We start from the raw sequence: 66,367 nt of genomic DNA on the forward strand, positions 1-66,367 counted from the left end.
CTCATATTAGTTTGCATACAATTGTTTATAAATATGTATAATGCTATATTAAAAATGTATAGGTTAAATATACAGATATTATACCAGAACCTATAGTTATGACATATATAGTGTATTTAATTGTCACTATGAGTATAGACTTAATACCATGCTTATAGAAACCAAGATTAATACCCAATCATATATACCTATTATTGAAATTAATCATTATAATAGTTAATTAACATACTATAATATGTAATAATTAGGATATAATTATTATATACATTTAGTAATATGTTCATATGATTAACCAAATTGTCTAATAACTGGAATAATACAGTTACAATACTATATATGGATTATGTACATTATTAACCAATTACTTAATATAATTACCAAATAAATTATATTACTAATTATTAGTAATTGAACACTTTTATCCGTACATACTATGTTCCCATTACAAGTGTATTAAGTATATATTATTGATTAACCCAATTTTACTATTACTAACTGAGTATTATATGGTATATACCTATCATAAGTAATTGACATATATTTGTTATACCAATAACCATATATTTTCAGTATATTAACTATAATTTGGATATAAATATGATTTCATATTATACATATTTGCGTATTATAGTATGTTAGTATATTAAATAATAGGTTATAATTTAGGTTATTTCATATAATAGTAAGCATAAAGATATATATTATAACCTATATCATGGTATAATAACTAATTATGTAATATCTAGATAATTATTTGGTATAAATTACTACCAAATAATACCAATATTTAATAGTGGTATGATATAAGTCAGTTAATGATTATAGCTCATTATAATTATTATAATATATTTTTAGTGGTCATATATTACAATAAATTATAATATATCTAATTTGCATACATAATTGATATAATATGAATCCCTATGATACACATCATTTACTTATCATGTATAGGTATGATTATTACATATACTAATACATAATAGGATAGTATAGATATACATTGTACTATTTATACCAACTTAATTACGTATATCATTAGTAACTAAACATATACGTTAATATCAGGTTTAAATAATATATTGTAATTGATTAAATATTAATCACTACCTGTTATATTACCCTAAGTATAAGTGTTAATATCATTATAGGTTTAATACATAAGATAATACCAATAATCATCTCTGTTATAAGTGATAAATATTAATCATGATATAGGTTATAATATATATCTTTATGCTTATAACCCATATATAATAAATTAATTGTTATCTATTAAATATGTTATAATATAGTAATGTATTGTGTATTAGTTTAATCTAGAATATATACACAATCTAATGTTAATTATATGTATAATAATCATACCAATATTTAATTATATGTATTGATTAGGTTATATAACTATAAGTACAATACTAATAGCCTTATCGTACATGGTATATTATGTGTCCAAGATTAAATAATATGCTATTATATGGTTAAGCACTAGTTATCATTAAGAGGATATTACCATATTACATACTCAATCACTTAAATGAGCTATAATCATATATCCTAATCATATTTAAACTATATAACCATATAGTAATTATTATATTATATTGTATATAGTATAATATAATATACTATATTATACTATATAGTATATTAATTAACTATTCATATATATAATTTATATATTTCTATATAAATTATAGGTATACAATACTAATTCCCTACGAGTGGAAGTTGTATTAATTATAAGTAAACTGAATGATATTAATATTGTCATATGATAACTATTAACCCCCAAGCAGATTATATAACATTATTACTTGAAATGATTGCTCGTCCTGAGATGATATCCCTACTTTATTTTGCATTCTCGTGATAGACTAATTCATGTGCTCTAGTTCCTGGTTATTATATTCCTTCCTGACTTGTCCCTATTACTATTATGGATAGTAATATGATTAATAGATACATTATGATATAATATTATGGTAATTATAATAGTTATAATAATAATATTAATATGTAATATATGTCATTTATATATATAATAGGTTATAATTCATATATGGGATAATGATTGTTTATGTAATATATTGAATAGGAAATAATAGTCATGTGTATACGTATAAGGATATACAATTACTAATTATATATAATTATTATATAATTATAGTAACATCTAGTAATTACCATTAACTGAATATAATCAGTTAATGGTATAGATTTATCAAATTGGGTTATTTTAAACTAAACAAATAACCAATAAGAATTAATATGTATAGGTTACAATTATGATTAAATCTATTAATAGTTAATCATAATGAATTATAAGCTAATATAATTCACAATTCATCATAATCTATATAATATTGATTAATCGGTAATTAACTCACACTCAACCACCCGACATAATATATAAGTTAGGTTCGAAAGTAATCATTGTAACTGGTATTAGATGAATTGATACTTATTTATGTTGTATCCTTAAGGTTCAATAAAATATTGCTAATTTAATATGTGAATCATATATATACACTAATATATGATTTAGTGGTCATAGATTATATCTATACTATTATATGGAATAAATATGATTAGTGTCACACCTCCTTTTTCCTGAAAGGATAGGGGAGTTTTTCCAATTAAAGTGACATTAATCGAAATGAAATTATTTATTTATCAGAGTCACCACTTGGAATAATTTATGGTGTCCCAAGTCACCGGTTTATTTTAAATCCCAAATCGAGGAAATTTGACTTGATTTATGGTCCGCGAACACAGAAGACCGGGTAAGGAATTCTGTTAACCCGGAAGAAGGTGTGAGGCACTCCCGAGTTCCGTGGTTTTAGCACGGTCGCTCAACTATTAATAATTGGCCTAATTATCTGATTTATTACATGTTTAAAACCTATTGTGCATTTTTAACCTTTTAAATCGCTTTTAATTATTTATGGAATCTGTTTGAACAAGTTGCGATGTCGCACACTCGTTGTTTTTGAACACATTGCGAATCGCGTCACATGAAATGCACCCGCGGTTTACAACATGTTTGTTTTTATTATTATTTGAAGTTATGGTCGGGTCACATGAAATGCACACCCGAATTGGAATTTACGTATCGTGACCTTGCAACGGGAACCGTACCCATAGTCACGATGATTTATTATTAATCGCGCCTAAAGCAACTAGCGATGGTTTATAAGTTGTTTAATTACCTAAGCTTGAGATTATTATGAGGTCATGAATTATGGATATGACATTGTTGGAAAAGTGTAATTTTAAATTAAACATACATTCTAACGACACAATTAGACAAAAAAAAACATAAGCAAAATAATAGGAAATGTTCTCAAGCCCAATTTCTTTTCTAACTTCAAATAAACTTCCTCGACCAAATCCCTTTTCTATTTTATCAACCTGAGCCTAACTCACTGTGTGCTTATAATTTCAGGCAAGATTGCCACAACAAACCATTTATATGTAAAACCAACTTAAACCCAAATTCTTTTCCTAATTAACCAACACAGTAGCTCAAGTTAAACAATAAAAAAAAATTAATCAAGCAAGCTCAAGATAATAGTGACTTAAGTACCAACTAGACATGAAGGCTAAACTAAAAACAATAGCATACTATATCCCTGCGGCGCACCAAATGCCTAAATCAATTTCAACTCAAGTCGTTTCCTTCGCCATTTTATTTACCGGATAAGTCACGAAAGTTTCAGTGATATAAGTCAAAGTTGCATTGAAATATCAATTCATCCTATTCACTGACACGAATTAAGACATTTAACCAAATAATGAAACTAAGACAGCAAATGCAAACAAACCAACATAACAGAATACCAAAATCAATCAAAATCCTTCACCAAACCAGAATAATAAGATGAAATAAGATGAAGGTTTGAAAAGTGCACCTTTACTGTTGCACACTCTTTGAAAGACTGTATTAATGAAAAAAATATCGAACAAATCCTTAAACGAGCAGATGAACCTGCGATCGGAGACCTCGATCGGCGACCTCGAAGCTCGCAATCCTTCAAAAATCAGACCACAGAAATAGAACCTCTGTTTCGTATGGAAAAGAAAAGAGAGATGACTTATTTCTTTTTGAACTAGAGCCTCATGGAGAAATTGGATTGAGAGGGGGAAAACGTGGTTAATGATTGGCGAGGATGAAAGGCTGCGGTTTGGATATGAATTTAGTTGCAAAATCAGAGAAAGGGATGGAAAGCTTGCTTCTGCTGCGCCGCTATCGATTTTCTCACGTCCCCTCCATTATTCTATCTGATCCTCTCCCAGACTTCTTTCGTTCCCTTTCTTTTGGTTTCTGCCTCCCCCATTTTCCCCCCTTTTTTTCCTATGGTTAGCTTTAGGTCTATATATATAATGTGTGTGGGCAAAGTCTTGGAGAGAAAGAAATTCAGATCATGAAAAGTGTATGAATGGATAAAAGATCCAAAATAAGGTGCAGGTGATTACTCCAGAATAATCACGTGAGGGGAGAGAATATGCCTTATGAGTTAGTTATTTTGGGATAGGGAGGAATCTTGACTAAAAGACAAAATCTCAACAAGATCAAAAGAGTTGGCACAATTTGATTGGTTCTTTATTCTTTCTTTTTTTGATTTTCTTGTAAAGGATAACAAACAAAAAAACAAACTTTTAAAATATTATTCCTACTAAATTGAAATAGCAAAATTAAATATTAACTAGCTACTTCCAGTCAAGGAACTATTAAAAAGAAATTCCAAAATTACTAACATACTAAAAATAAGAGGAAAACAAATTTTTGTGTGTTTTCTTTTCTTTTGCCAATTAGAATAAAATTGTATACTCTATCAATGTGAATTTTTTTTTTGTTGATTTTTAATTTATCTAAAATAAACCTATAAAAAGGTGAAATAAAACTACAATATTACGATTAAACTTAAAACTATTTAAATACTAAAAAGTGAGTTAAAAACTCAAATATAGTCAAAAATTAGGTGCTCACAGCTGCCCCTCTTTGCTTGGAAACATGAAGAGTTTTCAGGCAAAGACAAAGTGAGCCGTGTGACTAATTTTTGACCATAACATTATTCAAAAGAGGAAGAAAATAAAAGAAAAAGGTGCAACCAAGTCCTTGTTTTGGACAGCCTACATATCCCGGGTTATACGGGAATCAGGTCGCGTGTAGTTCAAGAGGTGAATGAAGTGATGGAGTGTGTGGAGAGGATGAGAGAGTCGAGTTAGGTATCGTTCCGTCGAGGTTCCGGTCCGCGGTCCTGTTATTACATCAAAATCAAAAAATGAAAAAAAGACTAACTAAGCCTGTCAGCTATGAGTTACAAGATTTCTATCTATAAGTCTTCTGAAGCTTGATCTTGAGGCTTGAATGGTTCTTCATGCAGACTTTTGATTTGAACCTTGCTGCTTGCTAATTGCAGGTGCCGATTCATTCTTCTACAGCTTCTTTGGATCAAGACCGGACATGCAGTGCTCGTGTATTCAGCCATGTCTTGAGCAGTTCATGTCTTTCATCGGCTTATGCATTTTGGATTCACTTCTCTTTTTTCTTTTTCTTTTTTCTTTTATTCTGGATTGAGACTTCTTCCTTTGGTCATCTCGGACTGTCAGCTCGCATTCTTGAGGCGAGCTTCTGCTACTTCTAACTTGAATTGAATTCTTAAATGACTTCCCTCATTCTCCAGGTGGGCACCTGATGACTTAAAACTCGAAATAAATTCCCTCATTCTCTAGGTGGGTGTCTGCTGACTTAAAAACTTGAAACAAATTCCCTCATTCTCCTGGTGGGCGCCTGTGATGACTTAAAACAGAAATGAATTCCCTCATTCTCCAGGTGGGCGCCTGATGTTGACTTAAAACTTGAAATGAATTCCCTCGTTTTCCAGGTGGGCACCTGTTGCTAACTTAAAACTTGAAATGAATTCCCTCGTTCTCCAGGTGGGCGCCTGATGCTAACTTAAAACTTGAAATAAATTCCCTCGTTCTCCAGGTGGGCGCCTGATAATAACTTGAAAATTAAAACAAATTCCCTCATTCTCCAGGTGGGTGCCTGATGACTTTAAAACTTGAAATTAATTCCCTCGTTCTCCAGGTGGGCGCCTGCAACTACAACAAAACGGAAACAACAAAAGAAACTTTTTCTGCCCCATTTTACACTAGGAAGAATTGTGAGTTATTAGCAGAACTATAAATTACCTATGCTATTGATGAAGGATGCAATGATGAGAGCAAAATTGAAGACTCGACTAGGATGTGTCTCCTAAAGAAATAAAAATCTGAAAAACCCAAACTAGAAAGTGCATCTCCTAAATTTGAGATTGAGCTTGCAGAAAACTATAAACTAAGCTTGACTAAACTAAAAACTGACCCTATTTTCCAGTCGGGACCCCTGATTTCAAGAAAACTAAAGATTGATAATTTAAGAAAACTAAAAATTGACCTTTGTTTTTTTTTTCAGACTTCCTTTTTTTAAAACTTATTATCCTAGGAGAAAATTTATCAGACTAGGTCTTTTTATTTTTGTATCTTAGGAGAAAGATTCATCAGACTAAGATTTTTATCCTAGGAGAAAGTTCATCAGACTAGGTTTTCTATCTTAGGAAAGAGATTCATCAGACTAAGACGTTTATCCTAGGAGAAAATTCATCAAACTAGGTTTTCTATCTTAGGAGAATGATTCATCAGACTAAGATTTCTATCCTAGGAGAAAGTTCATCAGACTAGGTTTTCTATCTTAGGAGAAAGATTCATCAGACTAAGACGTTTATCCTAGGAGAAAATTTATCAGACTAGGTTTTCTATCTTAGGAGAATAATTCATCAGACTAAGACGTTTATCCTAGGAGAAAATTCATCAGACTAGGTTTACTATCTTAGGAGAAAGATTCATCAGACTAAGATTTTGATCCTAGGAGAAAGTTCATCAGACTAGGTCCTTTTTTGTTATCTTAGGAGAAAGATTCATCAAACTAAGATTTCTATCCTAGGAGAAAGTTCATCAGACTAGGTCTTCAATCTTAGGAGAAAGATTCATCAGACTAAGATTTCTATCCTAGGAGAAAGTTCATCAGACTAGGTCTTCATTTTTAGGAGAAAGATTCATCAGACTAAGATTTCGGTCCTAGGAGAAAATTCATCAGACTAGGTCTCTTTTTTATTATCTTAGGAGAAAGATTCATCAGACTAAGACGTTTATCCTAGGAGAAAATTCACCAGACTAGGTTTTCTATCTTAGGAGAATGATTCATCAGACTAAGACTTCGATCCTAGGAGAAAGTTCATCAGACTAGGTCTTTTTTTGTTATCTTAGGAGAAAGATTCATCAGACTAAGATATTTTTATCCTAGGAGAAAATTCATCAGACTAGGTTTTCTTATCTTAGGAGAAAGATTCATCAGACTAAGATTTCGATTCTAGGAGGAAAAATGTGAAGAGCAATGGCAATATTTTATGCACACTAGCAAGACAAATAAAGGCAAAGATTTGAGAAACTTCCCTTTTGTCGGCTCTTCTCTTCTTTTTTTTCTTTTTCTTTCCTTTCTTCTTCTTCTTCTTTTTTTTTTTTTGGAAACCCAAATTCCTTGCACTGCTTTGTTCCTGTTTTAAACAAAGAAAATTTTGTCAGTTTTAAAAGTGGCGGTCGGTTTGCGGCCTTGAGTCTTGGGTGGCTTGACTTTGTGATCATCCACTTTTGGAAGACTGACTGCATTGGTAATTGGCCACACTGCTGGGAGACTCTGTTGTTCCTTACAAGGGACCTTTACTTTCTGTATCAAACCTGATTGTTTCGCTCCCAATGCCATTTGTGTTTTGTGGCTCAATCAGCCTTATCTCAAAAAAAGAGATTTCTTTTCTTGGATATCCTTTTCAGATATCTTGAATGGCTTTTGCTTTTGGAGCAATTTTGTCTCTCAGGGAGAATCACAACTAGTAAGTGTCTTTTGCACAATGTGCCACTTCATAGTCCTTGTTCGGTACTACAGGGAATCCCTGATTAACCTTGAGGTTATCTTTGCTTGCTTTAGCCAAATAGGCTGACAAGAGTCTTTTGGGGGAAACCTTCGTATTGCACGAATCCTCAAGACATGTTGGCTGTAACAACTGAGTGTGCTGGCCAAATTTACTTTGTGCAACTGAAAAGCTGGTAGCAGATTTTGAAATCTTTTCTTGCTTGTTTTGACAAGGACTGACTCAGAACGAATGAAACAATGATGCAAAGAAACAATATTAACAAGAAATATCCCTGTCGGGAAGGAAAGGAGGAAGATTTTTTTTTTGGTGGGGGGGGGGGGGGAGCTAGCCTTTATGATCATGACATGCATTTTGAACTTAGCGGCCTGATCTTTCAAACTGTTCAAATCTTTCCTTTTACCATTCCTATGACATTTGAAGTCGGGCTTGTTTGTGCCAATTCTTTGCATCAGCTTCATGACTCACTTTCGACTAGTGGTGCCCCGAGGGATTTTCACCAACAAGTCTCTCTCATTTATTCATCTCTGCTTACCGTCGTCTTACAGTGCCCGTGAGGGTTTTCACTAGTAAGACTCTCTCATTTTTTCTTCTTTTTTTTTCTTTGTGTGAGCAACTCGACAGTGTTCTATGTCGTGTGACAACTGCTGCTCTTTGCATGCGTTTCTCGGCATTCTTGAAGGCATATCGGGAGGTCTTTATTTGGAAGGTTTTTGAATAGGGTTGGAAAGATGGGTCGGCATGGAGGCTCTAAGTAGACTCAATATGATGGGTTGTACACTTTACAACTCTTGGAATCGACTCTTTCAAAAGTGAAATAAATTTTTTGCCCCAGTTTCTGATACTGGGGATTTTTTTTTTTTTGAATTCTTATTTGATTGGACCGAACCGTGTAAGGCTGCCTACGTATCCCTTTTTTAAAGGAATCAGGTCTAACGTAGTTCAAACATCTGACCTAATATTGTTTTTTTTCATCTTTCTTTCTTTTTCTTTGTCTTTCCTTTTTTTTCTTTTTTTTTTCTTCGTTCTTCTCTTTTTTTTTCTTTTTTTTTTTCAAAACAAGTTGCCCCAGTTTTTATTTTCTGGGGGCATGAACTTTGACTGTTGTTTTCTTATTCTTTTTTTCACTTGAACTTTCTAAGATTCTCCCCAGTTTGTACTCTTGGGACATGAACTTTTCTTTTCATTTTTTTTATTTTTTTAGACTTTTAACTCTAAACTTGATTCCAAAAGAGGGTGGTCGAAGAAAATAACACAGGCTCAAAAGGGGTAACAAAGGGTATGAAGTGTTTGGGTAGCAGAAAAAGGGCCTCCTAGCCTCTAGAGCGCCAATCATGGTTTTCTTTCGCGACATATCATTGATGAACATGTTTGTCCTCTTGGTGTGTCGTGGTCGGAAGACACTTTTCACCCATTAATGTCAAACTTTCCAATAAACTTCAATTGATTCTTCCTCAAACCCGACCTTCACAATGATTTGAAGGTAAAGATCATTAACCTCCACGGGTAATTTTATTCGAGCTTAATTCCAAAGTGTTTCAACTCTTTATTCATCCTCAAAAGTTCTTTTTTCTCATTTATCCAATTCAAGTTTAAGTTAGTTTTCTAAGATCTGGCCAAAAATTCCGCATGCATGTCATATCACTAAAACTAGCAGAAAAAGAACTAAGCATGGAATGACACAAAAGGACAAACTGTATTTCATTGAGTAAACAACAAGACAAACAACCTAAAATCCGAGTTACAACCCTAAAATAACCCGGCTAATGAAAATAGCAACAAAACAGACATACAAGACTCACACAAACAAAATAGAGGGATAGAAGAGTTTGACTCAATAAAACAAATAAAATCTGGATCACACCCAGGAATAACCCAGATAATAGAAAAAACGTCAAAACAAGCTACCAAGATTCCTTCCTTGTAAGGAGGGAATGACTTTTCAATTGCTAAGCTTGACATTTAGCTACAAATTTGCTCATCAGAATCACCATGGCCTTCTCCAATTTCAGTCGGCAAGTTCCCAAGAGAATTCTCATACTCCATGTCACCACACATCATCCCTACAAAGTGTGCATCATCATATGCATGTAAAGGATTCTGCGTGATATTCTGGGTGTCATTATCTTGGATCACAATCAGTTTTTCGTGGATCATCCTTTCTATTTCTCTTTTCAAATCCCGACAACTTTCAACATTGTGCCCCTGGGCATTGGAATGGTATTCACACCTTTTAGAATGGTCAAAGCTTCTTGCACGTGGGTCCACATGATTTGGAAGAATAGGTGCAATCATGTCATAATGCTTTAATTTCTCCAACACACTTGCATAGGACTCTCCTATTGGTGTAAAATTATCTTTCAACCTTTGTTCACCTCTATACCCCTGGCTTGATTGTGGGTTATAGGGCACTTGAAAATTTTGTGGAGGCTGGTGGAGAATTTGCGGTGCCGGTGCTCGCCTTCTGGGGTGTCTTGGTGGCTGGACAACATACTGAAATGGAGCAATAGAGTATTGTGGGTTCTGAGGTGGATAGTAGTGCTCAGGGGAATCATCAGAAACTTGATGAGGCTGCTCATACCTTCGAGATGTTCTCCTAGGACCTCTTCTTGACCTTATTGTCATTATGGTTTCTTCATCCTTCTCATTCGTGTCACTAAAATTATCAGATTCAATCTTTACAGCCTGAGTTGCAGCTTTGAGAACTGCTTGACTTATAATTTTGCCTGTCTTAAGGCCATTCTCAACCATTTCCCCAATTTTGATTGCTTCCGAGAAGGATTTGCCCACTACAGACATCATGTTTTGAAAATAATCTGGCTCTTGAGCCTGAAGGAAGACAGTGATTAGCTCGTGGTCATCCATGGGTGGCTTAACTCTAGCCGCTTGCTCCCTCCATTTAATGGCATATTCCCTAAAACTTTCAGTTGGTTTCTTCTTCGGGTTTGAAAGGGAATTGCGGTCTGGGGCGATATCGATGTTGTATTGGAACTGTTTGACAAAGGCCTGGGCCATGTCATCCCAGACATGCCAGTGAGAGGTTTCTTGATCCATAAACCATTCGGAGGCTACCCCTGTCAGGCTTTCCCCTAAATAAGCCATTGTTATTTCTTCTTTTCCCTCCACACCTCTTAGTTGATTACAATACCTTTTCAGGTGGGCTATGGGGTCTCCGTGTCCATCATACTTTTCAAATTTGGGAGTCTTGAAACCAAGTGGCAAACGAACACCGGGGAACATACATAGATCCTTGAAGGCAATACTCTTCTGACACGTCGACCCTTGCATATTTTTCAACTTTTGTTCTAAGCTTTTCACTCTTTGGGTCATTTCTTCTTGTGCCATGTTTCGGGTAGGCTTCTCAATCTTTGAAGGAAGATCAAATAGATACGAGTGGTACTCAGGAGAATGGTATTGTTCTTGATGGGTAGCAAATTGTGACTCATGACTTTTCTTTTGTACCACTGTTGGTTGTGGGATAGTGAAAACGGGCATAACAGCAGTGATTGTCTGATTGGTTGTCAATGGCACACTTTGGGAGCGCGCAACAGAAGTTCCAGCTGTAGTCGTACAGTTGGGATAAAGACTTAACCCAAATGGATAGGATCGATCAGACAATGAGAGAGGAGTGGTAGTAGTCGAGATGGGTGTGAATTTTGGGAAAACATAAGAAAAGGGTGGTCCTTGACCATTGGCCAATGCTTGACACATTTCAGTCATTTGCTGTTTCAGTATTCTATTTTCCTCAACCACAGTAGACTCTTGTTGAACCCTCTGACCCTGAGTCTCTTGACCACTTGTAACAGCTTCAATGTCAGTTGTCAATGACATTTTTCCTTTGGATCTTATATTGATAGCTTACCACAAACCGACCACTTCAAACTTTCTTCTATGATTCAAAACAAAAGGCATGTTAGAATGGACTCAGTCGGTCCTTATTATCAACATCATTTTTTTAACAATTTTTTTTATGGTCGATCGAACCTGATGTGGGTTGCCTACGTATCATATGGGAACATGAATCAGATCGTGCGTAGTTCGGGAAGATTAGAAATAAAGTAAATAAACTAATTCTTTTGGATTTTGATTTTTTTTTTTAATTTCCGAAAGAAAGACTTATAAATTGCAGAAAGAAAATATTTTTAGAATTTGATTTGTTTTTTTTTTCTAATTTTTCCGAAAGGACTTCTATATAAGAAAGAAAAATATTTTTTGGCTTTTCATTTTTTTTTTTTGTATTTTTGGGAGAAAGACTTTCTAAACAAAATGTAAAAATTTTTTTTTTTTAGATTTTGGTTTCATTTGTTTTCTTTTTCTAATAAAAGACTCCTACAAATAAAATATTTTTTTTTGGTTTAAAAATTTTCTTATTTTTTTATATTTTTTTGGGATTTTCTAAAAAAAGACTCCTAAAGAAGGAATTAAAGGAAAATATTTTTGGATTTTTTTTTCTTTTTTTTTTTAAAAAATGGGGGCCGAAACCGATTAGGTTTGCCTACGTATCTCACATCCGGTGAGAATCAGACCCGCGTAGTTCTGCCAGTTTTGACGGAACAGGGGAAACAATGACTTTTGAAAGTATTGGCTTATTTTCTCTCTTTTGTTTTTTAAAATTTCCGCAGAGTTTCGAAATGTTTCAAATACCTACCTCACTCTTGTTTTTTCTTGATTTTCTTTCCCTATTCTAGAAGCCGGTCAACATAAAGCCGAAGCAAATGAAAACACAAGTAGCACGTAAAATGCATCAGGATGGTCTTTTAATTTTTTGGGTACACCTGTCCTAGACGGACCCAACCCCTGTGTTGAGTCCCCTAAGTCAAATGCACGTGATGCAAGTAAACGTACCTAATAGGGATCCGGCATGAGGCTATGTTATTCTAAGTTTAAATCCTGGGTGTATTGTTCTAGACCTGGCTTACCCGAGCGGATAACTCGAGCCGGGGGGGGGGGGCAGCGTACCGGGAATACAGAAGCTTCACCGGCTTTGCAACTTGTCCGAACCTCGTTCTAAAATTAGGATATGACTCTAACAGAAAAGAAGCCGCGCGAAGCGCACGCTTCCTAGAAAATTTAGAAGACTCAGAGAGAAGAGAGATTTTCATAACAGTTTATATACAGCTCACAACAATATCAAAGCGGTAAAGAGAGGCAATTAGCACATTAGGCTCAAACAAGTAATATCAGACAATCATGAAAGCCAAGCATAACAGTTATTCTAAGCTCGAATTCTGAACCCTGAACCAGAGATTCTGGGTTCGATCCCCAGCAGAGTCGCCAGAGCTGTCACACCTCCTTTTTCCTGAAAGGATAGGGGAATTTTTCCAATTAAAGTGACATTAATCGAAATGAGATTATTTATTTATCAGAGTCACCACTTGGAATAATTTATGGTGTCCCAAGTCACCGATTTATTTTAAATCCCAAATCGAGGAAATTTGACTCGATTTATGGTCCGCGAACACAAAAGACTGGGTAAAGAATTCTGTTAATCCGGGAGAAGGTGTGAGGCACTCCCGAATTCCGTGGTTTTAGCACGGTCGCTCAACTATTAATAATTGGCCTAATTATCTGATTTATTACATGTTTAAAACCTATTGAGCATTTTTAATCTTTTAAATCGCTTTTAATTATTTATGGAATCTGTTTGAACAAGTTGCGATGTCGCACACTCGTTGTTTTTGAACACATTGCAAATCGCGTCACATGAAATACACCCGCAGTTTACAACATATTTGTTTTTATTATTATTTGAAGTTATGGTCGGGTCACATGAAATGCACACCCGAATTGGAATTTATGTATCGTGACTATGCCACGGGAACCGTACCCATAGTCACGATGATTTATTATTAATTGCACCTAAAGCAACTAGCGATAGTTTATAAGTTGTTTAATTACCTAAGCTTGAGATTATTGTGAGGTCATGAATTATGGATATGACATTGTTGGAAAAGTATAATTTTAAATTAAACATACATTCTAACGACACAATTAGACAAAAAAAAAAACATAAGCAAAATAATAGGAAATGTTCTCAAGCCCAATTTCTTTTCTAACTTCAAATAAACTTCCTCGACCAAATCCCTTTTCTATTTTATCAACCTGAGCCTAACTCACAGTGTGCTTATAATTTCAGGTAAGATTGCCACAACAAACCATTTATATTTAAAACCAACATAAACCCAAATTCTTTCCCTAATTAACCAACACAGTAGCTCAAGTTAAACAATAAAAAAAAATTAATCAAGCAAGTTCAAGATAATAGTGACTTAAGTACCAACTAGACATGAAGGCTAAACTAAAAACAATAGCATACTATATCCCTGCGGCGCACCAAATGCCTAAATCAATTTCAACTCAAGTCGTTTCCTTCGCCATTTTATTTACCGGATAAGTCACGAAACTTTCAGTGATATAAGTCAAAGTTGCATTGAAATATCAATTCATCCTATTCACTGACATGAATTAAGACATTTAACCAAATAATGAAACTAAGACAGCAAATGCAAACAAACCAACATAACAGAATACCAAAATCAATCAAAATCTTTCACCAAACCAGAATAATGAAATGAAATAAGATGAAGGTTTGAAAAGTGCACCTTTACTGTTGCACACTCTTTAAAAGACTGTATTAAAAATACCGAACAAATTCTTAAATGAGCAGATGAACCTGCGATCGGAGACCTCGATCGGCGACCTCGAAGCTTGCAATCCTTCGAAAATCAGACCACAGAAATAGAACCTCTGTTTCATATGGAAAAGAAAAGAGAGATGACTTATATCTTTTTGAACTAGAGCCTCATGGAGAAATTGGATTGAGAGGGGGAAAACGTGGTTAATGATTGGCGAGGATGAAAGGCTGCGGTTTGGATATGAATTTAGTTGCAAAATCAGAGAAGGGGATGGAAAGCTTGCTTCTGCTGCGCCGCTATCGATTTTCTCACGTCCCCTCTATTTTTCTATCTGATCCTCTCCCAGACTTCTTTCGTTCCCTTTCTTTTGGTTTCTACCTCCGCCGTTTTTTCCCCCTTTTTTTTCCTATGGTTAGCTTTAGGTCTATATATATAATGTGTGTGGGCAAAGTCTTGGAGAGAAAGAAATTCAGATCGTGAAAAGTGTGTGAATGGATAAAAGATCCAAAATAAGGTGCAGGTGATTACTCCAGAACAATCACGTGAGGGGAGAGAATATGCCTTATGAGTTAGTTATTTTGGGATAGGGAGGAATCTTGACTAAAAGACAAAATCTCAACAAGAACAAAAGAGTTGGCACAATTTGATTGGCTCTTTATTCTTTCTTTTTTTGATTTTCTTGTAAAGGATAACAAAAAAAAAAACTTTTAAAATATTATTCCTACTAAATTGAAATAGCAAAATTAAATATTAACTAGCTACTTCCAGTCAAGGAACTATTAAAAAGAAATTCCAAAATTACTAACATACTAAAAATAAGAGGAAAACAATTTTTTTGTGTGTTTTCTTTTCTTTTGCCAATTAGAATAAAATTGTATACTCTATCAATGTGAAATTTTTTTTTTGTTGTTGATTTTTAATTTATCTAAAATACACCTATAAAAAGGTGAAATAAAACTACAATATTACGATTAAACTTAAAACTATTTAAATACTAAAAAGTGAGTTAAAAACTCAAATATAGTAAAAAAAATTAGGTGCTCACAGTTGCCCCTCTTTGCTTGGAAATATGATAGATTATATCTATACTATTATATGGAATAAATATGATTAGTATTATAACTAATGTAACATATATATTATTATGATTGTATATCAACTAATTATCTATTAAATATAGTGTAGTGAGGTTATGATTGTTCGTGACCTATCAACTTCAGCTCATTTGGTATCATTAGTGTTAGTTAAGTAACTTACGATATATGAAATTGTTAGGTAGAATCATGTATTATATAACATACTTAGTCTTAAAAAAGTATTGTATTGAATCATATAATTACATTGAAAGATATTAATAGGTCACTAGGTAACTATAATATATCATTACAAATACATATAGTATATAGTAATTATATGCTTATGGCCATACCTTAAATAACCTAAACAATGTGTATATATTGGTTATAGCCTAATCATTAAACTTTCCCCCATATCTTATCATACTATTACACTTATGATTAGAGTACCTAATATAGTATATGCTATAATGATCGGATATAGTTAGATATAGCATCCGATCATATTTAGTATTTGATTTAGAAAGTTAGTAATTTGTTATATAACCACGTGCTATTTGAAAATTCATTATATGTATATCATATTGTTATGTATTACCCATTATAGTTATTATATAATATTATTTGGTACTATTATATAATAGGTTATAATAGTATAATAGACTATACCTCGTGTGGATACAATCTGATTTCTATATGGGCCAAGGTTTTTTGAGGTATGGGTTGGTATTTGGGTCCGAAAATTGGTTTAGGATAGGTCTATGAAATTAAATATATGAACAAGTGAATAATAGGTTATGTTGATAGGTTATAAATGACGAATAATTATATATAACTTATAAGTAATCATAGTAACCTATAGTGTTTACATAAGTATACCAACATTAAGATAAATTTGTTAAATTACTACGTAATTAAATGCCTATACAATATCATATATTACTATATGATATAAGTATATGTATAGATCAATAGTATTGTATAATAGATATATATAATTAGTATATTCTATTATACTAATTATAATATTTAATTCGAATTTAGTTAACTAATTTCAATAATATTGTGACCTAATGAAGGCAATATAATTGAGCAAATAGGCTTTTCTATGACCTCTTAACACACAAGTCATAAAAATACCTCAATTCTTTAGTACCATAGATTATATGAACTGACTAAGAGTACCATAAACTCGTGTGGTATCATAGGTACAATTATATTCACCTATTAGGTAACCTATGTTAGTATGTTACCTATATGCTGTACGTATATCATTCTCTTTATATAAGAATTGGTGATTGAACATTTAGTTATCAGTCATAGTCAGTTTAGTTCACTATAATCCATTATGCTCTAATTATCGTTAATACGATTTGGGTATAAAGAGAATATCCATATGTGGCATTTAGGTTAAGTGTATATATATTTCTTTGGATTTTCAAAGTTTGAAGAGTCTATATGAAGTATGCCTTCCAAGGTTTGTAGGTTGAATGACTATAGTATTATATAGATCCCGATGTAGAAAGAGAATTTGGATAAATTGCTCTCCAAATATGACTATTATGAAATCATATAATAGTTACATGCTCTTAATAATACTCCGGGGGGTGCTGTACGTATTCACTATACCACCATATGATCCGTACATTATAAGTCAATGGTGGCATTGAGGTAAATAAACGTTCGAACATAGGTTACATCCACGGGTTCACCTGCTTGGGGGTGATTGAATCATATAAAATAAATTTTCAAGCATAATACCAATGATTATATTTCAAATATTCTAATTTCATGTATATACTTGATACTTATGTTGATATAACCAAATATCTATTATAGTATAATTTTCTCAAATTTGTATTAACATAAGATGATAAATTTATACTATCGTATAAATGGATGTAGACCATAATTATTGTCATATATATAAACTGTACATAGGTTACTATTATTGATATACTAAATTCATAAATTATACAATTATACCCAATCATATTGTATAATTAATGCATAATAAAATTATATATTAAGTTAATATTAAGATAGTCTATATAGGTATCATACATATACTGGTCACATCATACATGCTCTTAACTATAGGTTTATGTGGAACCTATAGTTATCTTTCATATATTGACTTACATATATTAATCCAATATAGTATACATTATGTATACTATCTAGTAATAGATAGCATTAATTGGTATATACTATAATCGATAATAGTATTATTCCGAAATATATTACAATTATGTGTTATTATCATATATACATCTCAAGTATAAAAATATGTATGTGGTTATATGAGATATAGTGTTATCAAATTATATATTACCAATTATAGGTATTGTTATACAATTATTTAACCTAATTGTATTATACACGAATATAATACAACATTAATAATGTATATAGTTTACTAATTAATGTATTTATTGACTACATCTGGTTACTTATATTAATCGGTATATACAATAATTTGGTCATACAGATTATTCAATTATGCTATATGGTTAATACAATGCATAAGCCATATCAATTAGAGTGTATTAACCATACACTTGAGATGTATATATGATCAACATTTACCATAATAAATTACCTCCTGTATATAATTTAACCCATTTCATATCTCATATTGTAATTATGATTAATAGATTTAATCATAATATAAGAAGTACTATCTAATACTTATTTCTGATAATAGTTAAAATAATCATTATAAATCCAATTCTTAGTATATTCAGACTAATATACTAGTAGTATATTAATATTGTGAAAGTATAATAGTGATTAATCCGATTTATATTACTATACCTAATTACTAACTATCATATTCATATTAACCTTATAATTATATATAATAATTATTTGTTAACTATAATAAGTACCATAGAATATAATAAGTATATATACTATATAGTAACCAATTATACGATATAAATACTAATTGTGATGTACTAATTATAAACTTTAGTATTAATGTATCATCATATAGGTCAGGATTATCAATTTATATACTTATTGTTAATCAATACTAATATATAATATTATAATAGATAATATAGATATGTATATATGATTATGTAATATACCAACTACATTTAATGTAATCAACTCAGGTTAACCTATGATTGAAGGTTTACTCATACTACCAATAGAAATATATAAGCATAAAGATATACAATTGAATATCATATAGGTTAATCATACTATACCTATACTTGATGAGTCTAAATTATAATGGTTTCATTAATTATATATACTCGTTATCGTACATAAGTACCTATTAAATTGTAACCAAGATTAACGTTGGGTTGATATTATAGGTAATTATACCATAACTATTAAATCTAATAATATTACTATAACTTATAATATATCCATATATATTAATATCACTAAACTGTATAATTATTATCACGTATTAATATACCCAAATTAATGATATCATTATCTAAAGTATAGGGTTATATTATAAATTATTACATATTATATAATTGTACAGTTACCAATGATGGTTATATAATGAGGTTATAATATACCTACACTATTACATTTTAATACAATAATTACCTATATCTTTTAGGTTACAATCATATATATAGTATAGTATTTCACCTATTAATTATAATACTATTTTGATATTACGTACTATTGTAATAATACCATAAGTTATTCATTATATGTACTATATTTCATATAAGTATATTACAAGTGTATTAATTATAATGAAAACTCAATATAAATAGTTAATATTACTTAACCATATTTATATATGATAAAATATGCCATCAAATTAAGTAAATAGGTATGTGTATAACTTAATCTTAACTATTATCAATATGTAATAGTTATAATTATTTATCACTATATGTGGATATAGTATTATAATTAATTATCCATATTAACTAATGATATAATATACCTTATTACCATATCCTAGTAATACATTATATCATATATATCTAACATTTAATGTATATCATATTGTTAATGCTATATCTTGAATTACTATAATCATAATTAGGTAACATGGGTTATAGTACTAATTATATAAAATTGGGTTAATCACTATACTATATATAATTATAGTAATCATATTATGTAGTTATGATAAATGAGTATAATATAAGAATGTATGAATTAACTGGTGTATTATATCAATATGTATATTACAATAATATAGTAATTCATGATTATGAATATGTAGTTAACTATTTAATATATCAATTATATGATATACAATGATAACATATAATGATATAATAGGATATTACTGATATCCTATTATAATTACCATTAACCTATATTAATAATATTTACCTAATAGATAATACCTTAACATATAGTATAAAGGTTATATTTGTTACCATTAATATGTAACAAATATATTAGTATACTTTGATAGATCATAATTCTATTATATAATAATTACTATATAATGATTATATGATTGTATGGTATGTGATTACACTAAATTAGAGGTTAAAATTAATAATACATAATTGACATATCCAATTACGGTGTCACAATATCATTATATAACATATATGATCATAATATAATGTGACCTATTACTAATATTTCACATAACTTATCGTAGTGAAATCATATGATTATTATGATATAGTAACTATTATAAGTAATAATCATAGTATATAATACTCTATATAACCATATATAGAGTATATCATAAGTTATACTATGATATACCAATTTATATTATAATTGATAATTTATGATACCTATGTAAATATACCCTAATTAATCTAATATTATGGATATTGATTAATATGTTATGTATTTATTGATGAAATATATACATATGTACTTATAACCTTATCATATTCTATGATAGTTTATAACCTATAATTAGTTAAGTATTATAACTAGTGCTCAATATAATTGAAAGTATCAATTATAACCATAGTTACTATCATATATATTATTAACTATCTAAATTATTATGTAGATAGTTGTCATTTATAGTATGACCATATGATATACTTTGTTATCTATTAACTTAATAATAGACCTATTTATTTAATTTGGTTAAAATAGCAAGTTGGTATATGAATATTGTCATATATCTATATATATGATAACATTGATATAATTCTAACCATATCTTTATTCACTTGTTACTAGTATATGTCAACCTATGTGCCCTTCGTATAAGTTTAACAATATGAAAGATAGTCTGACTATAATATGTTATTCAAGTGTATACTTATAATAATAGTTAACGTTATGATTATTATCGTATATCTACCTGTTATATTCAGGTAACACATATAATTGTAATGTAGTTTATACATTATGTAAAGGTCATAATTTATGTCACTATAATTATAGGTATTATATGGCTATATATTGTCATATACTTATACAATTATATGACAATTTGGTTATCATTAATATGACAAATAATAGGATACTATATATAAGTCCAAATAATTAAATTCAATTCATTTAATTACTCTATATTTGTAATTGTATAATATTATAGTGATTATAATATTATGACTTACTAATATATCGCATATATGTTACTATGCTATAATAGTGAATCTTTCATATTTGTTATATACTATTAATATATTTCACCTATTAGTTAATTATTACTATAGAAATATTAGCAAAGGTATTATTATAATAACAATTTTCATACCTTAGCACTTGATATTATAGTAATCATGTATGAGGTATTTCTATAGTATGGCTGAAATACACTGTTCATCAAGTGCATGAATGTTGCACTTGATGAATAATGTCAATAAGTATACTATATCTTAATAATTATATCTATATGTAACAAAAGTAGTTATACCATTATATAGTAATATAGTATTGTTATGTGAATTAGAGTTAAATGTAAGTATATCATAATTGTTTTATATCTAATAGTTAATAAAACCACATGTATATTAATTATATGTAATATACTTATAATTATTTACACTAACATATGGTATTAATAGTTAACATATTTACATAGTTAATATCACAAGATATGTAGATATTCAGTTTATAACTAATTACATTTACCTAATATAGTTACCTACTTGAAATGTACAATTAGGTACATTATATGTTAGTGTATTATCAACAATATCTGACTTGTCCCTATTACTATTATGGATTCATTACATATACACCTATGATTACGTATTTACCTATATTGTCTTGGGTGATTATTTTATATAGTATACTAACATATAAGTATACATTGGTTATTAGCTTATTAATGATTTAAATAAGTTAGTAATTATGATATATTATTCATACTATATTGGATATATTAAATAACAAATTAGGTTAATGAATAATATTATATCATATTATGTATCCGTTAGTGCATACATTTAATATGGATAATTATGTTTATATTATCATTATTCACAATTATATTATGTGAATTCACCCAAGTATTATACATATACATTAATACTTGGTATGATACCTATGTAAATATAATATAGGTGATTGATATCTCCAGCATATTTATTATAATGATTATCTTATATGGTATCATAATCATATGGTATATCTTATATACACAATATCATTGCATACAATTGTTATTAACTAATTACATTGGGATCTATATTATAGTATATACCTATAATATATGAACCATATTATGCTATATTATACATAGTATATTAATAAATATATATCTATCAATATATCCTATATATCCTTATGATAAACTATAGCATAAGTCCTATATTAAATAGTATAGTGATAGAATAGTATATTAAATTGAAAACTAAATACAATAGTGTATTATCATAGTTAATCATACTATACCTATACTTGATGAGTCTAAATTATAATGGATTCATTAATTATATATACTCGTTATCGTACATAAGTACCTATTAAATTGTAACCAAGATTAACGTTGGGTTGATATTATAGGTAATTATACCATAACTATTAAATATAATAATATTACTATAACTTATAATATATCATTATGATATAAAGATTATGATATACTGGTATTAGTGAATTGCTATCCTATTACTATGTGAATAATATTATTAATATTTAATAAACCATATATAACCATAAATACTATTTATTCATCAATAATTAATTATTTATTGTTATTAATACTATGATTGATAACTTTTGAACACCTATTAGTAATATGAAAATTACATATCTAATTTGTAGTAAATATGAGATAATTATTATGGTCAATATATACACTATGAAAATATTATAATAATAGTTATATCTATATATGTACCGATATATATTAATAATAGACTATGAATTATTAGGTAATTAATAAGATATCATAGTGAATTATAATATAATATTTAATAGATTAATTAAATTGGGTATTATAACCCATAATATCTATTTTTACTATATGTATCATAATTAACTAATATACCTATACTTATATTAATATATCAATATACCATAGTTTATATTAATATGTAATACTATACCGTATATACAACTATAATATGTAATTGATATGTATATCATACTAATATCAATAATGCTATTAATCATAATTATAGCATTATATGAATCATTTAGGTATCTAACATAATCATACTATATTATGATTAATATAAGTTCTACATTATGATATCAATACATCATATAGGTACATAATTATATATTAGTGTAGATTTTGGATATTTACCATTATGTATTACCATATTAACAATATAATATTTATACTATTTATTATAACCATACCACTGTTATAACTATATGTTTATACATATTAATAAATATATCTATATATTCCGGTAATATACATCTCTATAATATTTAATTAACAATAGGTTAACCCAAGTTATATTAACTATATATATAGTTATTATAGATAATTAACACATATATAGTAATTAGAATATGTATGTTATCATAATTAAGATAATAAACTGAATTATGTATATATTAAGTACACTTATGGAAGTACATATATTGTTAATTAAGAATTACATAATTATAAGTAATATTTAACATAATATAAGTTAACATAACTAATAATATTCACCTATTTATCCATGGTTATGGTATAATATTGATAATTACCTATATAACATTAAATAATCACTAATTATATTATATCATACTATACTTTATATCATATACTTATGTTCTTACCTATATCATTATGATTACCATATACTATAATATAATATTTAACTTACATTATGTGATTATTATCTAGTAATTGTATATATTTAAATTATCTATTAAACATAAGTAAAACTAATATGCATGTTATAATAAATATGTACATAATAAATATGCCTATAATGTTTATGTACCCATATGATTTGATACTTAGATATTATATCATAATATATATACATATAGGTTCAATAACTAATTTACTATAAATATATAGTTATAAACTATATTAGTGATAACATAAGTAAGAATACATTACTTATGTTTAATAGATAATTTAACCCAAATTATAGTATTTAATGATATGATAATATATCATATGATTATTTAGTTAATTAGTTAATGATCATATAGGGTATGTTTATTATGAGTGATTATACTATAAAAGATTGTGTGATATAGTATATATCATTATGATATACATCATAATATATAACTAATTATAATCATAACATATAGGTATCATATAGTTACTATATATGTTGTATAATGTTAAATATTGGTTATAATTATATATTATATTACCCATAGTATATTATGTTACCAATAGTAATATAACTTTAGCTATAACATAATTATATCATCTGAGTTATATATATACTATTATGATACGTTGGTAAACTTAAATTAGTATGATTATAAGTATCATAAATAATTGAATTTCCATATTATCAAATATAATATTATATTTCATAATATCACTGTAATAGCTATTGTATATAGATACTAATATACTATAACTAAGTATCCTATATTATAACATATAATGATACATAACATGTTATTAATAGGTCACTAGTACATTATGAATAGTTAATAGATATTACTATGGATACCATATATCTTATTACATAGTTATAATTTATGGGTACCATAGATTATCTTCATAGGTTATAGTATGATGGTAGTTAATATTCATTAACTACCATTATATAAGTTAGTTACATATTCTTATATTATACTAATTTATAGGTAATTAATGATAATAACATCATTGTGATTATTACATATATATGGTATACTAGTATAAATATTGGTATGTAAACTACTATGGTAATATATCAATTACCTCACTTGTACTGTATATTACCATACATATATACAAATAAGATAACAATATAATCATTATATATTGGAATCGTACGGATCAATATTGAGATATATTACAAATATCAATAGTAATATCTATTGATATATTATATAATCACATATTAACGTATATACATATTACATAATATATCATGTAATATGTATTATAGTAATATAATAAACAATGAATTGATTATTAATACTATATAACTAATGTATATCATAATAGTTAATATGGGTTAATTATAGGTATCAATGTTATAACTAAGGTAATAAATAACTATCAATAATTTAAATGGTTATTACATATAACATATGGTAACTATGATTATAACGTATACTATAATATGACCAATAGGTATATGTTTAATAATATGATTGATAACTTAAGTATTATCATATCATACATATAGGTATAATATGTAAATATACTAGACCTGTTAATTAATAGTAGTTATCATATTATTAATATGTAATTATCAATAATCTATATGTTAACCTATTGGATATATTAGATTTAATATGCTATCATTGTATATACGTTAATAACTAGGTGCATTAAGTATGGTGAATATTATACTACATAATATATGTACCCATAATACCCGTATTCTCTTTACATATATTATATGGTATGACATTATATTGGAATCTATTATATTGGGTCATTATAATAACTAATATACATTAATTCTTATAAGTATATATACTATTGGTTTCATATATGTTATGATTGATATAATAATATTTAAGATAGTTATTACTTATCATAAGAACTGTATACCATAAGATGATAATATTAGCCTATATTACATATTAATTTAACTATATATCTTAATATATTATATAATTTATATAATAGGTAATATTTATAAATACTTGTATTGATAATTAATGATAATATGCATATAGTTATTATCGTAAGTATCACATACCCAAAATCTATGTAGTATCAATTATGTATGGATATTATACATATATAAATTAACAAGTTTATGAATTATATAACCTATAATATGCATTCTATAATATTATCATAGTTAATTGTATTTATAGTAATGATACTATACTATACTATCATTGTATTTAATAGTTAATAGTATGATTAACTATTAATCATATTATTAATATAATGAATAATAAGATAACATATTATTCATATAACCATATTATATTGGTACTTATATTGATCATATTATATATAGTATATATGAAAATTGATATAATTTAATCGTATTCTAATCATAGTATATTAAATACAATAGTATATTAAATTGAAAACTAAATACAATAGTATATTATCATAGTTAATCATACTATACCTATACTTGATGAGTCTAAATTATAATGGATTCATTAATTATATATACTCGTTATCGTACATAAGTACCTATTAAATTGTAACCAAGATTAACGTTGGGTTGATATTATAGGTAATTATACCATAACTATTAAATATAATAATATTACTATAACTTATAATATATCATTATGATATAAAGATTATGATATACTGGTATTAGTGAATTGATATCCTATTACTATGTGAATAATATTATTAATATTTAATAAACCATATATAACCATAAATACTATTTATTCATCAATAATTAATTATTTTAGTATAAAATAGTATATAATTACTATCCAAGAGTATAATGTGATATATATTATAATAGTTTCATATTATAATATATATGGTGTTGTACTATGACTTAAGTATGTATACAATATAAATACAATATGGTTACCATATACTCATTTATTGGTATAATGAATAACATAATTGTCTAATATATATCTTTATGCTTATTATAAATATCATACACTTATATATCCATAATAAGTATACACTATTACCAGTAATAGTATATAATAAATGTTATCAATAGATATACCTATTATGTTAAGTAATTATGTAATAATACCGGTAATTATACTATTTTATACTATAATAATTATAAGGTAATTATAATAATACTTAATAGTATATAAGTATGAAATACTATTGACTATATATACCTATCTTGTATGAATATACCATCATATATTAAGTGAATGTACGGATAATTTAATTGTAGAATTAGAGCTCTTAAAACCTATAATAGCATAGGTCTATGAAATGTTGTAATATACCATACATTAATCCTCTTAGTCTATCACTACTAAGATAACAGAGATAAATATATCTCATAGTTAATTACCATATTATCTATCACAATATTTGTAATAACTCTAATATGATTATAGTATGAGGTATATATTCGTTAATATGTAAACCTCTCAATAGATATAATTATTATGGTTAAGTAATATACTATAGTGTAATAAGGTATCTATAATGATATTAATATAATTATTTAATGTAATCAACTCAGGTTAATATCTATATAATATATACTATAATGATATATATTTAATACTATAATTGAAATATATAGTATTATATTAACCTATAATTAACCTTCACCATTGGGTTATATGAGTTGATCATACTATGATAACTAAAATATCATAGATGATATTATTGTCTATAATTAGTAATTTATACATAGATAGTAATAACTCTAATATATTCATATAGGTATGATATTAGTAATGTAATACCTAATATGTAATACCTTATACATTGATAATATCTTATATATTATGATATGGTTACCATATACTCATTTATGATAAACATATTATATTATACTAATTATCATAATTATTATGTTAATATGATATCATAATACTATATAGTTAATATATACTCACTGAAACTGTGTTTGAAAAGATAAGTCATTAAATTCTAATTAGAGGTTTATACATAGTTATGATTACATAAGGGTTTATTGGTTATTACCCGAATAGTGATACATTAACTGCTCGACAGATTAATAGTAGTGAGCTGAAGTTAAATAACCGTTTAAGTATGGTATTCATATACCTATTCGTAATGACCTATGGTACTCTAATTTAAATGGTGTAATAGAGTATAAACACTACAGTTAAATTTGGTTTATACCTGATATATAATTCATACGTAATAACCGATATGACTATCATTAATAATATAGGGTATATTGATATATTAAGATATCAACAATATTACACTAATGTCGTGTAGATTATCCACACCCAAAATATTAGTGTAGATTTTGGGTTGTATGCACGTATAATTACTTCATACTAGGCCTGGACTATTATTAAGTATATATGTCATTATAGAAGTATCTGCTAACTAAACAATCATATGACTATTAAGGTTTAAGCATAGGATATTCATACCACATAGTCACAGATGACTATATATGATATCCGTACATTCACTTCGAGAGTAATAATATCGGGATATAATATGTAAATATTATATGATACCCAATAACCTTATAATATAATACATATTTAGGTATTATATTAATATCAGGTATAATTATATATTTTATTGTAGTTATGGGTTTATAGATATATGTTTAATAGAGTTATGATAACTGGTTTACATATATATATATATATATATATATATATATATGTATATATATATATATGTATTTATAATAGTTTAAATGATTATATGTATTAATAACTTGGTATGATTCCTATGTAAATATAATATAGGTGATTGATATCTCCAGCATATTTATTATAAATTGATAACTATATAATTAAGTGTTAAATAATATATTTATACTTGTGATATACTTGGGTAATATAGGTAATCATCTAATATTAAGATACATATATCTTAAAATACTATGTACAATTACTCAGGTTAAATTTACTAATATCAATACTAAGATATTGTATTAACAATCATTACTATAATACATATATAATTATCAAGTTACTAAGTATAACTATATGGTTTCATATGTGTTACACATATTGTCATAATTACTTATTTATGGATAATATAGTTAAATTATCCATAATAATCTTATCATAATTATTATACATAGTTACCCTATTATATATATAGATATATAACATTATATTAACTATTATCAATAGTATTGTATAATAGATATATATCAATAGTATAAACATTATTGATAACTTCTGAACACCTATTAGTAATATGAAAATTACATATCTAATTTGTAATAAATATGAGATAATTATTATGGTCAATATTAGTAATGAATCAATTACCTACATTTAATTCTCATGTCTGGGTAATGAGTTTGGACGCAGATTGACTAAGTGATTGCATAGTAATTGTGACTGCGAAAAGATATAACAAGATACCAGATTGAGGCTAAGCAGGGGGATTATTAGGTTAAGTAACCATCTAAGATATAATTCTTCATAGAAACATAGCTCTCTGCCAAGGGTAGTGCGCACGCATACGTGCCAAGTGGTATATGCATAACTCCTATAAAATATAGGACTTAACACCAATAAGAAAATATTAAGGTTAGTACTTGTTACTTATAATACTATGATAAATGTATTTTAGTTATATGGGGTTACCAATAATAACTATAACTATTACATTATAATATAAGTATACCTATATAACAATTGTATTCACTGATGATCATAACCGTATGTCCAATTGATCAATATACATATGTATATATTTCATCAATAATAATTAATAATAACATATGTGTATGGTGAGGTATAAATACCCGAATAGTGATTTCACATAACTTATCGTAGTGAAATCATATGATTATTATGATATAGTAACTATTATAAGTAATAATCATAGTATATAATACTCTATATAACCATATATAGACTAATATTACATAACTAATAGATATGGTTATTAAATTAAATCAATTATATAATGATAGTTATGTATATAAATTAATTTATTTTGTACAATGATTGTATAATCATGTATAATTAATATCTAATATGTTTAACTTGTTGTACATATATTAGGTATACTATTGATTTTATTATATTAGTGTATGTATAATAATTATATTAACCTATATGACTATAAGGTATATATAAAATATATTAACATATATAATATAATTAATACAGAGTAACTATATTAATATTATAGTTATATGATCATAGGTAATAACTATAATATATGATAATATGATAATAAATTATATTATATCGATTAAATACATTGGTTAACTAAGTTATGGAATATGGATAAATATGTTAACATACCAATATGCTATACCTAGTTAACCTATTATATTATGTTACATATTAACTATAATATGTTAATTATAGTTAATAATAGGTTATTTATTAACTATATATCAATATACGTATATATATATATATATATATATATATATATATATATATATATATATATATATAAAATAATATTGTCAATATTATGATATGGTATTATAGGAATATAATATAACGATTCCATAGATTTAATTATATTAATAACATAATATTGGTCATGTATGGATATCATAATAGCATACATCACTATGTTTATACTATTAGTATGTTAACATTATATTGTACCTATCATATTAATAAGTAAATAGGTATATCCTTATAACTACCTATAGATAATATTAGATAATATATCTTAATTACTTAAGGTATAAGTTAATTAAAAATATTATATATTAATATATTATAATAATTTGTTAATACATATTCATATTATATTTAATGAGATATTGTCAATATAAATATTTACATATAAATATTGATTAATGACTATATTATAATAGTATTTATATTTAACCATTTAGTACAAAATATGTTACTATTAGTATATCAATAGTGAGATACATATATAATGATCACAAATTATTTATATCATATTAAGATCATTAAATAACTTTGATATATTAGTGTATATATATACTACTATAATTATAATACATATAAGTATAATTATATATAATTAACATATCTTGGATTAAATGTTTACTTAGTATTATATTTAATCAAAATATTCATGATAATCGTATTAAGCACATAAACCTTATAACATATGTTTATATTTTGGATAATTATAGTAACTATTACAACCTATCCATCATCTATATAATAACCATACGACACAGGTATATATACCAATATATACCTGTATAATCACTATAATTATAGGTACCTATAATGCCACTACTGATTATATTCATATATGTTAAATTCATAATAGTGATAACCTTATTATAACTATGATAACCTATAACACATAGTTATTTTACCTTAAGTTATCAATATCAATTGGTATATAACCCATTACGGTATAGTGGTATAATTACTTATAGTTATTTTACCTTAAGTATGGTAAAATAATTATATTATGTTATCTGGTATTATATGTGAAAAATATAATAATCTCAAATATAGTATAACTTAGATAAAATTATCAGGATATGTTATAGTATAATATTACATCTATCATATATAGTTCATGATATATTATCTTAGATATAATATGGTTTACAATCAATATCATATTATAACATGATATTATATTAATAACTATATTACATAACCATACTATATTATGAAGTATTATGATATTATGTAGTAATATATTAGTAAGTTAAATATCATTTAGTATCTAAATTTAGTTATCTACTGGGTATAATAACTATTTATGAGAAGGTTATTAATACATAGTGTTAAAAAGGTTTGCATAGTCATATATGATATCATGACTTTTCATATTGATACACTAGTATGTTCATAAGTTACATTAATCAGTATTGGGTGATAATGTTAATATCTCAAGTATTACTATAATTACTATATGGTATATTACTTTAGTCATATTATAATAACAATACATATATTATATGATTATATATGTAGTTTATTATGATATCACATTATAATTTCATAACATTAAATATAGTACAATAATAATCAAAACTATATGATAATATATACCTATGTATTCTCATATATATACAATAATTAAGTACCAATGACACATATAATAAACTATACCTATTATTTATAGGTAGTTATTATCCAATTAGTAATATAATTTATCAACTATGCATATTAGTATAAGCATGGTCCTAAGATAACTCTTATACTCACCAATGGTTATACCATAGGTATCAATAAAATTGTGATACTTTATATATAGATACACATATGTGTAAATTATATGATCTAAGATAGTATATATAATATCATTTATATATAATTAGGTAACTTAATATATAATTAGGTACAATTCCTACACTTATTGGTTTTTAGATATTATATACTCTTAATATCCTATTATACATATATACATTATTATAGTAATTGTATTTATTGATATAGTATTACATAAATTAAATATATTAATTTACTATTTTATGTATATCTCATACCTAATAGTATATAATTATTAGGTTAAACATATACCTATTGGTCATATTATAGTATACGTTGATTATGATTACTATAATTAGTTATATATTATATTATACGATATTATCATATGATAATATTTGGTTACTATAATAGTTATCATAATGTATATGATAATTATGTTATACTAAGATAACTGGTAACTATTTATTAGGTATTACAATAAATAACTATATATCATATTATATTATTTATATCATATGATGTTATTATATATATAGATAGTTATTTATTATCATAATTATACTAAGATATATTTACTATCATATGAATTACTCACTAAATTATATGATCTATATTAATTATATCATACCAATATGATATCCTACGTATATATGGTAATATTAATCATTATTACATATATTACTTAATAATATAGGATATTATAATGTCATAGTATACCAGATATCTAGGTATTATTACCTATAATATAATAATATTATAACTTATCTAACCTATAATATTATAAATTATATGTAATTGATTATACCTGTGTATCATACTATTATTTAATACTTTACAATAGTATTAAATAGGTTAGATTAACTATTAAATGTATTTAGGTTTACTTATAGATATTATCTTATGTATCTAATATACTACATGTTATAAATATATCATGATTATTAGTGTAAATTATATTAACTTATGGGTATCATCTATATCAATAATTATATAGGTTACCATATTATACTCTATATAAGTATACTTATGATACATGGGTACTTATAGTTAAATATGATAGTAATATGATAAATAAAATATTATTATGTATTATATCCTCAGATAACCTATCATGTTACATAGTGTATAATTTACCTATGCATAAGTATGATATAGTGTACTGTTTACAAATACTTATGATATTTGAAAGATATGTTATCATATATCTATATATAAATCAGTGTTAAATTATATAATATACCCATAGTAATTAATATATCCTCAATTGGATATATAAACTATTGTAATCATATATCACTAAATGATTAATATATTCATATGTGTATATTATATATTAATCATTGATAAATTATGTACCATATAATAGTAAGGTTAACCATATATGTTAACTAAGATAGTATTATTTAAATGATCATATGGTTACCACATTAACTTATGATACATGTTAGGTTAACCAATATATTCTTATCATATAATTATTTTACTAATTATATTCATGATATTAAATAATGTTTTAACACCATAATTTAATATATTACATTATAAATTATAATTAGTGATATTTTACTAATATACTTAACTAATATATAATCACTATAGTAATAATATCGGGATATATTATGAACATTAATCACGTATGATTACATAGGTATTATCTATTATATTACTAAATTATAATGTAAATAGTATATTGCTATAATATTATTCATTAACCTAATTAGAGTATCTATGATGAACAAAATAAACCATAGTATAACCTTAATATGCATAATCTATAATAGTCTATCCATAATTATACTATGGATAATTGTAGGAAACTATTATTCATATATATAGTATATCTAATGTACCTAATATTACGTGATAGATAATTATAATACAAATTGCATATGATACCATATGGTTTAGTAATACAATATATGATAGATACCTATATCACTATATCAATAGTATGAGGTAAATATCTTAATAGTAACATATATGCTAAAGTTATAGTGGTATAAATGATATGTAATTCTATCATAGTTATACACATAATTTACTGACCATAGTGTATATAATACAATATATGTAAAGTATGATAGGGGTATAATTATGCCGTATATTATGTGTCCAAGATTAAATAATATCCTATTATATACTATTTTATATTAATTAATGACTTATACCATTAATTAATTATGATATTACCATGGGTATAGTGTACATAATTACATGATACCATAATTTATCTATGGTACTATAACATATATAAGATATCACTATATTAGTTATATACATAATTATCAGTTAATATTAATTTGGGTTGATATGTATGTAATTCATACTATATGCATATGGTCATTATAACTATCTTAAATAATATGCATATAGTATAATTAGAGTATGATTGATATAGTATAATGGTTAAACTATATACCCCATATTTGGTAACTTTCAATATCTATATACTGATATATATACTAGGTACATTATAGTCACGAATATGAAATCATAACTTATATCAATAATTATATTCCAGTTAATATCAGGAACTATAATATGATATATTACGAAATATGATGAACAATATACACATACGTAATAACCTGTTATGCATAATCTATAATTATACTATAATGTTCATAAACTAACATTGTAAATATTTATTACCATTAGGTTAATAGATACATATAATAATATTGTATATAGTGTATAATAATATAATAGGTATTATACTTATTTAGACTATAGGTATAATGTATATTAATAAGATAATAACTAATTTACCAATACTATATACGTTATATAGTATTTCTATAATTAAATAACAGTTATGGGTTTATAGATATATGATATCAAATTATACCTATTGATATAACTATATACATAGGTAATTATTATACGTATTATAATAGCATAATAACTAAGATATTACATGATATGATAGTAGCATTATGATAATTATCTATATTATCTCATTATATAATTGGTTACCTGTTATTATTACATATTATGCTATCAATTATATATAATAACATATCATGTTATATATTATACAATATATTATCATATATTAATGAAAGTCTTATATGTGATATTAGTATGATTATAAATATACAATACTTTTAATTATTTTTATTATCAATACTTAATTAATTACAATTAAGTATGTATCCATAATTAAAGGTGATATTAGTTATGATTACATAGATGGTATACCTATAGATATCACATGATATATAACTATATAGTAAATATAGATATTGCATTATAGGTTAGATAAGTTATAAATTATAGTTCATACTATTTAATAGATTATATATTTACTATATAGTTATTAATGTAACCTATAACATTAATAACTGTATATAATATCTTGGGTTATATGGAAATTATAATAATATTTACTATTAAATTATTGTACTATTAGTACCTTATAGTATATAATACTATATAATTAATAGGTCAGATATATTACAAACTAGTATATGTAATTGTTAATAATTACATAGTTAAAATGTAATTTTAACTAGATATAGACATTATGATTATGCCATAGTATAATATATATTAATATTATATGATAAATAATATTATTATAGGTTACTTACCATTACATTATAGATATACGTTATAATAACTATGATAATATGTTATTATATATAACTATGTTAAATATAGTACAATTGGTCAAATAATGAATACTCGTATGATCTGGTTAGTGTGATATATAACTATGTTAAGTATTTATAAATTCTTACTAATAATCAGTGGTATTGGTCATATAGTAACATATATATCTATAACTTGAGGTATACCTATTATTATGTACGTATAAACTATCAATTAGTTATATATACATGATACCATATACCAATATAGTAATTAAGGTTACCATGTCGTATATATTCATTCTTATCTAAGATAATTACCTATGGTTATATACATATTATGATAAACTATATAGGTTATCAATATGATATGTTAATATTATTAAATATGATATTACACATATTTACCTATAGTATAATATATGGATATATTATGTAACCCAATTATAATGCTTAATTATATTATTGTACCTATTTTATATTATGTAATTTATAAATACATAATATATTTATAAAGATATAATCAATATACATAGTTATTAATAATTATCAATATAAAACTATTACATAATATATCATATATAGTATATATAAATTATTATATCACTATATTAATATGAACAATTAGGTTACGTAATCATATTATGTAATTATGATAATATTAACTTATTATTATACATAAAACATTTATATTATTACTTATAATCTTAATACTAATTAGTCTAAATACATCACTATGGATAATATTATAGTATAATTTTATTACTTAACTATGTTATGTTATATGATTAACCATAATATAATATCATAACTGTTCATATTAATTATATGTAATATATTATATACCATAATAATATGGTTAATACATAACCTACGTATATAATCCAATATACTATAATTTATTATATCATATACTAATATACCAACCAATACTAATGATCACTTATCCGTACATTGTACTAATATATTTATATATACTATCTAATAATATACTATTATTACATGTGACACTTGTTAGTCATAATACATAATATGACTAAGTATAATATATGACGTAAGGGATAATTAATTACAATATGGTATTGTCATATATCAACTATAATATCAATATGCTATATAATCAGGAAGAGCAACAGGTATTTATTATATGTTACTATAGGATATTTAATCAAGTATATTATATCAGTCATAAATATTGTTACTATATGACTGATATTATAATTTAATAGTGATCTTTATTATAACGATATTAATATGTAATATTATGTGTTACATATTAAGGTATAAATCAACACAAGTAATTTTATAATATGTATATAATTATTCACTATAATTATAATTTGTATACCGTTATACAATATGTATTATATATATATATATCAGTATATATCATACTATGATACATATTATAGTAATAGTATACCAATTACTATAGATTATAATAACCCATAATATTGTTATAATTTGATTTATACTATATGTAACAATGATCATAATATATGAGGATAATTAGTATATTACATATGGATAGGTAATATATTAGTATATTAATATCATTAATAGTTATTATTAGTTATATGTTATATGGTGATAGCATATTTAGTTATATGATATTAGTAGTTATTACATATACCAATACTATTATCATATGCTTAAAATATATTACTATGGATAATTATATGCATTAATTAACTATGATAATTATTAACTATAATATAGGTAATAATTACCAATATAGTAATTATATACTCATTAATTCACAATATAATTATCGATATTAATTATATGATTAATTATCTATATCACATTATATTAAACTTAACATACGTATTATTACATGATACTCAATAGATAATTTGCATAATCATATTAAATAATTACATACTATAGATTATAATATTTGGATATTACCATAAGGTTCATGATATATATAATCTACTTTGTTTAATATTAGGTTACAAATATTGTTATATTTTAAATACACATAAGTCATATATAATAACTAGTATATATCATCTTATAATATATCTTAGTAACATAGTTACCAAATATGGGGTATATAGATTAACCATTAGACTATATCATTAACCCAAGTATTTAATATATAGGTTATATATAATTATCCATTATATTGCATATGATGAACACAATTATGTAACCAATACATAGTTTAATATTTACACTAGTCAATTTATGAATATAACTATAGGTTATGATCATTAATACGTATATATATATATAGACTTAACTATTAAATTTAAATAGATACCCATACAAATAATTAATGAGTATTTATATATCCTAACGATATATACTAGTTATCTAGTCTTAACCATATTGGACCAAATGCTATCATATTATAGTCTCTTATATATTTTAACATAACCTATAGTACTTTATTATGGATTAACATAATATTTAAGGTTCATAAATGAATGCTCGATTAGTAGGTTATATGTATCCATTGTGTACATATAAATATTAGTATTAATTATATTATAGGTAATGATATATGGTTATTATACTTATGATTAACATATTATACATTGTAATGTTGTAATTATGTACATATATTGGTAATATTAGGAAATAATATTATAAAATATTATATCATAGTTAATCATACAATATATGATTTATTAGATTATGTTAACTAATATACATAGTTATAACACTAATGTATAATTACATAAATGATACATAATACCAATATTATAAAGTATTAATAATCACTAATATGTCATTTATATGGCTAACCCTATCTAGCCAATACCTAGTATAATATTATTAGTTAGTTAGTGTAATTTATACACTAATTATATCATAATATGATGTATTGGGATAGGATAATATATATAACTATTTAATATTAGTTGGTAAATTATACTAACTATTAAATTTCATTTAATACAGTTTATAAATTACTAATGTATTATATAATAGGTAATCATACATATACTCGTAGGAACGATGGTATAATATCATCGTATTGTCACGACACGAATTTTCCAACTTCGGACCGTGATGGCGCCTAACATTTCACTTGCTAGGCAAGCCAACGTTAAAATAATATTATCTATTTTAAAATAATTTTTAAATTTATTAATAATAAAGAAACAAATGCGGAAGTAAGGTCTGAAATATAGTGAATAATCCATAAAAATAACGGCGTCTAAATACCATCCCAGAATTGGTGTCACAAGTGCACGAGCTTCTAGAATAATAAAAATAAAGGTCTAAAAAAAATAAAGTTGTCTGAAAATAAACACACAGCTAAGGTACAGTAGACAGGGACTTCAGAACTGCGAACGCCGTGCAGTTATACCTCAAGTCTCCTCTGAGTAGCTGAAATCCGAGCAAGTCTATGGTACGCCGCTGGGACCAACTCCGAAATATGCACAAGAAGTGCAGAATGTAGTATCAGTACAACCGACCCCATGTACTGGTAAGTGCTGAGCCTAACCTCGATGAAGTAGTGACGAGGCTAAGGCGGTTCACTTACATTAACCTGTACGCAATATTAGTAACAACATCAATAATAGAAATAAATTAGGTAACTCATTTATAATGGTTGAAGCCAACTCAGCAGTTATAACCAATTATCATTTCCATAAATTCTGTTATAGTGTGCAACCCGCTCTCACAATATATTCACATTCAATTATGTTGCAGCGTGCAACCCGCTCTCCCAATATTTTCCTTTTAATCAAGTATGTCATATATTTATTTCAATCAAGTATATATATAGACTTTTAAATAAGTCTGTTGCGGCGTGCAATCCGATCCCCCAATATTGACTTTTCAATAAGTTTATTGCGGCGTGCAACCCGATCCTCCAATATTAACTTTTTAACAAGTCTGTTGCGGCGTGCAACCCGATCCTCCAATATGGACTTTTAAACAAGTCTGTTGCGGCGTGCAACCCGATCCTCCAATATGGACTTCTAAACAAGTCTGTTGCGGCGTGCAACCCGATCCTCCAATATATTCATTTACCAATTCTTATAGAATAAATTGCCCCAATAAATACAACAATTAATATAAAATTTTGAAACAACAAGCATTCAATAGTTATGATTTAATTATGAAACAAGCAATGACAATTAGCAATTTATTATGAAAATCGGGGAGAAAATACACAGTTTAATATTTAATATGCTAAATGTCAAGTAGCAATTAATACACATAAATCAAATAGCATGTAACAATTATTGCAGGAATTCAAGAATTAATATTTGTCAAGGAATAGGAAAGAAATAATTATTATAACAATTAATTCGTATCTTGGAACAATTTATGATTTTCAAATAATTATGCAAATAATTAATTTGATGACGTATAGACACTCGTCACCTCGCCTATACGTCGTTCACATGCATTTCACATAACAAATAATTTAAGGGTTCTATTCCCTCAAGTCAAGGTTAAACACGACACTTACCTCGCTATGCAAATTCCAATAAATTACTCGACCACAGCTTTTCCTTTTAAATTTGTCTCCAAAAGCTTCAAATCTATTCACAAATAATTCGATATACTCAATACAAATCGTAGGAATTAATTCCATATGAATTTACTAATTTTCCGGATAAAAATTCGAAATTCACTTTAAAAAATGACAGTGGGGCCCACATCTCAAATCTCGGAAAAACTTATGAAATCCAAACACCCATTCCGAGAAGAGTCCAACCATATAAAAATTATCAAATTCCGACATCGGATTGACCTTCGAATCTTCATTTTACATTTTTGGAAGGTTTTGTAAAAATCTGATTTTTCTTCCATAAATTCATGGATTCATGATGTAAATGAGTATGGAATCCTGAAATATAATCAATATAGGATAATGAACACTTACCCCAATTTTTCCCCGTGAAAATCGCCCAAAAATCGCCTAAATCGAGCTCCCCAAACTCAAAAATGAGTAAAATGGCTAAACTCCCCGTTTTATGGGGTTTCTGGCGTTTTCGAGCGCCACAGGTAGCGTGGGGCGCTGCCTGTGGCGCAATTTCCAGTACACCAATAATTCCCAGCGCCAGGGCTAGCGCCCCACGCTACCCTGGGCGCTGGCGGCTATGAAAAATCCTTCCCGACACGAAAATGGGCATAACTCACTCATACGATGTCCGAATTCGATGATTCTTTTTGCTATGGCTCCAAAATTTCAATACAGATCTAATGCTTCCATAAAAACAGAATTTGGAATTCCTTTTCTTAATGAGATACCACTTATTCTTGAAGAAACGACGTCGAACGTTCTTGAAATGCCAAAATTAAATTCCGTTGACCACCCGAAATCTACCCGAAACCCTCGGGATCTCAACCAAATATACCAACAAGTCCTAAAACATTATACGGACTTACTCGGGGTCTCATATCACGTCAAACGATGCTAAAATTATAATTCACACCTCGATTCGGACTTTTGAGTTTCAAAACTTTTCAATTTACAAATCTTGTGCCAAAACATGTTAAATGAATCCGGAATGACTTTAAATTTGGCACACGAGTCATATATGACATAACGGAGCTATTCTAATTTCCAGAATCGGATTCCGACCCCGATATCAAAAAGTCAACCCCGTGGTCAAACTTGAAAATCTTTAGCCTTTAAATTACTAGTTTCCGTTAAATGGTCATAACTTGAGATAGGGACCTCCAAATTAAATTTCGGACATACGCCCAAGTCCCAAATCATGATACGGAACTACTGGAGCTGTCAAAACACTGATCCGAGTCCATTTGCTCAAAATGTTGACCAAAGTCAACTCAGTTGAGTTTTAAGGCTCTATTTCACATTTTAATCCATTTTTCACATAAAAACTTTCAGGAAAATTTTACGGACTGCACACGCAAGTCGAGAAATGATAAACGGTGCTTTTTGAAGTCTTAGAACACGGAATTACTTATTAAATTTAAAGATGACATTTTGGGTCATCACATTCTCTACCTCTAAAACAAACGTTCGTCCTCGAACGGAGTTAGAAAATGTACCTGAGTTGGAGAAAAGGTGTTGATATTTACTCAGCATGTCCGAATCGGACTCCCAGGTAGATGCCTCTACCAGATGACCTCTCCATTGCACTTGAACTGAAGGATAACTCTTAAACCTCAACTACCGGGCCTGCCGGGCTAGAATAGCCATCGGCTCTTCCTCGTAAGTCAAATCTTTGTCCAATTGGACTGAGCTGAAATCTAACACATGGGACGGATCACCATGATATTTTCAGAGCATAGACACATGGAACACCGGATGAACCGCTGATAAACTAGGTGGTAATGCAAGCCTGTAGGCTACTTCACCCACCTTTTCAAGAATTTCAAAGGGTCCGATATACCTAGGGCTCAACTTGCCCTTCTTTCCGAACCTCATTACACCTTTCATAGGTGAAACCCGAAGCAATATTCGTTCTCCAACCATGAATGCAATATCACAAACTTTACGGTCGGCATAACTCTTTTGCCTAGACTGAGTTGTGCGAAGTCAATCCTGAATAATCTTGACCTTATCCAAGGCATCCTGTACCAAATCGGTACCCAATAACCGAGCCTCTCCCGGTTCAAACCAACCAATTGGCGATCGGCATCGCCTTCCGTATAATGCCTCATATGGAGCCATCTGAATGCTCGACTGGTAGCTGTTATTATAAGCAAACTCCGCAAGTGGCAAGAAATGATCCCAAGAACCTCCAAAGTCTATAACACAAGCGCGAAGCATATCTTCCAATATCTGAATAGTGCGCTCTGACTGTCCATCTGTCTGTGGATGAAATGCTGTACTCAACTCCACCCGCATGCCTAACTCACGCTGTACAGCCCTCCAAATATGTGAGGTAAACTGCGTACCTCAATCTAAAATAATAGACACGGGCACACCGTGAAGGCGGACAATCTCACCAATGTAAATTTCAGCTAACCTCTCTGAAGAATAGGTAACTGCCACTGGAATGAAATGGGCTGACTTGGTCAACCTGTCCACAATGACCCAAACTGCGTCAAATTTTCTCTGAGTCCGTGGGAGCCCAACAACAAAATCCATTGTGATACGCTCCCACTTCCACTCAGGAATTTCTAACTTCTGAAACAAACCACCAGGTCTCTGATGCTCGTACTTAACTTGCTGACAATTCAGACACCGAGTTACATATGCAACTATATCCTTTTTCATTCTCCTCCACCAATAATGTTGCCGCAAATCTTGATACATTTTTGCGGTACCTGAATGAATAGAATACCTGGAACTGTGTGCCTCTTCAAGAATTAATTCATGAAGCCCATCCACATTAGGAACACAAATATGGCCCTGCATTCGCAGAATTCCATCTTCCCCCACAGCAACCCGTTTGGCATCACCGTGCCACACCGTGTCCTTAAGGACAAGTAAGTGAGGATCATCATACTGCCTCTCTCTGATGCGCTCATATATAGAAGATCGAGCGACTGTACAAGCTAGAACCCGACTGGGTTCTGAAACATCTAACCTTACGAACTGATTAGCCAAAGTTTGAACAACTGCAGCTAATGGCCTCTCACCAACCGGAATATACGCAAGACTGCCCATACTCACAGCCTTTCTACTCAAAGCATCGGCCACCACATTGGCCTTTCCGGGGTGATACAAAATGGTGATATCATAGTATTTCAACAACTCCATCCATCTTCTTTGCCTCAAATTAAGATCCTTTTGTTTGAACAGGTACTGAAGGCTGCGATGATCAGTAAATACCTCACACGAGACACCGTAGAGGTAATGCCTCCAAAGTTTCAACGCATAAACAATGGCTGCCAATTCTAAGTCATGAACAGGATAATTCTTCTCGTGAACTTTCAACTGCCGCGACGCATATGCAATTACCTTGCCATCTTGCATTAATACTGCACCAAGCCCAATGTGAGATGCGTCATAATATACCGTATATGATCCTGAACCAGTGGGTAATACCAATACTGGCGCCGTAGTCAAGGCGGTCTTGAGCTTCTGAAAGCTCAACTCACACTCGTCTGACCATCTGAATGGAACACCCTTCTGGGTTTAGTCTGGTCAAGGTGCTTGCTATAGATGAAAACCCTTCCACGAACCGACGATAATAACCTGCCAAACCTAGGAAACTCCGGATCTCTGTAACCGAAGCAGGTCTAGGCCAATTCTGAATAGCCTCAATCTTCTTAGGATCCACCTTTATGCCTTCTGTCGATACAACATGTCCCAAAAAGGCAACTGAGTCTAACCAAAACTCACATTTTGAAAATTTGGCATATAACTGATTATTCTTCAAGGTGTGAAGCACACTTCGAAGATGCCACTCATGCTCCTCTCGACTGCTGGAGTAAATCAAGATATCATCAATGAATACAACCACAAAAGAATCCAAATAAGGCTTGAACACCCGATTCATCAAATCCATAAATGTTGCTGGAGCATTTGTCAACCCAAATGACATCACTAGGAACTCGTAATGCCCATACCGAGTCCGAAAAGCTGTCTTAGGGACATCAGATGCCCTAATCTTCAACTGATGGTAACCAGATCTCAAATCAATTTTCGAAAATACCTTGGCACCCTGAAGCTGATCAAATAAGTCATCAATTCTTGGCAGCGGATATTTGTTTTTGATAGTGGCCTTGTTCAACTGCCGATAATCTATACACATCCGCATCAAGCCATCTTTTTTCTTTACAAATAATACTGGTGCACCCCAGGGCGAGACACTGGGTCTAATGAATCCCTGATCAAGCAAGGCTTGTAACTGCTCTTTCAATTCTTTCAACTCTGGCGGGGCCATACGGTATGGTGGAATAGAAATGGGCTGAGTGCCCGGAGCCAAATCAATACAGAAGTCAATATCTCTATCGGGTGGCATCCCCGGCAGATCTGCAGGAAATACTTTCGAAAATTCACGAACAACTGGTACTGAGTCCATAGAAGGGACATCCGCACTTGGATCGCGAATATAAGCCAAATAGGCTAGACACCCTTTCTCTACCATACGCCGAGCTTTCATATAAGAAATAACCCTGCTGGTAGAATGGCCAGGAGTTCCTTTCCACTCTAATCGAGGTAACCCCGGCATAGCTAGGGTCACTGTCTTGGCATGACAGTCCAATATAGCATGATAAGGAGACAGCCAATCCATACCCAAGATGACATCAAAATCTACCATATCAAGAAGTAGAAGATCCACACTAGTTTCAAGATTACCAATAGTAACCACACACGAATGGTAGACATGATTTACTACCACAGAGTCTCCCACCAGTGTAGATACACACACAGAAGCACTCAGAGAATCACAAGGCACAACCAAATATGAAGCAAAATAGGAGGACACATAGGAATAAGTAGATCCTGGATCAAATAAAACTGAAGCATCTCTATGCCAAACTGGAATAATACCTGTGATCACAGCATCAGATGACTCGGCCTCAGGCCTAGCTGGAAAAGCATAAAATCGGGGCTGGGCCCCACCACTCTGAACTGCATCTCTGGGACGGCCTCTAACTAGCTGGCCTCTACCTCTAACGGTCTGACCTCCACCTCTAATGGACTGACCTCCACCTCTAATAGCATGACCTCCACCTCTAACTGTCTGACCCCTACCTCTAGATGGCTGAGCAGGCGGTGAAGCAACCGGTGCCGGTATAATGGCACGAGAATCTTGCCAAGATCTATTACTCACCAATCTAGGGCAATACCTCCTAATGTGACCAATGTTCCCACACTCATAACACCCATCCTGATGTCGTGGCTGCTGAAGCTGAAGCTGACCCAGATGGGGCGGATAACCACTGTAGTAACTCTTGAGTGGTGGTGCACTGATAGGAGTTGAATGTGCACTGAATACTGGCTGCCCAGAGTAAGGCATAATAGGACCATTACTCCCTGAAGCACCGGGAGATACATTGAGAGCTGAATGAAACGGTCTGGGAGGATGACCCCTACCAAAATTACCCCTACCTCCAGAAGAGGCACCACTGTAACCACCAAACTGACGAGGCCTCTTATCGGACCTCTGCCCTCTTTCCTGTGCAAGGACCATCTCGATCCTCCTTGCGACATTAGCAGCCGCGTGAAAAGAAATCTCACTTCCGGTCTCCTTGGCCATCTGAAGTCTGATAGGGTGAGTGAGTCCCTCAATGAACCTCCTCACTCTCTCTCCCTCCGTAGGTAGTAAAAGGAGAGCATGACGGGCCAAATCCAAAAAACGGGACTCATATTGAGTAACAGTCATACTGCCCTGCTGTAGACGCTCAAATTGCTTGCGAAATTCCTCTCTCAGTGTGATAGGGAGGAACTTCTCCAGAAATAGCTGAGAGAACTGCTCCCAGGTAAGTGTAGGTGATCCGACTGGTCGGGTCAATGTATAATCTCTCCACCACCTCTTGGCGGAACCCGTCATCTGGAATACGGCAAAATCAACTCCATTGGTCTTAACTATACCCATATTTCGCAGCACCTCGTGGCAGCGTTCAAGATAATCCTGTGGGTCCTCAGAAGGTGTACCACTGAAGTGAACTGGAAAGAACTTAGTAAACTTATCCAGTCTCAATAAGGCCTCAAAAGACATGGCGGGCCTATCACCGGTCTGTGCCGCAATAACTGGCTAAACTACCCCAACTGGCGGGGCTGCTGGAGCCTGATTCTGGGGAGCCATCTGCTCCGGGGCGGGAGTAGTGGGAGTTTGTGCTCCTCCCCCAGCCTGTGAGATGGCTGGTGCCACTAGAAATGTACCATTCTGAGCCACACCCTCCATAAGACTCACCAATCGAACTAGAGCATCCTGAAGCACTGGAGTGGCTATGAATCCTTCCGGGACCTGAACTGGTCCAATTGGTACATTCTGAACTGGGACCTCCTCCTGAAGGTCTACCTGAGGTTCTTCAATAGGTGCAGTTGCTCGAGCTCTGGACTGAGCTCTACCTCGGCTTCTGCCTCGGCCTCTAGCACGACCTCGGCCTCGACCTCTACCCCTGGCCATAGTTGCCACCAGGGGTTCTGGTCCCTGTCCAACGGTAGAGGTATTATGCGTTCTCACCATCTGCGAGTGAATAAGAGTAGAATGGTTCAATCATCGATGATAGAACAAAATCGCACGACAGAATAAGAAAGAAGTGATATTGTTCCTAAACTTCATAGCCTTTGAGAGATAAGTACAGACGTCTCCGTACCGATCCTTCAAACTCTACTAAGCTTGCTCGTGGCTCGTGAGACCTATGTAACCTAGTGCTTTGATACCAACTGTCACGACCCAAATTTCCCACCTTCGGACCGTGATGGCGCCTAACATTTCACTTGCTAGGTAAGCCAATATTAAAATAATATTATCTATTTTAAAACAATTTTTAAATTTATTAATAATAAAGAAACAAATGCGGAAGTAAGGTCTGAAATATAGTGAATAATCCATAAAAACAACGGTGTCTAAATACCATCCCAGAATTGGTGTCACAAGTGCACGAGCTTCTAGAATAATAAAAATAAAGGTCTGAATAAGATAAAGCTGTCTGGAAAGAAACACACAGCTAAGGTACAGTAGACGGGGACTTCAGAACTGCGAACGCCGTGCAGTTATACCTCAAGTCTCCTCTGAGTAGCTGAAATCCGAGCAAGTCTATGGTACGCCGCTGGGACCAACTCCGAAATCTGCACAAGAAGTGCAGAGTGTAGTATCAGTACAACCGACCCCATGTACTGGTAAGTGCTGAGCCTAACCTCGACGAAGTAGTGACGAGGCTAAGGCGGTTCACTTACATTAACCTGTACGCAATATTAGTAACAACATCAATAATAGAAATAAATTAGGTAACTCATTTATAATGGTTGAAGCCAACTCAGCAGTTATAACCAATTATCATTTCCATAAATTCTGTTGCAGCGTGCAACCCGCTCTCACAATATATTCACATTCAATTATGTTGCAGCGTGCAACCCGCTCTCCCAATATTTTCCTTTTAATCAAGTATGTCATATATATATTTCAATCAAGTATATATATAGACTTTTAAATAAGTCTGTTGCGGCGTGCAATCCGATCCCCCAATATTGACTTTTCAATAAGTTTATTGCAGCGTGCAACCCGATCCTCCAATATTAACTTTTTAATAAGTCTGTTGCGGCGTGCAACCCGATCCTCCAATATGGACTTTTAAACAAGTCTGTTGCGGCGTGCAACCCGATCCTCCAATATATTCATTTACCAACTCTTATAGAATAAATTGCCCCAATAAATACAACAATTAATATAAAATTTTGAAACAACAAGCATTCAATAGTTATGATTTAATTATGAAACAAGCAATGACAATTAGCAATTTATTATGAAAATCAGGGAGAAAATACACAATTTAATATTTAATATGCTAAATGTCAAGTAGCAATTAATACACATAAATCAAATAGCATGTAACAATTATTGCAGGAATTCAAGAATTAATATTTGTCAAGGAATAGGAAAGAAATAATTATTATAACAATTAATTCGTATCTTGGAACAATTTATGATTTTCAAATAATTATGCAAATAATTAATTTGATGACGTATAGACACTCGTCACCTCGCCTATACGTCGTTCACATGCATTTCACATAACAAATAATTTAAGGGTTCTATTCCCTCAAGTCAAGGTTAAACACGACACTTACCTCGCTATGCAAATTCCAATAAATTACTCGACCACAGCTTTTCCTTTTAAATTTATCTCCAAAAGCTTCAAATCTATTCACTAATAATTCGATATACTCAATACAAATCGTAGGAATTAATTCCATATGAATTTACTAATTTTCCAGATAAAAATCCGAAATTCACTTTAAAAATTGATAGTAGGGCCCACATCTCAAATCTCAAAAAAACTTACGAAATCCAAACACCCATTCGGAGACGAGTCCAACCATACAAAAATTATCAAATTCCGACATCGGATTGACCTTCGAATCTTCATTTTACATTTTTGAAAGATTTTGTAAAAATCTGATTTTTCTTCCATAAATTCATGGATTCATGATGTAAATGAGTATGGAATCATGAAATATAATCAATATAGGATAAGGAACACTTACCCCAATTTTCCCCAGTGAAAATCGCCCAAAAATCACCTAAATCGAGCTCCCCAAACTCAAAAATGAGTAAAATGGCTAAACTCCCCGTTTTATGGGGTTTCTGGCGTTTTCGAGCGCCACAGGCAGCGTGGGGCGCTTCCTGTGGCGCACTTTCTAGTACACCAATAATTCCCAGCGCCAGGGCTAGCGCCCCACGCTACCCTGGGCGCTGGCGGCTACGAAAATTCCTTCCCGACACGAAAATGGGCATAACTCACTCATACGATGTCCGAATTCGATGATTCTTTTTGCTATGGCTCCAAAATTTCAATACGGATCTAATGCTTCCATAAAAACTGAATTTGGAATTCCTTTGATTAATGGGATACCACTTATTCTTGAAGAAACGACGTCGAACGTTCTTGAAATGCCAAAATTAAATTCCGTTGACCACCCGAAATCTACCCGAGACCCTTGGGATCTCAACCAAATATACCAACAAGTCCTCAAACATTATACAGACTTACTCGGGGTCTCATATCACGTCAAACAACGCTGAAATTACAATTCACACCTTGATTCGGACTTTTGAGTTTCAAAACTTTTCAATTTACAAATCTTGTGCCAAAACATGTTAAATGAATCCGGAATGACTTTAAATTTGGCACACGAGTCATATATGACATAACGGAGCTATTCCAATTTCCAGAATCGGATTCCGACGCCGATATCAAAAAGTCAACCCCGTGGTCCAACTTGGAAATTTTTAGCCTTTAAATTACTAGTTTCCGTTAAATGGTCATAACTTGAGATAGGAACCTCCAAATTAAATTCCGGGCATACGCCCAAGTCCCAAATCACGATATGGAGCTACTGGAGCTGTCAAAACACTGATCCGAATCCATTTGCTCAAAATATTGACCAAAGTCAACTCAGTTGAGTTTTAAGGCTCTATTTCACATTTTAATCCATTTTTCACATAAAAACTTTCAGGAAAATTTTACGGACTGCACACGCAAGTCGAGGAATGATAAACGGTGCTTTTCGAAGTCTTAGAACACGGAATTACTTATTAAATTTAAAGATGACATTTTGGGTCATCACACATATAGTTTTATCTAGTAATGTTATCTAGTAATCTTATTATAGCTATATAATATTATTACATAATTATAATGTTACTGGTACCTATTGGTTAACCATATAGTATTCCATATTACTCGTGCTATAGTAATATGGTTAATGTAATGACCCAATCGGTCATTTTAGCTTTTAGAACCCCGTTCCCTAAAATAAAACTTTCCGTAGGTGCTTGTAATGATTTATGACTTGCGGGGATGGTTGGTTCGGGATTTGGAAGTGTTTGAGGTGAAACCGGAATACTTGGTTCCTTAAGTTGGCCTTAAAGTGCTAAGTTTGACTTCGGTCAACATTTTAAGAAAACGACCCCGGAATAGAATTTTGATGATTCCAACAGCTCCGTATGGTGATTTTGGACTTAGGAGCATGATCGGAATTTTATTTGGAAGTCCGTAGTGAAATTAGGCTTGAAATGGCTAAAATAGGAATTTAAAGTTTGAAAGTTTGATCGGGGGATTGACTTTTTGATACCGGAGTCGGAATCCAGTTCTGAAAATTTTCATAGCTCCGTTATGTAATTTATGACTTGTGTGAAAAATTTGAGGTCAATCGAAGTTGATTTGATAGGTTCCGACATTGAACGTAGAAGTTGAAAACTGTTAGTTTCATTAAGCTTGAATTGGGGTATGATTCATGGTTTTAGCATTGTTTGATGTGATTTAGAGGTTTGACTAAGTTCGTATGATGTTTTAGGACTTGTTGGTATATTTGGTTGAGGTCCCGAGGGCCTCGGGTGAGTTTCGGATGGTTAACGGATCAAAAGTTGGACTTAAAAAGCTGCTGCAATTTTCTTTTCTGCTGCATATTCTGGGCTATGATCGAGCCTCAGATCGAGCTCAAGATATCGAGCCTCAGATCGAGCTCCAAATATCGAGCCTCAGATCGAGCCCCAGATATCGAGCCTCAGATCGAGCCCCAGATATCGAGCCTCAGATCGAGCCCCAGATATCGATCCCACGATCGAGGCCTGAGTCGAAGCCAGGGACGAGGCTCAGTATAGAAGCCTCGATCGAAGGCAAGGCTCGAGGGCATGATCGAAGATAAGGCTCGAGGTCTAGGATCGAGACCCATGCTTGATGCCCTGATCGAAGGCTCAAGCTCGATGCTATGATTGAGGCTATGATCGAAGGCCCAACCTCGATACCCTGATCGAGGCCATGAACGAGGTCCAAGCTCAAGCCTGTGATCGAAGTCACAATCGAAGGTAAGTCTCGATGGCATGATCGAAGGTATGGCTCGAGGGCTAGGATCGAGGCCCAACCCTCGATGCCCTGATCGAAGGCACATGTTCGATGCCGCGATCGAGGCCCTGTTCGAGGCCCAGTTCCGAACTGCTGGGCAGTTATAAAAAACAGAGGGCATTCGTCCCATTTGCCATTTTTGGCGAACTTGAGCTTGAGCAGAGGCGACTTTTGGCAAATTTTCAAGGAAAAAATATTGGGGTAAGTGATTCTAACTCGGATTTGATCAATATACAAGAATATATCATTGTTTTCACGATTTAATTAGTATTTTGAGATTGAAATTTGGAAAAGTTTAGAAATCTCATAGAAACAAAATTTTGAGATTTCGGTATTGATTCGGAGTCGGATTTGAGTGAAACTGGTATGGTTGGACTCGTAATTGAATGGGTTGTTGGATTTCATAACTTTCGCCGGATTTCGAGATGTGGGCCTCGCGGGCGAATTTTTAATTAATTTTGGATCTTTTCTTTAAAATGTAGTATTTTCTTATAGAATTGATTCCTATAATATTTAGTGATTGTATCGAATTATTTTGGCTAGATTTGAGCCAGACGGAGTTGGATAATCGTGGAAAAGGCCTTATAGAGGATTAAATTGGAGCAAGACGAGGTAAGTCTCTTGTCTAATCTTGTGAGGGGGAAATTACCTCATAGGTGATTAAGATTAAATAATTGTTGCTAATTGTGGGAGGCTACGTACGCACGAGGTGACGAGAGTCCGTGCGTAGCTACTATTAATGCTAAAGTCTGGGTAATTTAGGGCTCAAAGCATGTATTACTTGTGTAAATTGTATTCTTTGATTAATTAATATTAATTGATATATATATATGAATATATTGTGAATTGTTTGATAAAGATATTAAAGGATGAAAATCTCATAGGCTTGATTACTATTTAAATCAATTAATTGTCAAAAGAAATTGTTCTCCTCCCAAATCTATCTTATAATAAACATACTGTCCTTCCGGAGGCACATAAGAAAATGTCCTCATTTCTTGTGGAGCGGGCCGAGCGCCTCGGCAAGATAGATGCATCTATGGATCGCGCCGCACGTCCCTCGGCAGTGTACACGACACTTTGGATCGGCCCGTACGTCCTCGGCAGAAATCGTGCTTAATAATAATAATAATTACACGATGCTTTAATAATTTATTTAAGCTTGTAAAGCTAATTAGAAAATTGGAAAATCTTTGGAATTTAATGAATTATTATTCTTGCTTGTTAAGGAATTAATTGTTACTCCTGTAAATAAGATTTAATTAATAAATTGGAATTTATCTGAATTAAAGGAATTTAATTAATATATTGAAAATTGATACATTTGAAGGAATTTGATTATTTCCGCTGATTAAATAAATTCTGTAAATCACATTGATTTAAATATCCTAGTTTTATTTCAATTGTTATTGACCTATAGTGAGCGTCAAAGTCGGCCATCTCGTCTCTACCACTTTGAGATTAGGCTTGATACTTACTGGGTACACGTTGTTTACGTATTCATACTACACTTGCTGCACTTTTTGTGCAGGATCTGAGACAGGTACTAGTGGAGGACCTATCATCACATACCCACGTCATCCAGAGGCATAGTGGTGAGCTGCCTTTCTGAGCCGTTCTGCAGCTGCTAGTGTCTCTTCTGATATTTATATTCTATCTATTTTATTTCAGACACTATTTGGAGTTTTGTATAATCTACTAGATGCTCATTCACTTGTGACACCGGGTCTTGGCACACACATTGGTAGAAGTTGGTATTTTATTATTTTCTTGGAATAAAAGTTTAATCAATGTATGCTTAATTTATTAGTTGGCTTGCCTAGCTGTAGTGTTGGGCGCCATCACGACCTACAGGTGAAATTGGGTCGTGACAACATGGTATCAGAGCACTAGGTTCACGTAGGTCTCACAAGTTATGAGCAGACCTAATAGAGTCTTGCGAATCGGTATGGAGACGTCTGTACTTATCTTCGAGAGTCTATATGGTGTTAGGAAGCTACCTTTCTTCATATTCTATCGTGCAATTGATGTATTACTAAATATCCTTCTCTTATTCTCTCACAGATGGTGAGAACACGCTCTAATGATATTCCAGACCAGGGAAGAGCTACTCCCCTAGTTGCTAGAGGCCGAGGGAGGGCTCCAGCCCGTGGTAGAGGGCGAGGACGTCCCAGGACTATTCCGGTTATGCCGCCAGTGGATCCAGTAGAGAATCCCATTATTGAGGAGCATGGTGAGGTGCCTGTGGCAGAGCCAGCTCCGGTGAACTTCACATCTGCACCGGGATTTTAGGATGTTATGGGTCATATACTGCGATTCATGGATAATATGACTCAGGCCGGTTTATTTCCGACAGACCCAGCCACATCTCAGGCGGGCAGGGAGCACAGACCCCTACTGCGCAGGCTCATGGACAGGCAGCTGCTATATATCAGACCCATGGTGCATTACCCGTGGGTGGAGTCCAGCCAGTGGCAGCAGCTACACCTGAGCCCAGGCCGGCTGCAGCCGCCGATCCTCAGAAACTATTGGACAGATGGACTAGACTACATCCTCCTGTCTTCGGGGGTGAGCGACATGAGGATCCACAGGATTTCATTAATCGTTGCAAGGATAGACTGTACAACATGAGGATATTGGAATCCCATGGGGTTGATTTCGCTACTTTTCAGCTAGAGGGTATAGCCCGTAGATGGTGGCAGTCTTATACTCTTGGCAGACCAGCAGATTCTCCTCCCATGACTTGGGACAGGTTCACCCACATCTTCTTGGACAGGTATATTCCACCCTCCCAGAGGGGAGAGTTGCGGTTTCAGTTTGAGCAGCTCCAGCAGGGTCAGATGTCAGTGACCGATTATGAGGCGAGGTTTTCTGAATTATCTCGCCATGCACTAATGATACTCCCTACTGAGGCGGAGAGAGTGCGAAGGTTTGTAGCCGGTTTACATACTGGTATTCAGGCTACTATGGCTCGAGAGGTTGAGATGGGTACTTCTTATGAGCAAGTTGTGGAGATAGCCCGTAGGATTGAGGGTGTACGTCAGCGGAGCCGAGAGCAGATTATGAGAGATAAGCGGTTCAGGTACTCTGGAGAGTTCAGAGGTGCTCCGTCTGGGGGCAGAAGTCAGTTTGTGAGGGGACAGTCCAGCAGACCCCCATATCCAGCACCACCACCTCCTCGAGGTGCTCCAGTGCGACCTTATCTCAGTGCTATCCCAGAGAGTTCTTACCGCCCATCAGCTATTCAGGGTCCTCCCAGTGGGTATTCAGGTCCCCAGGGCCAGACACTTAGTCAGCAGCCCATCGCACCGAAGAGTTGTTACGAGTGCGGGGATCCCAGTCACATGCGGAGGTTTTGCCCCAGGCTTAGGGGTAGACCAGTACAGCAGGGTCAGCAGCCTATGCTTACCGGACCAGTTGCTCCACCAGTAGTCCGACCACCCAGAGGTGGAGGACAGGTGGGTAGGGGCCGTCCTAGAGGTGGAGGTCAGCCAGGCGGAGGCCAGCCAGTTGGCGATCCAGCTCGGTTTTATGCTTTTCCGGCTACACCAGATGCAGAGGCCTCAGATGCCGTGATTACATGTATTATTTCTGTTTGTGGCAAAGATGCCTCAGTATTATTTGATCCAGGATCTACGTATTCATATGTGTCATCTCTATTTGCTCTATTCCTGGGTGTTTCTCATGAGTCCTTGAGTACTCCTGTTTATGTGTCCACTCCTGTAGGCGATTCTGTTGTGGTGAACCAGATCTACCGGTCCTGTATTATTACATTCTGTGGTTATGAAACTAGAGCAGATCTCCTATTGCTTGAGATGACCGATTTTGAAATTATTCTGGGTATGGACTGGTTATCTCCATATCATGCTATTCTAGATTGTCATGCCAAGACTGTTACCTTGGCTATTCCAGCATTGCCTAAGCTGGAGTGGAAGGGTTCGCCTGTTAGTTCATTTAATCGAGTTATTTCTTTTATAAAGGCTCAACACATGGTTGAGAAGGGTTGTTTGGCTTATCTAGCCTATGTTCGGGATACTACTGCAGAGACTCCTGCTATTGATTCAGTGTCTGTAGTTCGGGAGTTTCCCGATGTATTTCCGTCAGATCTTCCAGGCATGCCACCTGATCGTGATATTGATTTCTGTATTGACTTGGCTTCAGATACCCAGCCTATATCTATCCCACCGTATCGCATGGCTCCAAAAGAATTGAAAGAGTTGAAAGAACAGCTTAAAGAGTTACTAGCCAAAGGGTTTGTCAGACCGAGTGTATCGCCTTGGGGTGCACCCGTATTGTTCGTGAAAAAGAAGGATGGAACAATGCGGATGTGTATTGATTATCGCCAATTGAACAAAGTCACTATTAAGAACAAGTACCCGTTGCCGCGTATTGATGATCTATTTGATCAGTTGCAGGATGCTAGGGTATTCTCTAAGATCGACTTGAGGTCGGGGTACCATCAGTTGAAGATTCGGGATTCGGATGTTCCGAAGACTGCTTTCCGTACTAGATATGGTCATTATGAGTTTCTGGTAATGTCTTTTGGTTTAACTAATGCACCGGCAGCATTTATGGATCTGATGAACAGGGTATTCAGGCCATATATTGACTCATTTGTCATTGTCTTCATTGATGACATTTTGATCTACTCTCGTAGTAAAGAGGAGCATGAGCAGCATATGAGAGTAGTGCTTCAGACATTGCTGGAACAAAAGTTATATGCTAAGTTCTCTAAATGTGAGTTTTGGCTAGAGTCTGTAGCATTTTTGGAACATATCGTATCGGGCGAAGGTATTAAAGTTGATCCCAAAAAGATTGAGGCAGTTCAGAATTGGCATCGTCCCACTTCGGTGACGGAGATCAGGAGTTTTCTGGGTTTGGCAGGTTATTATCGTCGGTTCGTGGAAGGTTTTTCATCTATTGCAGCACCTTTGACCAAATTAACCCAGAAGGGTGCTCCATTCCGATGGTCCGATGAGTGTGAGGTGAGCTTTCAGAAGCTCAAGACATCATTGACTACAACACCAGTGTTAGTGTTGCCTTCTGGTTCGGGGATGTATACAGTGTATTGTGACGCTTCGCGCGTTGGCTTGGGTTGTGTATTGATGCAGGGAGGGCACGTTATTGCATATGCTTCACGTCAACTGAAGCCCCACGAAAAGAATTATCCGGTACATGATTTGGAGTTAGCTGCGATTGTTCACGCTCTTAAGATTTGGAGGCATTATCTTTATGGGGTGTCTTGCAAAGTTTACACTGATCATCATAGTTTGCAGCATTTGTTCAAGCAGAGGGATCTAAATTTGAGGCAACACAGATGGCTGGAGTTACTAAAATATTATGATATTACTATCTTGTATCATCCGGGCAAAGAAAATGTGGTTGCAGATGCCTTGAGCAGAAAGGCGGAGAGTATGGGTAGTTTGGCTTTCATTTCAGCAGAGGAAAGACCATTAGCCTCAGATATTCAGTCTTTGGCTAATAGACTTGTGAGACTGGATATTTTAGAGCCCAGCCGAGTTCTTGCATGTGTTGTGGCCCGGTCTTCACTATTTGAACAGATCAAGGCTCGCCAGTATGATGACCCACACCTGGTGGTTCTTTGTGAAACGGTACTACGAGGTGGTACCAAGGAAGTCACTATTGGTGCAGATGGTGTTCTACGACTCCAGGATCGTCTATGTGTTCCTAATGTGGATGAACTGAGGAAAAAGATCCTGGAGGAGGCACACAGTTCTCGATATTCTATTCATCCAGGTGCTACTAAGATGTATCGTGACTTGAGGCAACATTATTGGTGGCGACAAATGAAAAAGGACATAGTTGAGTATGTAGCTCGGTGTCTAAATTGTCAGCAAGTTAAATATGAGCACCAGAGGCCAGGTGGCCTACTCCAGCAGATGACCATACCAGAGTGGAAATGGGAACGAATTACTATGGATTTTGTAATTGGGTTGCCGCGGACCTTGAGAAAGTTTGATGCAGTTTGGGTGATTGTTGACAGGTTGACAAAGTCGGTACATTTTATTCCTGTTGTGACTACGTATACTTCAGAGAGGTTGGCCCAGATTTATATTCAGGAGATAGTTCGGTTGCACGGTGTGCCAATTTCCGTCATATCAGATAGAGGCCCTTAGTTTACTTCACATTTATGGAGAGCAGTACAGAGTGAGTTGGGGACCCGTGTAGAGCTCAGCACATCCTTTCATCCGCAGACCGATGGACAGTCAGAGAGGACAATTCAGATTTTGGAGGATATGCTCAGGGCATGTGTGATTGACTTTGGAGGTCAGTGGGATCGTTTCCTGCCTTTGGCCGAGTTTGCTTATAATAACAGTTACCAATCAAGCATCGAGATGGCTCCATTTGAGGCTTTATATGGCCGGCGATGTCGTTCACCTATCGGATGGTTTGAGCCAGGTGAGGCTAAGTTATATGGTACTGATTTGGTAAGGGATGCCTTAGAAAAGGTAAAGTTAATTCAGGAGCGACTTCGTACAGCACAGTCCAGACAAAAGAGTTACGCGGATCAGAAAGCGCGTGATATATCATTTATGGTAGGTGAAAAAGTTCTTTTGAAGGTTTCACCGATGAAGGGAATTATGAGATTCGGGAAGAAGGGCAAATTGAGCCCAAGGTTTATAGGCCCATTTGAGGTGTTGAAACGAGTTGGGGAGGTTGCTTATGAGCTTGCCTTGCCTCCCAGCCTATCGGGAGTTCATCCGGTTTTTCACGTATCTATGCCTCCGGAAGTATCATGCCGACCTATCACATGTGTTAGACTTCAGCACAGTTCAGCTAGATGATAGCTTGGGTTATGAAGAGGAGCCAATTGCCATTGTTGATAAACAGGTTCGCCAGTTGAGGTCCAAGAGGATTTCTGCAATAAAAGTCCAGTGGAGGGGCCAACCAGTCCAGGAAGCGACTTGGGAGGCCGAGGAAGACATGCGGAGCAGATATCTCCACTTATTCAGCACTCCAGGTACAATTCTAAACCCGTTCGAGGACGAACGTTTGTTTAAGAGGTGGAGAATGTAATGACCCAACCGGTCATTTTAACTTGTAGAACCTCGTTCCCTAAAATAAAACTTTCCGTAGGTGCTTGTAATGATTTATGACTTGCGGGGATGGTTGGTTCAGGATTTGGAAGTGTTTGAGGTGAAACCGGAACACTTGGTTCCTTAAGTTGGCCTTAAAGTGCTAAGCTTGACTTCGGTCAACATTTTGAGAAAACGACCCCGGAATAGAATTTTGATGATTTCAATAGCTCCGTATGGTGATTTTGGACTTAGGAGCGTGATCGGAATTTTATTTGGAAGTCCGTAGTGAAATTAGGCTTGAAATGGCTAAAATAGAAATTTAAAGTTTAAAAGTTTGACCGGGGTGTTGACTTTTTGATACCGGAGTCAGAATCCAGTTCTGAAAATTTTCATAGCTCCGTTATGTAATTTATGACTTGTGTGTAAATATTGAGGTCAATCGGAGTTGATTTGATAGGTTCCGACATTGAACGTAGAAGTTGAAAACTCTTAGTTTCATTAAGCTTGAATTGGGGTATGATTCATGGTTTTAGCGTTGTTTGATGTGATTTAGAGGTTTGACTAAGTTCGTATGATGTTTTAGGACTTATTGGTATATTTGGTTGAGGTCCCGAGGACCTCGGGTGAGTTTCGGATGGTTAACGAATCAAAAGTTGGACTTAAAAAGCTGCTGCAATTTTCTTTTCTGCTGCATATTCTGGGCTGTGATCGAGCCTCAGATCGAGCCCCAGATATCGAGCCTCAGATCGAGCCCCAGATATCGAGCCTCAAATCGAGCCCCAAATATCGAGCCTCAGATCGAGCCCCAGATATCGAGCCTCAGATCGAGCCCCAGATATCGAGCCCACGATCGACGCCTGAGTCGAAGCCAGGGACGAGGCTCAGTATCGAAGCCTCGATCGAAGGCAAGGCTCGAGGGCATGATCGAAGATAAGGCTCGAGGGCTAGGATCGAGACCCATGCTCGATGCCCTGATCGAAGGCACAAGCTCGATGCTATGATTGAGGCTATGATCGAAGGCCCAACCTCGATACCCTGATCGAGGCCATGACCGAGGTCCAGGCTCGAGCCTGTGATTGAAGTCACGATCGAAGGTAAGTCTCGATGGCATGATCGAAGGTATGGCTCGAGGGCTAGGATAGAGGCCCAACCCTCGATGCCCTGATCGAAGGCACATGTTCGATGCCACGATCGAGGCCCTGTTCGAGGCCCAGTTCCGAACTGCTGGGCAGTTATAAAAAACAGAGGGCATTCATTCCATTTGCCATTTTTGGCGAACTTGAGCTTGAGCAGAGACGACTTTTGACAGATTTTCAAGGGAAAAATATTGGGGTAAGTGATTCTAACTCGGATTTGATCAATATACAAGAATATATCATTGTTTTCATGATTTAATTAGTGTTTTGAGATTGAAATTTGGAAAAGTTTAGAAATCTCATAGAAACGAAATTTTGAGATTTCGGTATCAATTCGGAGTCGGATTTGAGTGAAACTGGTATGGTTGGACTCGTAATTGAATGGGTTGTCGGATTTCATCACTTTCGCCGGATTCTGAGATGTGGGCCCCGCGGGTGAAGTTTTAATTAATTTCGGATCTTTTCTTTAAAATGTAGTATTTTCTTATAGAATTGATTCCTATAATATTTAGTGATTGTATCGAATTATTTTGGCTAGATTCGAGCCAGACGGAGTTGGATAATCGTGGAAAAGGCTTTATAGAGGATTAAATTGGAGCAAGACGAGGTAAGTCTCTTGTCTAATCTTGTGAGAAAAAAATTACCTCATAGGTGATTAAGATTAAATAATTGTTGCTAATTGTGGAGGGCTACGTATGCACGAGGTGACGAGAGTCCATGCGTAGCTACTATTAATACTAAAGTCCGGGTAATTTAGGACTCAAAGCATGTATTACTTGTGTAAATTGTATTCTTTGATTAATTAATATTAATTGATATATATGAATATATTGTGAATTGTTTGATAAAGATATTAAAGGATGAAAATCTTATAGGCTTGATTTCTATTTAAATCAATTAATTGTCAAAAGAAATTATTCTCCTCCCAAATCTATCTTATAATAAACATACTGTCCTTCCGGAGGCACATAAGAAAATGTCCTCCTTTCTTGTGGAGCGGGCCGAACGCCTCGGCAAGATAGATGTATCTATGGATCGCGCCGCACGTCCCTCGACAGTGTACACGACACTCTGGATCAGGCCGTACATCCTCAGCAGAAATCGTACTTAATAATAATAATAATTACACGATGCTTTAATAATTTATTTCAGCTTGTAAAGCTAATTAGTAAATTGGAAAATCTTTGAAATTTAATGAATTATTATTCTTGCTTGTTAAGGAATTAATTGTTACTCCTGTAAATGAGATTTAATTGATAAATTGGAATTTATCTGAATTAAAGGAATTTAATTAATATATTGAAAATTGATACATTTGAAGGAATTTGATTATTTTCGTTGATTAAATAAATTCTGTAAATCACATTGATTTAAATATCTTAGTTTTATTTCAATTGTTATTGACCTATAGTGAGTGTCAAAGTCGGCCATCTCGTCTCTACCACTTTGAAATTAGGCTTGATACTTACTGGGTACACGTTGTTTACGTACTCATACTACACTTGCTGCACTTTTTGTGCAGGATCTGAGACAGGTACCATTGGAGGACCTATCATCACATACCCACGTCATCCAGAGGCATAGTGGTGAGCTGCCTTTCTGAGCCGTTCTGCAGCTACCAGTGTCTCTTCTGATATTTATATTCTGTCTATTTTATTTCAGACAGTATTTGGAGTTTTGTATAATCTACTAGATGCTCATTCACTTGTGACACCGGGTTTTGGCACACACATTGGTAGAAGTTGGTATTTTATTATTTTCTTGGAATAAAAGTTTAATCAATGTATGCTTAATTTATTAGTTGGCTTGTCTAGCTATAGTGTTGGGCGCCATCACGACCTACAGGTGAAATTGAGTCGTGACAGTTAATGTACCCAAGTTATTGGTTACCTATCATACTATGTATAATTTTATACCCAATAATTATAGGCTAATTATAATTATATATGTATAACCTATAGTGTATATGAAATTGGTTATACCATTAACTAATTTGTAAACAAATGGTTATGATTTCAAATATACATTAACATATCCTTAGGTTACAATTATATAATTATATTTGAGGATACGTATGTGTATATTGTTCATCATATTTCGTAATATATTATTTCCGATATTATAAATACAATACAATTGTATTATGATATAATCAATATTTTAATAACGTTGGGGTTATAACTAATACTAACCCCATCTGCTACCCTCTCGTTATACGTAAATTACATGTTTAAGGTTATTTCCTATTGATACATAATAATACCAACTACTCCTTATAACTATTGTATTATGTGCTATATGATGAATGCTCAGTCAATATGGTGTTGGTTGAGATATGTAAACCTTTTCAATTGATACAGTATATAAGTTAAATACTAATTTATAAAACATTATGTATACCATGAATACATATAAAATTAAGATATATATGATTGGTTATCAATACATATTTGATTGAGATATATCATATGATTAATAAATATAGATTATTAATATATTGATACCAATAATTGTTTTACTAGATATATGTAAAACGAATATTTGTGAAATTTAGTGTATATGCTATATTTAGATATCTTAGGATGGTAAGATCAATAGATCACCAATATCAACTAAATATACGTAAATTACCTGTTTAAGGTGTAATAGGTTATTATCTAAGTTAATCATATAGTTATATATAATATGGTCACAAATTATATATTCATTTTTACATATTCAATCAGATAATAGTACACTAATGCATAAATTATGGTTACTATGCTACATGATATATTGAAGATTTGGTAGTCATATTATTATAATATGTATAACAAATAATTATTACATACCTATGCTTAATATATTTAATGGTTATATATATATATATATATATATATATATATATATACATTCTAGGTTAATAAAACCTACTTATATGATAATATAATTTGGATTATAATTAGTTAATACTGGATAGATAATACTTAATACCTTAATGATAACTATAAATTATCTCATAGAAATTATAAATAGTCTATAATACTAAGAATATATAAGTATTTATATTATAATATATTTAATAGGTTAATTACGAGATAATTGAAAGCTTTGGTTAATTAAATGTATATATTATATGATTAACTAATGTATTATAGATTATATAATACTATATTTATAATAGTAATTGATATAGTATAGATAATATAAATTATCTACTATAGTGCATATGACATTATAGTGGTTCTATTACTATGATATTTCTCAATTTACTAGTATATATAATTAGTGTATTACAATATGAGCATATTAGAATAATTGATTATTAGAAACCTTTTAATAAGATATGATATCCTATTAATGTTATAAATTTATGATATACCTATTATTTAAATGGCTATAGTAATTAATATACATTGTCTTCACGTAATATGTATTGGTATATGATCTTAATACATATTGACATTAATTTATACAATCCTAATATAGCAATCATTACACTTGTGATATCACAGAATCCATATTCGTATAAATGAAATTAGTAATTGTATGATTATGAGATATTGTCTATTATCTCATAATAGATGGTTATCACATATTTAATGTAAATAAGTATAGGGTTATAATTTACATTAAATATGTGATATCTTAGTAAAATACCTAAAATCATTATATATGGTTAAATATGGATAGTAATTTTATTTTAACTATTATAAATATCACTAGTTATATTAACCTATATTAAATATAGTATTATATGATAGATTATACTATAATGGTAATCATACTTCTTTATCTTATTATTATTAAGATAATAATAATATATTGTAACCTATTATTCACATACTCTATGATATAACCATTAATTCCTATAATTATACCAAATAATATATGCTATAAGTGATCACTAGGTATTTATTATAACCATAATAAATATATTGATAATTGTGAATATTAGGTAACATATATATCAAATATTAATAGTATATCCTATATAAATAATATCATAGGATATTATTTATCAACTATATTGTAATAACCATATAATTATTATGTTAAATATCTAATTTCATTAGTGATATTTATAATATGTGATAACCACTATAAATTGTATATCCATTATATGTTTATGTGATTAAACATATATGTCATATCAACATAATGGATATAACTTATTGACTATCAATGGTGATAATTGTGTATAATTGATAGTCAATATCATTATCTTAAGTATGGTAGTGTAACTATTAGTATGTAATATAATATATATGATTATATACTACATAACTTATTACCATAATCCAAAATATGTAATAAGATGTATGATGTATTAACTATGATAGTATATATCCATTATAATCAAGTATATATCATGGTAATATACTTATTGTTCAAGTATATAGTCATAAACTATTAACCATATTTCGTATATACCCATGTTACCTAATTATGATTATCCATATGTGGCATTTTGGTTAAGTGTATATATATTTCGTCAGTATATATACACCAAATCTCCATGTTATAGGTACTAAACTGACTAAGAGTACCATAAACTCGTGTGGTATCATAGATACAATTATATTCACCTATTAGGTAACCTATGTTAGTATGTTACCTATATGTTGTACGTATATCATTCTCTTTATATAAGAATTGGTGATTGAACATTTAGTTATCAGTCATAGTCAGTATATATGATATTGGTGGATAGTATTAACTAATATATCACAAGTATAACTATTATTCATAATTGATATGAATAATAGTATTATAACATCACTATAATGATCCAATCACCCCCAATTAACCCAAATTATAATAGTATATACTCAAATTACGTATATCAGTATATATGATGATTATAGTATAATATAATAGGTATGATTACAATAGTTATGGTTAGAGTAGAATGACAATCTAATACTGACTATAGTATAGAATTAATATATCTGTATAAATATATTATATATCATGAAATTAATACTATAATTATTGACATATAACAGTATTAACTGTATAGGCAATATAATACATATTAATAATATATGGCAATTAGGCTTTTCTATATTCAACTATACCTATAACACAATATTATTTGAATTTTCACAATACATGAATATTAGTATAATCATATATTGCGATATCCTATCAATAATAAGATAAGTATACGAATTATCTTATTGAATACATAACTTATAATATATGGTGAAGCAACCCACCAATAGAAGCCTATTTGGTGAAAATTTACCAAATATATACCACCAATATACCACTGACTATTTCATTTACATACTATAGGTTACCTATAGTGAATATCACTATAGATAACACGTATAGGGTTATAATTTGATGGAATATTTTATCATATTTCATATAACACATTAAACTGTAGCATGTACGGATTTTAACTCAATGTTCCCCATCTACTATCCTCTCGTTATACGTATATATAATTTTGAGGTTATGCCTGATGGGGAACCTGATAATATAAGTATAAGGATATTACCAATAGAACTTGAGCATATAGGAATAAATGACATAACAGGTATTTTTCATATTAATATGACCATATGAGGTAATGCACGTGCTATTGTTACTTATATTCTAAATGGGATATAAGTAATAGATGGTAATTACATTAAATCTATTATAGATTTAATCTTTCAATTAATAAGTATTATGTTATACCAAATTAGAATTGATATGATGTATCTATTATTATACATCATTAATTCTATATTAATTTAATAGATATATCCTATATAACTACGATATATAATAGAGTATATGTTCATTTATTGACTGATATATTATGATATAAAGAATTAATTATGGGTAATATGTGTATTATGTATAATATACATGAAATAAGATGACAATAAATACCAATATATAATTAAATATGCATATTAATTGTATATAATTATAGTTATATGATAACCTATACTATGATGATTATAACTATCATAATAGATAATATACTATATTACAATCTATAATAGACTAGTATTGTATAATAACATCATTATTGGTTATATCCAATTATAGCATATAACGAATCATTATATATATAGTGAATATAATATTATAGGAGAAAGAGATCTAGATATAAATCCAAAGAAGAACGAGAAGCTAAGAAAGCCCATCGTAAGGCTACTAGATTTACCAAAAATAGGTCTAAGAGAGATCTAGCCGACATTAAGTGTTATAAGTGTGGTAAATTTGGCCATATAGCCCCGAATTGAAAGCTTCAAAAGCTGAAAACCTTAGGACTAGACGATGAACTACGTGATAAGGTTTATGGTTTGTTATACACTTCTGGATCAGAAAAGGTGATACATGTATTTGTGATGATGAATTTTATAAATTACAATCACAATTTGAAAATCTAAACATGAAAACTATTACATCTGATAATGTAATAGAACTTTTAAAAGAAGTTACTGATGAAAAACTTCGCGAAAAGATTATTAATTTGACTGCTAGTTCAAGTTCTAATTCAAGTTCTGGTTTTGCAAAACCTTTTGAAAAAGAATTTGAATATTCCCCGCCTTATTCTTTACTAGAGGTTAATAACCGTTTGTTAAACAAAAATGCAACTCCAGCAAGAGATTCTTCTTTCGATGATTTAAAAATTGAAGTTGAAAGCTTGAAACGAGAGATCAAATCTCTTAAACAAAATCAAATGATTTGTGATCATAGGATTACTCAGATTGAGAAAATCAATTCTCCAGCTGAAAAATCTAATGATAAAAACAAAGGTATTTTTGAAAATGATATTGAAGAAAAACCTATTAGTTCTAATCCTAAACATGATATGTTTTTAGGGATGATGCAAATTATTACTGCTCATAAATGGTATATCAAATGTACTATTCTCATTGACAATAGTTTTTCAATTACAAACATTGCCATGATTGATAGTTGAGCAGATGTTAGCTGCATTCAAGAAGGTTTAGTACCTACGAAATATTTTCAAAAAACTACTCATATGGTTAGATCTGCATCTGGACATGCTTTAGATATAAAGTATAAACTTCCTAATACGGGTATTTATCAGAATAAAGTCTGTATTCCTCACTTCTTTTTATCATTTATACGGTCAATTCTAACATATTATCCATTATATTGCATATACTTGGTTATGATTAGATATGATGTAACCTATAACCAAATATGTCAATTAACTTATGCTATATACATGAATTGGAGGTTAGAATTGGATCACTGTGTTAAGGACATATGTCAATTAACT

The 66,367-nt window shown here is 31.1% G+C and overlaps 1 protein-coding gene across 3 annotated transcripts; it reads right to left on the reverse strand.

Annotated features, from left to right (window-relative positions):
- Window positions 1–6,516: 6,516 nt before the first annotated feature.
- LOC117275867 (uncharacterized) lies at window positions 6,517–12,126 on the reverse strand. 3 transcript variants are annotated; one of them, XR_011413221.1, is made up of 3 exons: window positions 11,640–12,111; window positions 6,934–11,414; window positions 6,517–6,760 (listed from the first exon to the last, which is right to left on the reverse strand). XR_011413221.1 is itself a non-coding variant. In XM_070192519.1 (2 exons), the coding sequence occupies exons 1-2, from the start codon at window positions 11,802–11,804 to the stop codon at window positions 9,936–9,938; spliced, it is 1,644 nt and encodes a 547-aa protein (XP_070048620.1). In that variant the 5' UTR covers window positions 11,805–12,126; the 3' UTR covers window positions 6,517–9,935. The 3 variants fall into 3 exon arrangements, 2 of the variants coding, with proteins under 2 accessions (XP_070048620.1, XP_070048619.1); XM_070192519.1 differs by having other exon boundaries at window positions 6,517–11,437; window positions 11,663–12,126; XM_070192518.1 differs by having other exon boundaries at window positions 6,517–11,414.
- Window positions 12,127–66,367: the final 54,241 nt, after the last annotated feature.

Source organism: Nicotiana tomentosiformis, unplaced genomic scaffold (genome assembly GCF_000390325.3).
Source record: "Nicotiana tomentosiformis unplaced genomic scaffold, ASM39032v3 Un00227, whole genome shotgun sequence".
NCBI classification, from domain to species: Eukaryota; Viridiplantae; Streptophyta; class Magnoliopsida; order Solanales; family Solanaceae; genus Nicotiana; species Nicotiana tomentosiformis.

What these genes read in the sequence shown, in the direction of transcription:
- LOC117275867 (XM_070192519.1), bottom strand. Translation starts at nt 11,804, where the DNA reads ATGTCATTGACAACTGACATTGAAGCTGTTACAAGTGGTCAAGAGACT. An exon ending in GTGTCAAGCATTGGCCAATG is followed by an intron (nt 11,438 to 11,662) that starts GTCAAGGACCAC and finishes CACAACCAACAG; the next exon opens with TGGTACAAAAGAAAAGTCAT.